At 39.7% G+C, this 70,726-nt stretch overlaps 2 protein-coding genes across 10 annotated transcripts; both read left to right on the forward strand.

The window, feature by feature from the left end:
- The first annotated feature begins 3,499 nt into the window (after positions 1-3,499).
- CD5L (CD5 molecule like) lies at positions 3,500-13,443 on the forward strand. The gene is made up of 6 exons (XM_033197362.1): positions 3,500-3,624; positions 5,870-5,896; positions 8,829-9,149; positions 10,236-10,577; positions 11,476-11,796; positions 13,016-13,443. The coding sequence occupies exons 1-6, from the start codon at positions 3,597-3,599 to the stop codon at positions 13,018-13,020; spliced, it is 1,044 nt and encodes a 347-aa protein (XP_033053253.1). The 5' UTR covers positions 3,500-3,596; the 3' UTR covers positions 13,021-13,443.
- An 11,418-nt stretch (positions 13,444-24,861) lies between these two features.
- On the forward strand, positions 24,862-52,598 carry FCRL1 (Fc receptor like 1). Of its 9 annotated transcripts, XM_033197332.1 has the most exons (12): positions 24,863-25,017; positions 37,919-37,939; positions 40,977-41,243; positions 42,423-42,472; positions 42,575-42,710; positions 42,894-43,172; positions 43,510-43,626; positions 45,306-45,333; positions 46,634-46,716; positions 46,938-47,009; positions 47,750-47,781; positions 48,705-52,598. In XM_033197332.1, the coding sequence occupies exons 1-12, from the start codon at positions 24,987-24,989 to the stop codon at positions 48,774-48,776; spliced, it is 1,188 nt and encodes a 395-aa protein (XP_033053223.1). In that variant the 5' UTR covers positions 24,863-24,986; the 3' UTR covers positions 48,777-52,598. The 9 variants fall into 9 exon arrangements, 7 of the variants coding, with proteins under 7 accessions (XP_033053223.1, XP_033053221.1, XP_033053225.1 ...); XR_004433869.1 differs by lacking the exon at positions 46,938-47,009 and adding an exon at positions 47,057-47,196 and having other exon boundaries at positions 42,423-42,710; positions 47,753-47,781; XM_033197330.1 differs by having other exon boundaries at positions 24,865-25,017; positions 42,423-42,710; positions 47,753-47,781.
- The last annotated feature ends 18,128 nt before the right edge of the window (positions 52,599-70,726 follow it).

The following is a 70,726-nucleotide window of genomic DNA, read 5'->3' on the forward strand; positions in this document are numbered from 1 at the left end:
CAAGTTCAAACCTGTGTCAACTAGTTTCCATAGGTACATGGTGTTTTCTCCTCACAAATCCCGCAGAACAATTTTATTTTAAGTTCCTGAAGACAGTGCTTATGTTCCCTGAACCCCAAGTCCTGGATCTATTTCTCATGTGACATAATGTAGAGCTTCTCCATCTTGGTCACTATTGGGAAGGGAGAAGGGACACAGTGAGAGGGACAGAAGGGAATCAAAGCGATTATTTAGAGGTGTTTTTGCAGGTGTACACAGGAAAGAGCAACCAAACCCATCAGAACTCTGTGTTCTAGATCAATTGCCAATAAAACATTGGCCTGAGAGAGTCTCAGTCATTCTGTAACTGTCTCAGAATGTCAGTCCCAGCCACCAGAAAGCACAATGTGGACAAGGAATAGAGCCAAGAGATGGCATTTCTGGTGAGTCTAAAGGCTTGGTGATGTTCTGTCTCACAATACAATCATTCCTGCATGCATTTGTTGATTCAGCAAACATTTATTGCATGCTAAGCACTTGACATGTAAGGGAGAGCAATTTGGATGGTTTTCTACTCTCATGGAGCCACAATTGACATACTCAACTATTTATCCGAGGGGTTTTACCTTGATACCAAACCTGCAGGACATGAAGCTTGCGTTCCCTGAGAGGGCCCCTCAGAATGTCTTCTAGCTTTTGTTGTGTGTCATGTATTGATGTCCTCCAGACAGGTATCTACTTCCGCATAACTTTGGGCTTCCCTAACCTGTGCCTCCCATTCCACCTCCCTTTTCTTGGCGGTTCTCTTCTTGATAACCACTTCTCAATTCCCTAAACCGCTCAGCTTCTGAAACTTCTTCCTTCACTCTCTTCTCATACCCTGGCTTGTGCCTGGTCATTGCCCAGAACAGCTTCTCTGAAACTTCAAGCACTTCTCTCCAAATCTCTGAACAACTTCCTATACCTTGAACTTTCTAACAGTCTCCTTTTCCCCAGCACTTCCCTCACTTAGGTTCCCTTTCCCAGAACTTATTTCTGTTTTCACTTTTCATCAGCCCATGTCCTGGTCTTCTCTAAGCCTCATACACCAGTTGGGTGGGTCCCTTGAACTCTGGCTTTATGGGCCTCTCACATCAGCCTTCTGACTGCAGCCTGAGAAGATCCCACAACTGGGCATGTGGATGCTGCTTACAAATGCAAGTTTTTCTACCCAGTGCTGAAAACAGATAGTTTAGTTGTCTTTTTTCAGACTTCCTTTCCTTTTAGTGATTATTTCAGACCTTTACCACTTTTTAGAAGCTTCCAGCCAATCCAGCCTCCTTGCTCATGTTAAGTAACTTTTATCCTCCAAATACAGTAGGTTTCAGGTACGTTCTTCTACCTCCTACTGAAGTCCTCCTCTGCTCTCTCTGGTGCAGTGATCTCTTAATGGGTCTTAATGTCCCATTAGTGATCTCCTCCATCCCAAATCCTCCTCAGTGCTGCAACCAAAATACATACCTCAAATGTGTAACACCCTTCGGTGACCTCCTGTGTCCTGTGGGATAATATCCTTCCTGGCTAAAAAGTTTCCTTTTCCTTTCTTCATGTTCTCACGCCTGTTCATAAAATACTATATTGGGGGGAAAAGTTTTATTTTTCTTTTCTCCTCTTCCTTCACTCAATTTTCCACATGGAATGGGGAAAATATATTTCTGAATTATGAAACCTGTGTTTGCTAATAGGTTTGTCTTCCCTCAAGCCACACAAAGTCTTTTCTTTTCCAAGGGTAAACTCAGTTGTGCACATCTGGCTCCTGAAGAATGAAGGTAAATGCATAGAACCTTAGATCCCAGTGGCAGTCTAATGTAGCTTCATCAACAGTAAAGATGATATTTTGAAGCTTTTCTGAATTTTGTCCCTATTGCTGTGTCACTTCAGAATCTAGAGAGGGAAGGATGTGAATAGTTAGCATTTATAAACCCATTCATAATAGACCCTCAATTATCTGGCTCTTGTTGCTACTTGCTTATCATCTAGTGTCTTTACTTTCAACATCAGTAACCCCTGGCCCCTGATCACTAAGCAGGCTATAATCCAGTCATTCCAAACTACCTGTGGTTCCTTAAATAAGTAATGATGTTTCACTTGTCTGCATATGCATGGCAAAATATTTACCTATTCGGATTCTCCACTTAACTCATCCTAAACCCCTGCTCAAGTATCATCATTACTGTGAAGTCTTCTCTGATTAGATCCAAACAGAGTAACCATTTCCTCCAAAGTTTCATTTCATTTCTTTTTTTTTTTTTCAAAGATGGAGTCTCATTCTATCACTCAGGCTGAAGTGCAGTGGCCTGATCATAGCTCACTGCAGCCTCAAACTCCTGGGCTCAAGCAATCCTCCCACTTTGGCCTCCCAAAGTGCTGGGATTACAGATATGAACCACTTTGCCTGGCCTCCAAAATTTCTTATACTTTTCTCTCTTAACAGCAGTTTCCACATGCTATCACAACTACTAGACCATATACTTTTACAGTGCAAAACTATCCCTTGTTCCTTCATGTACTACCTGGCATTCATGAGTGCTAAAAACTTTTCCTTGAATACAATATTAAGTAAGTGAAGAAACGCGGGATTAAAAATGAATGCTACAATGAACCAAGATTTCTGCTGAGTGACCTGAATATTACAAAGAAGCAAAAATGTCTCACTGTAGAGGAACAATTACCCTGCTTGGAATGCAGGATTATGTTAGCATACAAAATTGATTGCTTGATCAATCTAGAGTAGAATAGCTCATGAAGCATAGTTATACTTAATAATATAACAAGACAGAGGGGCTTTAGGGGGTCTTACTGCTTAATCTCTGTCCGTAATGTCTTAGACCTACAGACAACTTGAGTTCAATGATTGTGATGCCCCTCGCCTCAGGGATCTGTTTCCATCCAGCTTCCAAAGATGGGCATACACCAGCAGAAGCACAGAAAAATAACAAACTTGTATATTGGACCCTCTGCTTAGTACTGAGAAAGCTGGTTTGAAGCCAATAAAGTCAGGCCTATATGCGGAGATTGGCACCATGGATCATGCTTTATGGGGTATACCTCCAAGGGCAACTCTGCATTTATCCTGTGGCTTCTGGCTTCCAAATTTTCTAGACACTTCCCTCTTGGGTAAAGGAATAAAAATTGACTTACTTCCCTTGCAAACCATCCTTGGAGACTAAGTACTGCCTTGTCTTCTACTGAGAGATGACCGTATTTTTGGTACCTGCCTTTCCTTGTGGGAGATGTTTCCTCTGTTTACATAACAAAAGGGCTATAGCAGAGATGGATGGAGCTGGACTTACAGCAGAACCAAGTCATGACAGCCTGTTTCTGTTTTGTGTTCAGCAATTTTCTACCAGTTCTGGCCACCTTCCTTCTTCTGGAACATGCTGATTTCAGCAAGCCCAGCTCTGTCAGTTCTGCCTCCCAAGTCTATTGGTTTCTGATTATCTGATAATGCTTTGACCACACTCAGGACCTGTCTTTGTCCCTCCTCTTAACATATTTGGAGCTCAAACTAAATATTGCTGCCTGGGGCCCTCCTTCCAGCCTTAAATTTCAGCTCATCATCTTCAGCTGCCTTGGTCATGGCTCTACTATTCTCCTTGATCCTTGGTGAGTATCTCTGCACCTGCTGGTTTAGGCTTCACAGTTTTCTGGAACTTTGATTAGGAGAACTTTCTCCCTGTGAACCTGGAACAGATTTAGATGTTTTTCAAGGGTGAGCTTCTCCTTCCTTTCTACATTTGGTAACTAGTCTAATCCTTAAAAAGCCACTGAATCCATACACATTTGTAATTCACTTTATCAGATTTTTTTCTATTTTCCTATATTTGTAATGACAGAGTAATGATAGTTTATCCCATTTCTCTTTTTACATAAATGTTTCTAAATGTACTATTAGTAAGAAGACAAATGAATGGGCACCAAGTAGCAGCAAGTAGAGCCAGGAAAGGAAGTAGAACTGCAAGACAATCACCTTTCATTGATCATATTGTCTGGTTTCCTCTGAAAAGTGTTTCATATAATTTTTTTTAAAAATTTTCTTCAGTTTCTCATTGCTTAGAGTAATCTAGAGATTAACGTAGTTAATCTGGTGATTGTGGAGCAAAGGAGACCTGGTTTTCAATCCTGCCTTTTTGATTTCTTAGCTTTATGAATTCGTAGGTTACCATACCTCTCTGAAATCTTGCTCTCTCATCTGTGAAGTGAGGATAAGATTACGTTCCTCAGAGGTTTTTAGCAGTATTTTTTATAAGATAACTAATATAAAGCATCTAGCAAGGCCTGGTAAGTCCCTACACTAATCAATCACATCCACTTTTATGTCTTGATGACCTACTGCATCACCAAAGCCCATGCAAGCCTCTCAACAGGACACTTTTGTGTTCAATGTAAGGGACTGACCACATCTTAAACATCCATACACCCCCCACACCACTCAATGGCTAGTCCTGCCCCTCATGGATATACTACTAGGTCTTCCAGGCTCATGCTTCATGAAGCCTTTCTGGTCCATGCCTTCTGCAGTTACCCACCCTACTGCAGAGCTTCAGAGTCACTTACTGGCCATATCATGTTTGCACCTGCATATCAGGCTTGCCATGCTCACTTTCCTTCACATGTACACATGCTGGGGTGGTGGTTATGCAATTTTTCCCATTATGTATAATATAACCTTGAGTTTTGGACGGTTGCAGAGAAGGCCTCATTGAGTCTGAGAGTGGTCACATTCTAAAGATTAAGGGAATAAGGGTAATGAGAAGTTATTTGGAAACCAAGGAAAGAAAATATTCCAGGGTAAACCACTTGAATCTGCCTGAAAAACTGTAGGCTGGAGGTCCAAAGATATTTGCTCCTTCCGAAAAATCCTGTAAGATGGGGGAGGTGGGTGTTTTGCAGTTGAAAATGCATAGGCCTCAGTGACTTCTGAAGGTTACAGGGTTCAGGACTCTCTACAGCATTAGGAGGGACCTTATGGAGAAAGGAGTCCAAATATGCAGAGATCCTGTAGGAAGAATCTCCCATGTGTTAAAGACAGGCTGCTGCTGGAATCTGGAGGTTTGGAACTACATATAGAGCTACTTTCTGAGCTATTCATCTAAATCAGCTAAAACAGCCTGCAAGCTGATAATGAGGTTTATAATTTTAAATGGTAGGAAAAAACAAAAGAAAAATAATATTTTATGACACATGAAAATGACAAGAAATTTAAATTTCAGTGTCTAATAAATAAAGGTTTAATGTAGCATAGCCATCCTCATTTGCATACATATATGAGACTGTCCTCAGGCTACAATGGCAGAGCTGAGTGGTTGCAACAGACCCTATATGGCCCACAAAACTGAAAATATTACTGTCTGGCCTTTTACAGTAAGAGTTTGCTTACCTGGTCTAAATGCTGTGCCAATGAACACAGGCATATCCTGCCCCTTTGCCCTACTTTCTGCACTGCTCACCGTGGCATCTTTATCTCCCCTGGCCAGTGCATCTTCCCAGTGGCCTCCAGCACTCTTTCTTGTTGTGCCAAGAGGCTGCATCACCACACTTTTACTTCAGGCAGTAATAACCAATCAATCTAATTGACTAGAATAGAAAACCAATCTATCCACCACCGTGTGTGAAGGAAACAGGCTGAACCAGTTAGCTGTGGTAGAATTGGTCTCTGTGATTTCTAGCCAGTGTCCCTGTGTCCTTGGAAGATGGTCATCCCAGAAGAAGGTCCCAACAGGACTGACATTGGAGGTGCTGCATCTACCACTCTTGTCTCACACGGTTCTGCGAAGGCTTTCTAGAGAGTCGTGTTCTTTGAATAAAGTCTTGGAAATTGACTTCACTCATTTCCTTCTTTCTTCACCAGCCATTTGCACCAGACCTGCATTCCTAGGTAAGATTTTTGGGGATTTCTGAGAGGGAGGCCTCAAGCTCAGGAGAGGTGAAATTTTGAAACTTCTTGAGCCACAGAGAAAGACTGTTTCAAAACAGGCCCAGCACATTTCCTTTCTGGCTTCCTACCTCACCCACTCAGTCTTGTGTGGGCAGATTTCCACCTCCAGAATTTAGAAGGGTTTGGGTGGTTTACCCTGGCAGGGCACCTGTCCCTACTTGGTTTCTGTGGCCACTTGGCCAGCATCCAAGTAAGAGCTAGGTTCATTTCAGATCTAGAATGCACTTCACTGCCTTATGGGCATACCTGAAAAATGAACTTCCTTTTGGTTTCTTCCTGTTGGTTTCCAGTATATCCAGGTCCCCCTGCCAGGCTTAATGGTATCTTTGTTTGAATTAGAAATGCACTGTTGCTTGCAGCACATAGCTTGACCAGCAGAGTATAGGCTGGATTTCCTGCTCAGGGAGTCTTTGGGTAATACACAAATTGTAAACCCAAGGAAAAGGTGCAGAGAGAATGAGTTTATAGAAGGGGAGGCTACAGGTTGTGGATTATCAGTTTCTTGCATATTATCCCTCCAGTCTCCCTTTCTGCTTGATCATAGAGACTTTACCAGAGAGGGGCAGCCAGAAACATTGCTATTGGTGTGGAGAATTCTATACCCTGATGGATGCAACCTTCCTGGGTTCTTATCTGGACATTCAGATTATTATTTTCTCAACCCTTCTGTTTTTATCAAGCTGAATTTCTTGTTTTAAAAATGTTTGTTTTTTAAATTTATTTCTTCTTTCCCTGAATTTCTTGTTTACGCATTTTTTGTTTTTTTTTATTTATTTCTTCTTTCCCATGGCTATTTCAGTCTTCTACCCCATAGAAAATGAAAACTGATTAAAAATTGAGAATTTTGTAATCAGCAAGGAAAGAAAATATACTGTTAATCCTGATAGCTAGTATTTCCTGTAGTATGCAATAATGCCAATCCAAACTCTAATCTCAGATACAATGACCCCAAAATTATTTATGGTTCATGCTACTCATGAAGATAAAAAACATTTTTGGGTAACTGCTCTTAAATTATATTTTTATCCAGATCTATGAGCCTTAAACTCAGTTGTGTGAAAATGAAAACTTTTCTTAGTTTTTATGGTTTATATAAAAGCCTTATTTTTTATGGTTAATTTTTAATTGCTATCTATAGCCTCCATTTTTATATATTTTTTCCCAAAAAAATTTAAGGAAGAAAAGGAAAGAAACAAAAAAACAAATGCATGAACTAAACATAAACTTCCCGATGCAGTTTAAAATTAGCCAGGTTAGAGTTTTCTCACTGAACTACTTCTCTTGGATTGATTCTAAACTCTGGGGAGTTTGTGTGCAGTTGAGACAAGGCAGTCTGTGAGAAATCTGGTCCTCAGAAGTCATGTTCCATCCATGCATGCAATCTGGGTCATCCCATGTGAACCAAGTTGGCCCTTATTAAGCTGTTCATCTTCCAATAGGCCATAGACTTCCAGTCCAAACGTGGCCTCTCCTGGTGCACCAGAACTCTCTCAGCTAACTGTCTCTCTCCATGTAAACATGGCAAATTCAGCCTCTGCTATATTGATCTGAGGCTGCAGGAGGCTTGGTGGGATTGCCAAGCTTAATATAAGCTTCCTGAGGGCAGCAATGCTATCTCTCTTGTTCATCGCTGTTCTCTGAGTTCACTAAAAACCAAACAAACAAAATAGAAATATAGTACTCACCTAACAATTGTTTGCTGTCTAATAGGCTCTTCCCTGGTCTCCCTACACAGCCATCTCTACTCTCCTTGCATGTCTTGGTGGAAGGAAGATAATTTCTGTTAGTCTTTTCTTTTTCTCTCTTTTTTCAAGATGGAGTGTCGCTGTTGCCCAGGCTGGAGTGAAGTGACATGGTCTCGGCTCACTACAACCTCCGACTCCTGGGTTCAAGCGATTTCTGGCTAATTTTTGTATTTATTTATTTATTTTTTAGTAGAGACAGGGTTTCACCATGTTGTCCAGGCTGATTTTAAACTCCTGACCTCAAGTGATCCACTTGACTTAGCCTCCCAAAGTGCTGGGATTACAGGCATGAGCCATCGCACCCCACTTCTGTTAGTCTTTTCTACTTCCAGAGTTCTAGACATGAAACTGAACCAAGTCGTAGATTTCTCATAACTTATCTGGAGGTTCCATGGATCCTCTCTTATGCTTCTAGTCTATAGAATTAGATCAAACTCTTGGGGCTCTGAGACTCTGACTCTTCCCTCTCCCAGTGCTCTGTATTTCTTCTGAGGTGGGTACTCGAACAAGGAACAATTTTATAGGAAGCAGCAAGGATGGGCATGGATTGGCCACTGAGAGTGAGAGATAGTTAGGTTGTTCAGCCTGAATTATAGACACTCTGCCTCAATCTGGCTGCCATGGAGAGAGACAGAGTCAAGAAGGAGAAAAACACAACAGATATTCTCTTTACACCTCTGTTCGGGTCCGGGGTTTCCTCTTTTGGACAATGTAGCCATAGGACCACCACTTTCATGAGGATGATTGTCCTCATCTGTAAAATAATGGGGTGGACTTTGTGATCTCTTTAGGTCCTTCTGATTCTGACCTCCAGAGAATCTAAAACTCTGCTGGATCTTCAACCAACCTCTTTTCCTTAATATTCAACCTGATAATGCCAGCAGTCATGTCCAGGTATCTTGAAGTAGAGTTTCTTGGCAGCGTACCATTAAGGCTGTAGCAGAACCAGAACTCAGAGATGGAGTTCTGAAGCTCCTCTTCCTCGCCTTTTCTTCTGATCCCTCATTTCTAGTTCCCCAACACTCTACACCATTTGAATGGTGGAAGAGTCCCAGATTGACTGAGTACATACCTAAGGACCCTCTGAGCTCCTCTCAGGTCTCTAGCTATAACCTGTCTCTTTGCAGCGTCTCCATCTGGAGTGCGGTTGGTGGGGGGCCTCCACCGCTGTGAAGGGCGGGTGGAGGTGAAACAGAATGGCCAGTGGGGCACCGTGTGTGATGATGGCTGGGACATTAAGGATGTGGCTGTAGTGTGCCAGGAGCTGGGCTGTGGAGCTGCCAACGGAACCCCCAGTGGTATTTTATATGAGCCACCAGCAGAAAACGAGCAAAAGGTCTTCATCCAAGAGGTCGGTTGCACAGGAACAGAAGATACACTGGCTCAATGTGAGCAAGAAGAAGCTTACAATTGTTTACATAATGAAGATGCTGGGGCATTGTGTGAGAGTGAGTATGGTAAGGGCCCCAGACCACTTGCCAGCTGCCATACCCCTCGTGGCCACTCTTATTTGTCTTCACTCCCCACCATAGACTTTCATACAATGGCTAATTGGCCCCTCACCCCCCACATTTCACACTTTCCCAATTGTCAGTGCTGGAGATAAACAATATCTTCATCTAGAACTGCTATTTCTACTTGATTGAGCAAATACTTTTATCTTAGTTTCAATCTATACGAGAACTTGTTTCTCTTGTTTACACACATGCCAACATGCACACCACTAAACATTTGTTGAAGAGAGTATCTTGTATCTGGAGCTGGGCATGGAGTTATGGGGGAAGAAATGAGCTCACAAAGTATAATGTATGCTTTTTTAAAAATAGTCTCAGTTTTCCAGGAGTTTATCTTCTAGTCAGGTAGACAGGAGATACTCATAGGAAGCTAACACAATCTAATAGGTGGATAGATGATAGAGAGATACATAGACAAAGAGGTCTGTGTTCCTTTACTTCCCCCCATATACTTGCTTTCTATGTATGAATAGTCTCTTCTCTTTTGTTCATTAGACAGCGATGTGACTGAGGAGCTAGTCCATGACTCCTCTTTCTTTGTCTCCCCACAGAATTTGTTTCTAGAGAAACAGTCACCTTTTGCCTTGACATTGAAGACTCAGTCCTATTTTTTAGAAAGATTGAGGGTTGGGAGCACTAATCTGATATATTTAGTTTGCAGCGCCAACAATGAACCAAAAGGCATTTGGTGTTGGACATATCTTGTATGTTATTGTATTTATTTTTAAAAGTCTATACAAGATCTCTTGTGAGGATCAAATGACAAGTTGAACGTGAAAACAATTTGAAAAACTAAAATGCTACAGAAATGATAATGATTCAACTTGGAATTTGGAAACTACATTTTCTTCATTAATTCCCTCATTCATTCTTTCAGCAGGCATCTATGAGGCAGTGTTAAGCACTTTAGCATGCCTTGTACTGAACACCGAGAACTGAGAGATGGGTCCATTGGGCCCCCTTTACTGAGAAGACCATATTCTGGCAGGGAACAGACACACTCTCTTTCTTTCCCCTCAGACCCAGAGAGCCCTTTCTCCCCAGTCCCAGAGAATGTCAGGCTGGCTGATGGCCCTGGGCATTGCAAGGGACGCGTGGAAGTGAAGCACCAGAACCAGTGGTATAGTGTGTGCCAGACAGGCTGGAGCCTCCGGGCCGCAAAGGTGGTGTGCCGGCAGCTGGGATGTGGGAGGGCTGTACTGACTCAAAAACGCTGCAACAAGCCTGCCCAGGGCCAAAGATCCATGTGGCTGAGCCAGATGTCGTGCTCAGGAAGAGAAGCAACCCTTCAGGATTGCCCTTCTGGGTCTTGGGGGAAGAGCACCTGCATCCATGATGAAGACACGTGGGTCGAATGTGAAGGTAATGCCTGTGCATCCAGAGACTAGGTTTATTTATGAATTTAATTATGTGGAACCTCATTCAAACAGTATTTACAAAGAGCTACTCATGCACCAAAGGACCATTGCAAACTTATTTAACTGGGCAGATAACTAATTCCTTTGTTTTTGAAATGGATATAATAATAATCAATTTTGTATCTGAAAATGCTTTAAATATTAAGCACTATATTAATATGAACTCTTATTATTTTAAATTCTATATTGTAGGAACAAGGTACATCTTTCTATATATCTGTTAAGTTCTTCAATTTTTAAAACTTATTAGAATGTCATTTATAAATATTAGATTTATAAAATAGATGGGGAAGTGAAAAGATCCTTGTGAGGGAAGCCGACCTGGACAACAGGGGTTAGAACCTGATGGAGAGCTAGAGAAGGAGCTCTAATCACAGAAATACAGGTGGAAATTTTCAAATGTGCTTATGGGGGTGGTGAGGATGTAGATGATCTTCTTGGCCAGTTGCAGTGGCTCACGCCTATAATACCAGCACTTTGGGAAGCCAAGGTGGGAGGAGCACTTGAGACCAAGAGTTTGAGACTAGACTGAGCAACATACGTAGAACCCTATCTCCTAAAAAATAAAATAAAAAAAAAGCTGAACTTGGTGGCATGCATCTGTAGCTGGGACTACAGCCTCCCTCGGGAGGCTGAGGTGGGAGGATCACTAGGGCCCTCGAGGTTGAGGCTGCAGGGAGCGGTGATCACACCACTACATTCCAGCCTGGGCAACAGAGTGAGATGATATCTCAAAACAAGCAAACAAAGAATACAAAATGAAAAGATTTTAAAAATAAATGATCTATTTTTCTCCTTTCCCTTCCTGTCTCCAACCTCTGACTTCCTCCCCCATCATGCAGATCCCTTTGACTTGAGACTAGTAGGAGGAGACAAGCTCTGCTCTGGGCGACTGGAGGTGCTGCACAAGGGCGTATGGGGCTCTGTCTGTGATGATAACTGGGGAGAAAAGGAGGATCAGGTGGTATGCAAGCAACTGGGCTGTGGAAAGTCCCTCTCTCCGTCCTTCAAAGACCAGAAAAGCTATGGCCCTGGGGTTGGCCGCATCTGGCTGGATGATGTTCATTGCTCGGGAGAGGAGCAGTCCCTGGAGCAGTGCCAGCACAGATTTTGGGGATATCACGACTGCACCCACCAGGAAGATGTGGCTGTCATCTGCTCAGGTAAGTCCTACAGATGGAGAGTTCATAAGGGCTGGCAAGGAGGATGATAAAGGAAGAGGAAATGATGGGGGTGTACTCTGGGGAAAAGGGTATCTCCACAAGCGCCATGAAGCTACTCATAGTCATCACCTGCTCTATAAGTACTTCCAGGGATATGGCTGGAAGTCCAGGTCCTGTGGTGGGTTGCATTCCTGGGGCTGGTGTGTAGAGGTAGGGCTGACACTATACAGGTATTGATTGTGAGAACATACAGGTATTGAATGTAAAAAACAAGAGGTGTTCTGAAAATTATTTGATCAACATCTTTATATTAAACATAAAGTGAAAGTTGGAGAAACTAAGCAACTCTTCAAAATCATTAAAACTGCTTTCACATCATATAGTAGAACCATAATAAACAGTCTTTACTCTCAACCCAAGGTTATTCTCTTAGATGACCCTAGCCTTGAAACTCTAAGTTAAACTATGAAAGATGGTTCTACCTCGTTCTATTTGTCATCACTCCTAGATTTTAAATTAGTCTGTGAGAGTGGAACTATGGTAGAGGGCTTTTTGAGAATGCCCATGAGTCTTATCAGAGAGACCACAATACCAGCCCTGAACTACAGACCTCTTCAGGAGATTGAAGGAAGAAGCCCTGTCCCAATTTGGTTAAAAAATGCAAGTGCAGCCCCTGGGTGGCTGACTTAAAAAAGCCTCAGGTCTGAAGCCCCATTATGTAATCCATGTGGGGCCACTTGGTTAAACCACTGACTCTGGAACTAGATAAGAACTGATAGTTGATCAAGGAATATGGGAAGCAGTTAGTGCCCAGAGAAGAATAAATTTAACTGCAGGAGGCTAGGGTTTGACCCTGCTGCTGCTACTTTGAAGCTGTGTAATGTTAATCACTTAACTCCTCTGAACCTAAGTGTTTTCATGGGTAAAATAGAAAGACGCTTGTCTAGTTTACCTCAAAGACTTTGTGATTATGTGAGGATAAGATATGTTAATAGATATCAGTACTATTTGTGACTCACATGGAGCTAGCTGAGTAAGTCCCTGGGATACTGCACCAGGTTCTGGCCTGGCTCACATCAGTGTGGGATCTGTACATAGCTTAGCTCTTTTTCCTGTGTTGAGCCCCAGACTTCTTCCTTAGCTAATGTGAGTTTCAAGTGAATAATTCCTTCCTGGCCTTTATACCCATCCTTACTGCATTTTCCTCTTCTCTTTACAGGATAGTATCCTGGTGTTCTTGATGCTTGACCTGGCGCCACTAGCCCTGCCTGCCCTCTGCTTGTTCTCCTGAGCCCTGATTATCCTTGTACTCATTCTGGGGCTCAGGCTTGAGCCACTACTCCCTCATCCCCTCAGGAGTCTGAATACTGGGCTTATGCCTTGCTCTCAGGGACAAGCAGCTCCCATTGCTGCCTGTAGATGTGAGCTGTTGAGTTCCCTCTTGCTGGGGAAGATGAGCTTCCACGTGTCCTGCGCTCACCTCTGACCCCTTGACATTGATTCTGGCCTTTCATGCCTCTTGCCAAGCTTCCTGGAATCATCAGACCTGTCACTTTGACCGAATGTGCAGACCATTACTAAGGCAAGATCTATGTCTGCAAACAACATTAAAGGAATGAAACAATGAAAGGAACATTTGAAGGAAAATGTGGGTAGACATTTTCTTGAAACTTGGGGAAAAGCTTAGAATTCTTGTGATTGAACTACTTTTTTTTCTCCTCAAGCTTCAGGTGATCATAATAGTAACACCCTACTATTCTGTTATTTCTTAGTGTAAGTAGACAATTCTTTCAGGAGCAGAGCAGTGTCCTATAATCCTAGACCTTTTCATGACACTTAAAAAACGATGTTTCTGGATTAAGAAAAGGTGGCACATATACACCATGGAATACTATGCAGCCATCAAAAAGGATGAGTTTGCATCCTTTGTGGGGACATGGATGCAGCTGGAAACCATCATTCTTAGCAAACTATCACAAGAAGAGAAAACCAAACACCGCATGTTCTCACTCATAGGTGGGAACTGAACAATGAGATCACTTGGACTCGGGAAGGGGAACATCACACACTGGGGCCTATCATGGGGAGGGGGGAGGAGGGAGGGATTGCATTGGGGAGTTATACATGATATAAACGTTATGCACATGTACCCTAGAACTTAAAGTATAATAAAAAAGAAAAAAAGAAAAAAAAAAAAAAAAAAAAAAAAAAAAATTTAAAAAAAAAAAAAAAAAAAAAAAAAAAAAAAAAAACGATGTTTCATCCTCTGATTTCCCCAGTAAAAATCTTTGTTGTCCATCCTGTACAACCTGCCAACATGGTTGACGTTTAACAAGAGGGATGTCAAAGATACATTTTACTTTATTCAAAGAAAAATAATTGGTTACTGGTAAAAGGTCAAGAAAGAGGCAGAAAGAGGTCAGGGAGGGATAAAGTTGTGTCTTATGCCAAGCGAAAGTGAATTAACTGAGTCTTTGGGGCCTGTAAGCTTGAGGCAAGACAGAAATAAGAGAATCAAGACTTGATTGTAAAAATTGACAACTTTAGATTCTGAGGCTAGACTGAGTACTTATTATATGGCTACATTTACACATTTACACTTATATAATAAATCAGATTTCACAGTCTCAACAGTTGCTTCTCTGTGTGATGTGCTCTTTCTGCACATGGAGAAGCAGCTGTGTCAGATTCTCCATGGCAGTCTCCCATACAGGGTTAAGTAGAAGAGAACTTTCCAGCAAATACAACCATATGTGCAAAAAGCTGTCCTCTGGGTGTGGAACTGTCTCCCGGTCTATTTCTGCTCCAGCCTGTGTTCCCAAAGTCAATTCTGCTGCTCCTGCACTTCAGGCTAACACATGTCTGATAAGCCAACTCTAATGCCGTGCCTGTATCTGACATTTTTTTGCTTTTTCTTCTAACCAGTGCATTTATGTTTCTAACCCAGAATCACACTGGTCTCTGGCTCCTTACTCAATTAATTCTGTCAAAACAGCTCAACAGTCAAGGAAAGACAGAGAGTGGGAGGAGGGGTGCAGTGGGACGGGAGGCGAATGGGAGGGAGAGAGGCCAACACTTGGCTGGGAGTCTGGAGGCAAAACTGTGATTCTCTAAGTCACTACCTGTCCTAGAGGATTCATTCTTAAGGCACTAGATTTTAACGAAGGATGAAAAACACTGAAGAGAGAATGAATCTCTGACACTGTGAAGCTGAAATGGTGGAATAACTGGGTCCTCTGAAAAAAGAGTCCCTAAGGAAATGCATGGAACTGATACTATTTGCTGACAGACTTGTCCATTCATTAGGTTCAGGGCATGCTTGTCATGTTTACCCTCATTATGCAGATATGAAATGTGAGACAGATTGCCTACAGAAAGAGCTAGACTCTTGAATACTGGCTATGGGATCCCATGACTGCTAATGACACTGGAGTGTGTTTCTGCATCCTAACCCGCGGTTCCATTGTAGTTCAATTTGTTTAATAAATATTTAAAAACTAGCAGAGAAAAATAGGTAGAGAAACCTAGCTTCAGAGAAGGGAAGAAAATGCTTTACCACATGGATCAGAGAATCAGAGGAAGCCCTTCCACAGAGATACATGAGTAAGAATGAAACAGATGCTCAGAGGGGAACATAGATGAAACACACAGAAAACCCAGAAAGTATTTTTGGTTTCTCATTCTTGTCTCTTCCTGGGGTCAAATGGCATTCCTGGCCTTGAGTTCTGTGACAAACTTCTGTATTGTACATAATAATTTTTTTTGAAGTTTTTGATTGACTTATGTTGGTTTTTGTACTTCCAACCAAAAGAACCCCAGATAATATATTTATTTTAAATTCATAAAATGATAATTCATTAATTTTTTGTAAGGGTGAGTAGCTAAACCCAGTTATTACTAATGAATAGACTCTCATTGCATTTGTAAAATCATGTTTATGGATCTGAAAAGATAAGGACCAGGGGCTATAAACACAGGCCTATTTCTATTTCTATTACTCCAAGATATTACTTTTGTGTGGACCTGGTTGTATAAATGCCCAATAATTCTTTTACAAAGGTGACATTTAAAGCTCATGGCCTCCACATTAAAACACAGATCAATTAAACGTCTAGTGAAGGTGGTTTATAGAAGATAGGCAAATCAGAACTGACAGCGATTCATGCTTCCTGTTTCCTCTGTTGGAAAAGCCCTCTTCAACTTTGTTACCTGATGAACTTTCAATTATTCTCAATGTCTCATTTCTCTGTTAAAATGTAATTTAAATCAGGTTATAACCCTGCTAAAGGGCCTTTGAGAGCTTCTCATTGCACATGAGTTAAATGTAAACTTCTTACTTTGACTTAAATGCCTGTGCATGATCTGGTCCCTGCCTACTCCTTCAACCTCATCTCATGTTACTGTTGTCCTCTAACAACACATTCCCTCCACATGGGCTTTCTCTCCTTTCCTCTAACACATCAGATTTACTAAATTGTGGTAAGTCTTCCAGAGGAGCAGATTTTTTGGAGAGGAGCTATCAGAAGCTCTGTTTAGACATGTTAAGTCTAATACCTATTAGATCTCCATGTGGAGATAAAAGTTTAGATGAGTGGTCTGGGCTTGGATACATAACCTGGGAAACCATTGCACATGCATAGTATTCAAAGCCATTAGACTAAAGGATTTCAGTCCCAAGAAAATGAGTGAGACAGAAAAAGAGAGGAGATCCAAGAACAGAGCCTCAGAGAACCAACATTTAATCCAACTTTGGCTTGGATTCCCTTGAAACAAGGATTTAGGTGCAGATTTTTTATTAGGTCATAATTTCAGGAAACACTTATGAGAGACTGAGGAAGGTTAGTAGGAAAGAAATAAAATTCAATAAAGCGAGCATTACTAAGTTGGTTACTGCTAGAGGCAACCGAGTCTCCATCTCACTGGGGGTCTTCTGAGGCACTGTGTAAAAATTATTTCAAAATATTCTCATCAAGGAATGAGTAAGCTGAAGTATTTATCTACCAAATCTCATATCCCATTGATTGAGAGTTGCTCCTGTTGGTGTTAAACCTTGTGTATGGGCTGAGTGAACTCCTGAGTAACAGTGAAAATTACAGGTAGAAAAGCTAAGACACATGGACACTTGAGTGGGGAAGCTGTCAGCATGCATAAGACCTGTCCATCACAGGTGTAGAAGACAGTGAAGTAGGAGTAAGCATGAGACTGGTATATTTAAACCAAATGAAGAAAGTGTTTCAAGAAGGAGATATGTATTGACTGCGTTGTTGGACCAAGTAAGATGAATTGACTATTAGGTTTTACACCATGGAGTCTACATTTTCTAGATGCACCCTAGAGGTACTCCCCTCTGAGGTCCCACTGACTTCCTAGGGCATTGCAAGGAAATGAGACTTAAGTTGTTGCTCCACATAGAAGCCAGAACCACTCAATCACTCCTCCTCCACTTAGTCTTCATTTCTTCCCTTCCTCCATCAAAGGTTAATTTGAGTTATACTGGGAAATGGTTGAAGCAGAAGCCAAATATAAACCTTCTTCTGGGTTCTAGAAAAAAATGGAACATGAGGAAGAGCTAATAAAGTTGCAATGATAAGAAACTAGAAGGGATAATGGCACTTTTAACTACTCTACCATGGGAATTTGCAACTAAGTTATGATTGCCTCTGGACCCCACCTTGTGCTGCCTATCCAGACACCTCTGGTTGGGCCCTGTCTTGGTTATTTTTCTCCTCCTTAACACTTTCCCTGAAACTACCTGTGATGAATACTTTCCCTGAAACTACCGGTATGTTCATTTCACGGAGTCATGGGGTGTCCATATATTTGGTTAAACATTATTTTTAGGTGTGTCTGTGAAGATGTTTCCAGATGAGTTAGCATTTGTATCAGTAGACTGAATAAAGCATCTTGCATTTCCCAGTGTAGGTCAGCATCATTTAATCTGTTGAGTGCCTGAATAGAAGAAAAACACAGAAGAAGGGAGCATTTACTGTCTACATGACTGCATGAGATGAACATTGATCTTCTTCTGCCCTTGGACTGGGACTTATACTTGGTGCCCCTGATTCTCAGGCCTTCACAGTTGGATCAGAACTTATAACATCAGGTCTAGTTCTCAGGCCGTCAGACGTAGTCTGGAACTACACCACCACCTTTCTTGTGTCTCCACATTGCACACAGCAGATTCCCAGCCTCCATAATTGTGTGTACCAATGTTAAATAAATTGTAACACACACACACACACACACCATTTGTTCTGTTTCTGTGAAGAACTCTGACAAAATACAGATTTTGGTACTGAAAGAGATTCTAGAGGAACGGAATTTTAAGGATAAATTTTCTGAATTGGTTATGGGGTTTCTAAAATTGGCTCTATGATCTGATTAGATATAAAAATCCTGGTAACTTTATTTACAATAATAAAGATAGCACTGTTTGTTCATGGCTTGAGTTGGTAATAAAGGTACAAAAATATACACATTAGATATTCCTAATCAACCACTCATAAGAAGCAAGAAGCTGAGTGACTATGTTTATGATATTTTCAAACATTTTTGGAAAACTAGCAAATGCAATGAGGTTAGCTGGTTACTCTTAATACTACTGGACAAAGTGGTGAAAGAAAAAGAGGAACTCGGGGATTTGAATTCACAGCTCAATTACCACATTAGTCACCTGAAAACTTTTATATGTGCTCTGAAGGGAGACCCTTATCTCCTGTAGCTACAGAGTTGAGATTACTGAAAATCAAATGCTGGATTTTAATTGTGCAACTGGCTAAACTACAAAGCAACTTAACCCCCGGAACTTCAGCATATCTACCATTAAAGTGCAGGCACTGATTGGGAAATAATGAGATCCTGTAAGTTAGGATGGGGATGTGTGAGAAAACTCTAAGGAAGCCTAACCACATCTGGCAGAGTGGCATCCACACCCAAGAGGTACTGACCTCTCTATTCCATCTGAGGGACTAAACTTGCATTGCCTGAGGAAACTGTATGGCCTCCCCAGAGTCATAAAAGACAATGTTGATTCTCCTCAGGACCCACTCCTACCCTCCTACCACTTTTCTTTGATTCTAGATCTATAACTATACTCACATTGCAACAGGCCTCTAAAGGTGAATATAAAGAACTGCTTGAGTTTTTCTAATTCAAACAGACAGAAATCTAGGGAACACGTGGGAATGAATACTAAAGGTATAAGATAATGATGAAAGGAACCTAAGTTTGATTAGGCATAATTTATTGATATGGGCTTACAAAGTATATATTCCTTCTTTTATCTTGCAGCTCAGGAAGGTGAAAAGGGCTCTCCCAGTTTGTTTGGTTAGTAGGACAAAACATGGAACAAAAGGTGGCCCACAAAGAGTGAGGCAGCACACACTGCCTTGGTTTAATGTAGAAGAAGGATTCAATGACTTAGGGAAAGTGGACTGTTAAAGAGGTTTTATCATTTAAGACCTACTTACACATACTAGAATGGTTCGGAAGACATACATTTTATCATTAGCTGTGAGAAATAAATTTCTGAGGGGAGCCGTGGCATCTGAAAAACGGTCATCACTCTTCTCTGTAGGTTGGCCTTGCAGTGGAAATTGCAGTCACTGAATTGGGAAATCAAAATGCAATAGGAGTAATTGGATCCCAGGATGGCAGGGGCCAAGTGATAGCATTCAACTGCCAAAGGCTATGTAGGTGTGGTTACCAAAGTGGACAACAAAGTCAAAGCAACCATCAGAATTATCTGACTCACAGAGACCTATGACACTGACTAGATCATCATGTGTTTCTGGAATTGAAATAGACAGGAAGCCTACTAATTTCTTACTTGATCTATATAAACAGAAACATTTTAGGTCAAGGAAACAACAGCCTAACCTAAATCATAGAAACAGAGAGTCACAGTCCTCAATCAATTTCTAGAGTCGAGCCAACTTACAAAGCTAGAACCTCCTGAATGAAGGAAAGGGCAGGTCCCTTTGAGGAAGAACACCAGTACAATACCAAAAATTTGTTAGTAATCTTTCTCTAAAGCCTCTCCAAAGGGACCTATAGCCTTTTTCCAGGATAATTGTGCACTGGGGAAAAGAAAATAATCAGACTTCTTGGGGACTATTGGATTCTGGCCCTAATTCATTCTGAATAAAGAAGACCCAAAACATCATTGTACTCCAGAAGTCAGAGCAGGAGCTTATGAAGTTCAGGTGATCAATGGAATTTTAGCTGAGGTCTGCCTCACATTGGGTCCAATGGGTCCCTGAACCCATCCTGTGGTTATAACCCCAGTTCCGGAATACATAATTGGAATAGATATACTCAGCAGCTGACAAAGATCCTACATAGTTTCTCTGACCTGTGGAATGAGGCTACTGTGATGGTAAAGTCCAAGTAGAATCCAATAGTACTGCCTCCACCTAGAAAAATAGTAAGCTAAAAACAAGACTGCATTCTTGGAAGAATTGCAGAGATTAGGGACACCATTAAGGATGCAGGGGTAGTGATTCCTACAACAATTCTGTTTAACTCACCTATTTGGCCAGTGCAGAAGACAGATGGGTCCTAGAGAATGCCAGTGGATTATCATAAGCTTAACCATGAGGTGACATGAATTGCAGCTGCTGTACCAGATATGATTTCGTTGCTTAAGCAAATTAACACATTCCCTCATACCTGGCATATAGCTACTAATCTGGAAAATGCCCCTTTCTCCATCTCTGTCAATAGGGCTCACCAGAAGCATTTTGCTTTCAGCTGGCAAGGCTAGCACTACACTTTCACTGTCCTACCTCAGGAGCATTTCAATTTTCCAGCCCTATATCATGACATACTTCACAGAGATTTTGAGTGTCTGCCTCTTCCACAAGATATAACACTGGTCCATTACATTGATGACATTATGCTGATTGAATCTAGTGTGTGAGAAGTAGCAGCTGCTCTAGACTTATTGGTAAGACATTTTTGTTTCAGAGGGTGGGAAATAAATCTGAAAGTAATTTAGGGGCCTTGTACCTCAGTGATATTACATGAAGAAGTGGTTATAATATCCACAATCTCCACTCCTGCTACACTGCCTTCTCTCTCCCAGCCTGTACCTCTGGCTTCATGGGGAGTTCCCTCCAATCAGTTGACAGAGGAAGAGAAGACTCTCTGGCCTGATTTATAGATGGTTCTACATAATATGCAGTCACCACGTGAAAGTGGACAGCTGCAGCACATTCCTGAGACATTCCTAAAAGACAGTGGTGAAAAAAAAATCTTCAGTCAGCAAAACTTAAAGCAGTGCACCTGGTTGTGCACTTTACTTGGAAGGAGAGATGACCTGAAGTGCAACGCTACAGAAATTCATGGGCTGTGGGCAATAGTTTGGCTGGATGGTCAGAGACTTGAAAGAAAGATGACTGGAAATTTGGTGAATAAGGAAATTTGGGGATGGGATATGTAGATAGACTTCTTTGAATTAGCGAAATAAATGTGAAGATATTTGGGTTCCACGTAAATGCTCACCAACGGGTGACCTCAGCAGAGGAGGACTTTAATCATCAAGTGGATAAAATGACGCATTCTGTGGAAGTGGGTCAGCCCCCTTCCCCAGCCAACCCTGTTGTGGCCCAATGGGCTCATGAACAAAGTGTCCATGGTGGAAAGATGGAGTTAATGCAGGGGCTCAGCATCATGAGCTTGCACTCTCCAAGGGCCACCTGGCTACAGCCACCTTGGAGTGCTTAATATGCCAGCCGTGGAGACCACACTGAGTCCCTAATATGGCACTACTTCCCGGAGTAATCAGCCAGTTACCTGGTGGCAGGTTGACTACATGGGACCACTTCCATCATGGAAGGGGTAGTGTTCTGTCCTTACTGGAATAGACACTTACTCTGGATATAGATTTGTCTTTACTACACACATTGTTGTCTCTATTAAAGATAATAATTAAAAAGTTAGTTGGGTATGATAGTGCGCTCCTGTAGTCCAAGCTACTCAGAAGGCTAAGGCAGGAGGATCGCTTGGGCCTGGCAGGTTGAGGCTGTAGTGAGACATGATCATACCACTGCACTCCAGCCTGGGTCACAAAGTGAGACCCTGTCTCAAGAAAAAAAAAAAAAAAAAAAAGCATTAGCCATACAAGAGAAAAAGATGAATTGGGCTTTACCAAAATTAGATAATTCTGATCTCTTTTTTCTGTTTTTGTTTTTTGACAAAAATTGGACAAGCAGCCTATGAAATAAATAGGAGAATAATATGAAGAGACATTTCAAGGAAGAAAATATACAAAGGGCTAATAAACATACGAGAAATGTTTAGCTTTATTGGCCGCCAAAAGATGCAATTTAAACTCATAAGATATCTCTATACATGCATTGAATTGGCTTAAAAAAAAAGAAGTTGGAGAGGATATGGAGAAACTGGAATTCAGACTGCTGGTGGGAATGCAAAATAGCAAAAATCACATAGGGAAGTAATTTAAGTTTATTGAAAAGATAAGCATATTCTCACTCAATAATTCCACCCTGGAATATTTACCCAAAATTTTGTACATGAGTGTTTATAGTAGCTTTATTCATACTACATGGATGAATCTCAAAAATATTATGCCAAAGGAAAGAACTTAGAAACAAAAGAGTAAATATTATATGTTTCAATTTATAGGAAATTCTAGAAAAGGCAAATCAAATCTATAGAAAGCAGATGGAGAGTTACCTAGTTCTGGGAGGTTTGGGGTGACTGGGAAGGCACACAAGGAAACCTGTTGAGATGATGGTAATGTTCTAGATCATGACAGTGATTGCATTTACATCAGTGTGTATGTTTGTCAAAAATCATTGAATTATATAATTATGATGGGTTCATTTCAATGTGTATTAAGTATAACTCAATAAGCTGATTTTTAAGAAAGAGAACTGTAAACAAAATATTGAGAGTGGTAGTTACTTCTGGAGAGTACACAAGGAGTGGGTTAGAAAAGGCACACTCAAGTAGATGCAATACTATCATATTAGTTATGTTCAGGTTCTTAAACAGTGTGGGGATAGGCTCATGGTTTTTCATTTCATCATAGTATTTCACAATTTATATTCATGTTACTTTTTTGTGTGCATGCATGAACTATCACATTATAAAAAGAGAAGTGTGAGAGAGCTTAACAAATAATGTTACAGCCTTTATATCTGTGGAGGAGGAAACACATTTTAATCTGAACAGCTTGTGAAGGCACTGGAGCAGGACACACAGGAAGAGATGTGATGTGAATCAACCTAAGGCCCCAACAACAGATGAATCCATGAAGAAAATGTGGTGTGTGTATATGCAACGGAATACCATTCAGCCATACAAAATGAAATCCTGTCATTTGTGACAACATGAATGAACCTGGAGGACATCATATTAAGTGAACTAAGCCAGACACAGAAAGACAAATACCACATGACCTTACTTATATGTGGAATCTGAAAAAATAAGAAGTTGATATTATGGAAGTATAGCATAGAATAACATTTATCAGACACTGAGGAAGGGATGGGGAGGGAAGAGAGAGAAAGATTGGTCAACGGGTACAAGGTGACAATTCAATAGGAGGAATCAGGTTTGGTGTTTTATTGCACAGCAGGGTGACTATGGTTAATAGTAAGATATTATATATTGCAAAATAGCTGGGAAAGAGGCTTTGAATGTTCTCACCACACAGAAATGAAAACTGCACACAGAAATGAAAACTGCACAAGACAATGGATATGCCAACCACCCTGATTTGATTATCACTGTGCAACATATATATGTATTATATTGCAGCGTCAAATTGTGCCCCATAAATATGTACAATTATAATGTGTCAATTAAAACATTAAAAAACCCAACAGATTAAAAGAAAAAGAGAGAGATGAAACAGCACGGTGTATGCAAAAACAACTTTACACCCTGGATTTAGAGGGCTCTACGTTCTCTTTCAGGAGAATTTTTTGCATTGGTCCTGGAACTTTACACTAAGCAAGCGTATCCCCACACAGGCTATCCCAAGCCAATAAATAAATCTGTGGGATACCTATTTGTTTTTAGCACTTTCACTGTTAGCCTGGTTACCATCATTGTTCCCTTTTCCCTCTAGTTTTGTGTATCACTGACTAGCTTCTTTTCTCAGTCATACTCATTGAACTGGATACTTGGACTTAGACATCATTGCCTGATAGCATCTTTCCCCTAATAGGTTACTTTCCACGTATCCTAGTTATTCTTAATCCTAGACACTCACGGATTTAAGAAATGTTGAAAATTAAGATAGTTTATTCTCCTCCAATCCCTAATCTAGGCTTCACTTGCCTAGAACTGGTAATCCTAATGTGCTAAAGGTAGCAATGGGAGAGATTATAGGTAGTACCCTGATTTTGAGGGAAAAGAGGGGCAATTTTACAAATGCCAGAGTTAGTACTAACGGTGAACCCTTCTCAAGTGCCCTGAAGCTAATTTGCATATGTTTATTTTCTGTATTTCATTTTCAAACATCCCCCAGATTGTAATTTGCCATGATTTTATTTTTCAGTGATTTCATGCTCATTTACTGGTACACTGAAAGTTTAAATATCAAAGCATATATCTGTATGAATAGGTTGACCCTGCACACAAGTCATCATATGCAGCAAGGGTCAGACACTACACACAGCCTGGGTGACAGCCCCATCAGTCCCTGGCTTAATGACATGTTTGCATAATATGACTATACTAGAGAAAGTTGGCATAGTGGGACCATATTGCTGAACAAGAAGAATGTGCTGATTAGAAACAATCCAGGAGACATCCCTATCAAAGGTGAAAAGTGTTGTAGATGTATCAAAGATGAAATTCAGCAGGACCGTAACCTGATGAGACTCATCAAAGTAGGAACCTGCCTTTAGAAAACTTCCTTTGAAATACCCGAATTCTTGAAAAAGTCCCTCAAATATTGATGTGTACTATTATCTGCAACTTGTGGAATTGAATCAAACTGTATTTAAAAAGGAGTATCTTTAATTTTCTCAGCCTTCATAGAAGAGGAAATGGAGACTAGTCATTGGAGGGCTCTTCTTCCTTCTACTTCTGCTGAAGGGTAACTTCTGATCTCAACTTCCTCAAACCTCTGATGAGCTGCTGCTGCTCGACTCTAAGGTGCATTGTTTTTTTGATGAGAGGTGTCTCTAGGTACCATCCCTGACCTGGTCCTCATGCTGCCGAAGCTGTTGCTGTTGATCTGTGGTGAGTTGGACGACTCAGAGCAGGGTATGGGACGCAATCATGCTTGGGCTCTGCTTCCTGAAGGGCTGTAAGGATTTCTTAGGATTAAGATTCTGTCAGGTAATGCTCAGGGATGCTCAGATCTCCACTTCCATTGAGGGCTCAGAGTCAGGCAAAAAGTTGTAGATACTTCAAAAAGCCAGAATTTTCAAGAAAAATTGTAGATACTTCAAAAAGCCAGAATTTTCAAGAAAACTATCATTTCAATTTTTATGTCATAGTAAGTGTTCCCTGTCTGTCTTCCTGTCCATCAATAATTGTCTTTGTTCTTAGTGTTTTCAACAGCTGCCAAAAAAAAAAAAAATCTATATAATAAACTGACCTCTGAATTCCTTGCCCTTCTTACTACCAATATTATTTCCTTTTATCCCTCTCTGACTCCCCATTCCCACAGTCAAACCTTAGAACTTATCATCCTATGATCCTTTGTTTTCAGTATACATCCCCCGCCGCCCCCACTGAGTTGTGTTTCCAGCTCACTTTCTCCCGCACTCTATTTCCAACATGTCTTCAATTACCCCAGGACTACTTTTCCATTATCAGTGACTACACTTCGTGTGCTCACTTCTCATGGTACTCAGCTCAGATTCTGCAGCTCACCACTACAACACTCCCTCGAGTACATCTTCATCTCTTTTCCCCCATAGCACTTTCAGGTTTACACGCCTTTATGCGTGTTTCACTCCTAGGCATAAACAGTTGAATGGGATTTTCTTTTTAAACGCACAACCCTGATGACTTACCCCTTTTAAGTGTAGGACCCCTGAATCTCAGGTAGCCAGCAGCAATGCCAGGCAATTATCCTACATGTTGTTCCATGATCACTATTGCATACCTTATCTTGTCACCTCAAACTTCTCTGCTCACTCTTATTGTATAATCTTGCTTCATATTTCATTGAGAAAATAAAAGCAGTCAGAGGAAAATTCTCTCGTATTTCTGTTGCTGTCGACCTACTCACCTCTGCATTCACATACACTGCCTTCTCTTCCCCTACCACGAATATACTGCCCCTCATCCTGTTGATGACAAGACTCTCCACTTGTGCACTGGGCCCAAGACCCTCTTACTTTCTCAAAAACTTTGCTCCATCATCAATATGTTTCTTCAATCTAAATTATTCCCATAAGTATACAAACGTGCTACAGTACCTTTTATTAAAAACAGCTTTATTGAAATATTATTCACATATAATACAATTCACCATTTAAGCTATACAATCCAGTGGTTTTTAATTACAATCACCGAGTGGTGCAACTATTACCACAATCATTTTCGGAAAGTTTTCATCACCAAGAAATAACTCCATACCCACTGGTAGGCATCCGCAATTTTTTTTCCAACCCCTCACCTATACTCACTGCTCTATCCAGTGGCCACATGCAATCATTATCTACTTTCTGTCTCTCTATATTTGTCTATTCCGGACACCACACCCCCATATCTAACTGTAATTATATAATCATTGAGCAACATTTTCCTCATTCCTCCTTGCCCACTATTACCCAAGCTTCTTGTAACCACCATTCTGCCCTGTCTTTCTATGATATCAACGTTTTTATATTCCACATGAGTGAGATAGTGCAGTACTTGCCTTCCTGTGCCTACCTCATTTCATTTAACATAATATCCTTCAGGCTAACCGATGTTGTTGTAAATGATAGGATTTCATTATTTTTATGACTGAATAGTATTCCATCATGTATATATACTGCATTGTGTTTATCCATTAATTTTTTGATGAACATCTACATTGATGCTGTCTTGGCTATTGTGAATAGTGCTGCAATAAATGTGGGACTGCAGATGTCTCTTTAACATGCTGCCTTAATTTCCTCTGGATACATGTCCAGTAGTGGGATGGCTGAACCATATGGTGGTTCCATTTTTTATATTTTAAGAGCATCCATACTGTTTTCCATAATAGCTGTTCTAATTTACAGTCCCATCAACAGCACATGAAGATTCTCTTTTCTATACATCTTTGACAATACTAGTTATCTTTGGTCTTTTTGATTATAGTCATTCTCACAGGTATGAGGTAATATTTCATTGTGGTTTTGATTTGCATTTTTCTGATGATTAGTGATGTTGGACATTTTTTAATATACTTGTTGGCCACTTGCATGTCTTCTTTTGAGAATTAGACCATTGTTAATAGGGTTGTTTTCTTAGTATTGAGTTGTTTGGGTTTCTTATGTATTTTGGATATTAATTTTTCTCAGATTTATTGACTGCAAGTACTTTTTCCTATTTTGTAGGTTGTCTCTTCACTCTGTTGATTATTTCTTTTAGTATGCTGAAGCCTTTTGGTTGTGTGCAATCCCATTTGTCTATTTTTGCTTTTATTGCTTTTGCTTTTGAGGTCCTAGCCAAAAAATCACTGCCAAAATCAGTGACATAGAGCTTTCCTCCATGTTTTCTCCTAGTAGTTTCAGTTCAGGGTCATACATTTAAGTCTTTCATCCATTTGGAATTGATTTTTGACTATGGTGAGAAATAAGAATCTAATTTCATTCTTCTGTAAGTGGATATCCGGTTTTCTTAACACTATTTAGTGAAGACACTGTCCTTTCCACATTGTGTATTCTTAACACCTTTGTTGAAAATCAGTGGGCTATAAATGTGTGGACTTATTTCTGGACTTTCTATTCTGTTCCATTGGTCTGTGTGTCTGTTTTTATGCCTATACCATGCTGTTTTGACTATTATAGGTTTGTAGATTATTAGAGTTTTGAAGTCAGGTAGTGTAATATCTCCAGCTTTTCTTTTCTTCAAGGTCGTTTGGGCTATTCAGGGTTTTTTATTTGCTTGTTTGTTAGTTAATTCCATACAAATTTTAGGATTGCTTTTTCTATTTCTGAAAACAATGTCATTGGTATTTTGATAGCGATTGCGTTGAATATGTAAATGATTCTGGGTAGTATTGACATTTTACCAATATTTATTCCTCCAATCCGTGAACATGTTATATCTTTCAATTTATTTGCATCTTCTTTAATTTCTTCATTAATGTTTTATAGTTTTTGCTATAGAGATATTTCATCTCCTTGGTTAAATTTATTCCTAAGTATTTTATTATTTTATAACTACTGTGAATGGGATCGTTTTCTTGATTTCTTTTGCAGGTAGTTCACTATTAGTATATAGAAACACTACTGATTTATATGTTTTGTCTGTCTATCTGTCTATCTATCTATCTATCTATCTATCTATCTATTATCCAGCAACTTCATCGGTGAAGTTGATGCCCAAATCAGTGACATAGAGTTTTATCATTTATTAGATGAAATTTTGTTGGTGGAGTCTTTAGGGTTTTCTACATATAAGATTATGTCATCTGCCAACAGGGACAATTTAACTTCTTCCTTCTCAATTTGGATGTCCTTTCTTTCTTTCTCTTGCCTAATACTTTGGGTAGGAGTTCCATTATTATGTTAAATAGAAGTGGCCAAAGTGGACATCTTTGTCTTTTCTAGATTTTAGAGAAATGCTTTCAACTTTTCCCCATTCAGAATGATATTAGCTATAGACTTGTCATATATGACCTTTATTATGTCGAGGTACGTACGTCTCTTCTACACCTAATTTTCTGAGAGTTTTTAGCATAAATAGATGTTGAATTTTGTAAAATGCTTTTTGTGCATGTGTTGAGCAGGTGATTTTTATTCTTGATTTTGTTAATGTGATGTATCATGTTTATTGATTTGCATGTTGAACCATTCTTTCATCCCTGAAATGAATCCCATTGATCATGGTAAATGAATTTTTTAAATGTTCTGTTGAATTTGGTTTGCTAGTATTTTTTTGAGAATTTGCACATCTATGTCCATCAGAAATATCAGCCTGTTCTTTTTGTTGTGTTTTTGTCTGGTTTTGGCATCAAAGTAATATTGGCCTCTTAGAATGAGTATGGAAGTGTTTTCTTCTTTTAATTTCTTTGAAATCGTTTGAGAGTAATTGGTATTAGTTCTTCAAATGTTTGGTAGAATTCAGCAATAAGCCATCAGGTCCTAGGTTCCTTTTTGATGGAAAACTTTTTATTACTGATTGAATTCCCTTAGTTGTTATTGGTCTGTTCAGATTTTTTATTTCTTCGTAATTCAATCTTGAAGTTATATGTGTGCGGGAATTTATCTATTTCTTCTAAGGTACCAATTTATTTGCATATAGTTGTTCACAGTAGTCTCTTATAATCCTTTATCCTTTATAATCTGTGATGTCAGTTGTGATGTCCCCTTTTTGTCTCTGATTTTATTATTTGAATTTTCTCTCCTTTTTCTTATTTAGTCTGGCTAGTTTGTCGATTTTGTTTATCTTTTTTAAAAAACTGACTCATTTCATTGATCTTTTGTATTGTTTTTCTAGTCTCTATTTCATTTATTTCTGCCATAGTCTTTATTATTTCCTTCCTTCTACTAATTTTGGGCTGAATTTGTTCTTGTTTTTCTAGTTCCTTGAGGTGAAACGTTAGGTTACCTATTTTAGATCTTTCTTCTATTTTTGATGTAGGCATTCATGCTATAAACTTCCCTTTCAGAATTGTTTTTGCTATATTTCATAGATTTTTGTATGTTGTGGTTCCATTTTTATTTGCCTCAAGAAATTTTAAAATTTCTTTTTTAATTATTTTTCTTTGACTCATTGGTTCTTTGGGAGCATGATATTCAATTTTCATTTATTTGTGAAGTTTCTGAAGTACCTTGTGTTATTGATTTCAAGTTTTATACCATTGTGGTCAGAAGATACTTCATATAATTTCAATCTTTTTAAATTTGTTAAGACATTTTGTTTCCTAAAATACAATCTATCCTTGAGACTGTTCCATGTGCAGATGAGAAAAATGTGAATTCTGCAGCTATTGGGTGAAATGTTCTATAAATGTCCATTAGATCTATTTTGTCTATAGTGTAGTTTAGATTTGATATTTATGTGTTGATTTTCTGTCTGGATGATTTTCCATTGCTGAAAGTGGAGTGTTAAAGTCCCCTACTATTATTATATTGCAGTCTATATCTCCTTTTAGATCTAATAATAATTACTTTGTATATTTGGGTGCTCTAGTGTTGGATGTATATATGTTTAAAATCATTTATATCTTGTTGATGAATTCACCCCTTTGTCATTATACAATGGCCTTCTTTGTGTCTTTTTATAGTTTTTGACTTAAATTATATTACATAAGATATAAGCATAGCTATTCCTGTTCTCCTTTTTCATGGTATTTCTTTTTCATCCTTTTACTCTCTGTCTATGTATGTCCTTACAGGTAGAGTTTCTTGTAGGCAGAATATAGTTGGGTTTTGTTTTTTAAAATCCATTCAGCCACTCTATATTTTTTAATTGAATAATTTAATCTATTTACATTCAAGGTTACTATGGATATGTACGGACTTACTCCTGCCATTTTGTTGAGTATTTTCTAATTGTTTTGTAGATCTTTCATTCCTTTGTTTCTCTCCTGTTATTTATCTTTGTGTTTTGGTGGATTTTTTGAAGCACTAGGCTTTGATTCTTTTCTCTCTCCCATTTATGTGTCTGCTGTCAATTTTTTCTTTGTGGTTACCATGAGGCTTATATAAAAAATCTTATAGTTATAGTAGACTACTTTAAGCTGATAATAACTTAATTTTGGTCTAGACATTTACCATTGCCCCCATAATTTATATTTTTCTTGCCTTATGTTACATATTTTATATTGTATATTTCTTAACAACTTATCACAGCTATAGTTATTATTGACCATTTTGACTTTTAACCATCATACTAGAGATATGAAGGATTTACAAATCACCATCACAGTAATGAGATTTTCTGAATTTAATGATCAATTTACCTCTATCAGTTAATTGTATACCTTCACATGTTTTCATGGAGTAGTATTGTCCTTTCATTTCTGGTTGTAATTTTGCAGTTACTTTAAGGCTTGTCTAGTGGTCTTGAATTCCATTAGCTTTTGCTTGTGTGGGTGAGACTTTATTTCTCCTTCATTTCTGAAAGACAGCTTTTCTGGGTATAGTATTCTTGCTGAAAGTTTTCTTCTTTCAGCACTTTGAATATATAATCTTATTCTTTCCTGGCCTGCATGATTTCTGGTGATAGATCTGATGATACTCTTATAGAAATTCTCTTATGTGTGACTTGATGTTTCTTCTATGTTTAGAATTCTCTTTGTATCTGATCTTTAACAATTTGTCTATAATGTACCTGGAGAGGACCTCTTTGGGTTAAATCTATTTGGGGATTTTTGAGCTTCATGGATCTAGTTGTTCATATCCATCCCAAGACTTGAGTAGTTTTCAACTACTAGTTTATCAAATATGCTTTCCATCACTTCCTCTGTATCTTTTTCTTCTACTACTCTAATAATACAAATATTTTCTCACCTAATGGTGTCCCAAAAGTCCTGTAGCTTTTTTCATTTTAAAAAAATTTTCCTCAGCTATCTGGGGTATTTCAAAAGATCTGTGTTCAAGTTTAGAAATTCTTCTTCTTTATCTGGTTTACTGTTGAAACTCTCAATTGTAATTTTTATTTCATGCATTTAATTTTTTAGCTCTATGATTTCTGTTTGGATTATTTTCATATCTATCTATTTTCAAATTTCCTCTTTAGGTCATAAATTGTTTTCCAGATTTTATTGAACTTTTCATGTCTATTCTCTTATAAGTCAGTGAGTTCCCTTAAGATTATAACTTTGAATTTTTTAGGCAATTAATAAATCTCCAGTTAGTTATTGGAAAATTATTTTGTTCTTTTAGTGGTGTCATGTTTCCTCACTTTTTCATGTTTGTTGTGTTCCTGCTTTAACATCTGTGCATCCGGTGGAAGAGTCTCCTCTTTCCATTTTAGAGTAGCTTTTGTAAGAAAAGACTTTCACCTGCAGATTGATCCTAGGGCACCGATGGATCCTTAGTTGAGGAAGGTGCATTGGTTTGGTTCCAGATGAGCATAGTAGTGTGGTCTCTGTATAATTTCTTCAGCAGTGATCAATGTCAGCAATGCTTGTGTGTCCCTCAGTGTCCTAGACTGTAGGAGTTTCTGGGGGTGGTAGTGGCAGGATAGATTGTTACAGTTCTCAGTGGCAAGAGCTTTAGGGATCTTCCTGTTCTTTTCCTCATAGACCCTCATACCTGAGAGGGTCTCTTTTGGTGTTCGTTCCCAGCATGGGTCACAGGCAAGCACGGTAGTACTGTGTTCCAGGGCACAGATGCTTGAGGTGGTTTTGGTCGTGCACTCATTGTCCTGTACACACTGCCACTATTGTGGCATCTGTGCCTGGATGCAGGTTCATTGTCTTAGGCATAGATGGACACAGCTCTTCCACCAAGGCAAAGAATGTGACTCCGAAGCACTCTCCAGTATCTCAGGCCCAGTGGAGAAGTCAAGGGGCAAGGTTGTAGCTGTGACTTTGATCCTGGGGGGTCAAGATACAGCACTGTTATGGCTCTAAGGATAAAGGGCTTTCCAAAGGCTCAGACACTGGGAAGCAGATCACAAGTACAAATCAAATCCCAGAGTCAATGGACACAGTGGCAACTTAGGCACCAGGAGAGAGTGTATTACACAGTGGTGACTCTGGGCCCTGGAGTGGTGGGACACAGTAGTGGCCCTGGCTCTGTGATGCCAGGTGTAGTGACAGCAAAAATCCTGGAATGGTGATAGGATGCAGTTGTGGCTTCAGCTCTGGAGAGCAGGGAACAGGACAATATTGGGTTCACTCCCCCATAACACACCATCACACCAAGGAAATGCTGTGCCTCAGCAGCTCAGGCTTCCGAGGGCTAGTCCAGATCCAGGCAGGACGCTTAGGTTGTTTGACCGAGAAGGGCAGAGTAATACAGATTGCCAGGTGCTGTGTTTCCCCAGGGGTGAGGTGCCAGGCTGGTTTTCACACCAAGGGGGCATGCAGTTGGTCTGCTGGCTCAGCTGTGGCTTCCCTAGGGGCAGGATGCCCGACTGGGTCATATACCAAGGAGGCAGGCACATGGCTGGTTTACTGGATAAGGCTTGACTTCCCCACTGGGCAAAATAGCCTGTTCCTTGGCAGGGCAGAGTGTCATGTGGACTCAAGTGACAGGATCACAGCTGTCTCCCTGAGCCTAGGTTTTGAGTCCCTGGGGTTGGGGCACTGAAGCCACTAGGATGGAGAAAATGGAGTGTTTCCTAGACGTCTTGTTCCCATGGGTTAAGAAGCAGGGCAGCTTGGCTAGCAGATGGTGTACTACTGTGTGTGAGCATGATGCAATGATGGTGAAGCCTCAAGGATGAATAGATGCAGTGACTACTGTCCCCAAGAACAGAACACACTCTAGTAGTTGCTCTAGTTTCAAGATGGTGGTGTGCAGTAGTAGCTTGGGTCATGGGATGGGAGGAGCCACAATATGGGCTCTTACTCTAGAATAATGCAGCCATATGAACTCCAGGTAGATTCCAAAACTGGACTTAGGGCCTGTGAGAACTGCAGGATTCTCCAGCAGCAAAGACTGCCAGTGTCCACAGATATAATAGGGACTTCTTTACCTTTTGTTTTCAGGGAAAAGCCCCTCCTAGGCCTGAATCCCAGCCTGCATTCCAAGCTGATCCTGACTGAGTAGACAGGGTTGCAGAGGCAGGGTGTTCCATTCCCTTCTTTATGTAGCCATCCTGAGTTTCTGTGCTCCGCAAGGTTTCTGCCACTCCCCTGCTGTACTTCAGTGCTCTTCTTTAGACACTCCAGTCAAAATGTAGTTGTTTCCTTATTGTTTCAGTGTGTTTTAGGAGGAAAGGGGATGAGTAATAGACACCTCTAGTCAGTCATCTTGCCGACATCACCGACAATGTCTTTTCCCTTAAAATAATAGAAATATGGCTTCCATTTACTACACCATTTTTCTGTCTCCCTTTAAGTTTTCAGTGCACCAGGTGTGGTGGCTCATGCCTGTAATCCCAGCACTTTGGGAGGCTGAGGCGGGAGGATCGCTTGACACCAGGTGTTTGAGACCAGCCTGGACAACATAGTAAGATCTTGTTTCTACAAAAGATAAAGAATAAAAATAAAAAATAAACAGTGTGGCATGGTGGTACATGCCTGTAGTCCCAGCTACTTGGGAGGCTGAGGTAAGAGGATCACTTGAGCCCAGGAGGTTAAGGCTGCAGTGATCTGACCTCCAGCCTGGGTAACAGAGCAAGATCCTGTCTCAAAAGAATAAAATAAAGCAAAACATAAAGTTTTCAGTGAGTTACTGTCTTTGCTTCACTTCCTTTCATTCTTTATTTAATATTTATTTTTAATTTACATTATGTTAAGATTTACTTTTTTGAAACACTGTCTATAATTTTTGACAAAGATTTAGAGCAATATAACCACCAGCAGAATCAAAATACAGGACATTTTTATCCCTTCAAAAATTTCCTGGCTGGATGCAATGGCTCACGCCTGTAATCCCAGCACTTGGGGAGGCCTAGGCGGGTGGATCACCTGAGGTCAGGAGTTCGAGACCAGCGTGGTCAACATGGTGAAATCCCATCTCTACTAAAAATACAAAAATTAGCCAGGTGTGGTGGTCCATGCCTGTAGTCCTAGCTACTCGGGAGGCTGAGGCAGGAGAATTACATGAACCTGTGAGGTAGAGGTTACAATGAGCTGAGATCATGCCACTGCATTCCAGCCTGGGTGACAGAGTGAGACTCTGTCTCTAAATAAATAAATAAATAAATAAATAAATAAAAGAAAAAAATTTTCTTATGCCCTCAATCCCTTTTATAGTCAAATCTTCCCCCATTCCTAACCCCTGGTAAACTCATCTAAGTCCTTGTAGTTCTTCCTCACTCTTCCTTGAACCCACTTAAATCAGTCTTTCACTCTTACCATTCCATTGAATTGTTCTTGCACATAGCATCAACCGTCTTTATGTTGCTGCATCCAGGGGTCGATTTTAATTTTTTATTTTACTCAATTTCTCAGGGGCGTTTGATCACTCTTTTTTTGGAAATACTTTTCACTTGGCTTCTGGAATATCATATTCTGCTGGTTTTCTTTCTAATTCAGTATCTGCTGCTTTTCAGGTTCTTTGCTAAATTATTTAATTGTTTTAGAGTTAGGGTCTGACTCTGTTGCCCCAACTGAAGTGCAGTGGTATGGTCATGGCTCATTGCAGCCTTGAATTCCTGGTCTCAGGTGATGCACCTGCCTCAGCTCCCTGAGTAGCTGGAACCAGAGACACATGCAACCACACTTAGCTAATTAAAACAATTTTTTGACCGGGTGTGATGGCTCACGTCTGTAATCCCAGCACTTTGGGAGGCCAAGGCGGGTGGATCACCTGAGGTCAGCAGTCCAGACCAAGTTGACCAACATGATGAAACCCAGTCTCTACTAAAACAAAACAAAACAAAACAAAACAAAAACCACACGCAAAATTAGCTGGTTGTGGTGGGACATGCCTGTAATCCCAGCTACTTAGGAGGCTGAGGCAGAAGAATCCCTTCAACCCGAGAGGTGGAGGATGCAGTGAGCCGAGATTGTGCCATTGCACTCTAGCTTGGGCAAGAAGAGTGAAACTCCATCCCCCTCAACAAACTTGTTTTTTTTTTTATTAATTAATTTATTTTTTGCCCCCCAGGCTGGTCTCAAACTTCTGGCCTCAATCAATCCTCTCACTTCAGCCTTCCAAAGTGTTGGGATTACAGTCATAAGCCACGGCGTCTGGCTTGGATCCTTTGCTGACCTCAAAATGTTGGACATCCTCAAAGTTGATACCTAGACTTCATCCATACTCACTTCCCCAAATTATATAATTATTTCACCTCATGTGCCACTTTAAGCTTAAATGCAAGCTTATTTCTCCAGCTTTGACCTCTCTTTTAAATACCTCTTACGTACTTAACTGCATTCTGGTATCTAATAGACATCTTAATAAACATCTTAAACTTAACATAAGGTGTTTAACAGGCATCTTAAACTCAAACAGATCTCTTGATCTTCCACCTGTACTACCACCACCACAAAACTTAACCTATTTTCCCCCACAATTTCTCTAATTCAGGAAATGTCACAACCATTCTTCCAGTTGCTGTGGCCAAAAATCTAAGAGTCATACTTAATTCCCCTCTCTCTCCTTTTGCACTTTGTATTTAATCTATAAGCAATTCCTATTAATTCTACTTTCAGAATTTATACTAAAGTCTGACCACTTCATATCACCAGCACTGTCTAATCTGAACCACTATCTTTACTCTTCTACACTAAATTCCCACTAGTGTTCTCCTTGCTTTTCTTGCACTTCTATACTGTTTTCCTCACAGTGTCAGAGTGATATTGTAAATTAAGTAAGAACTGTCCATAGCTCCCCATCACACCTAGAATGAAATCCAAAACTATTGCCAAGTCCATAAAGTGCCCATGACTGGATCCTTCCTATTTCTCAGACACCAATAACGAACTCCTGCCCCCTTACTTGGTCAGCTCCAGGCACCCTTGCCTTCTCATTCCTCCTTGTACAAGCGTATTTCGTCCTCAGGATACTTGCATTTGATGTTTTCTCTGCCAAGGATGCTCTTTCCCAAATATTCAGAAGACTTGTTTCCTGATTTCATTTAGGTTTTTACTGAATCTATGTAAATCTATGTAAACAGTTAAGACCATCTTAAGATGCTCTGTATCTTATTTCTCTGCTTTATTTTTCTTAGAGCACCAATCAGTCTCTGAAAGAATATTATATACTTATTTTTAAATTAGCTCTCTCCCACTATAATACAAATTTATTGACATCAAAGATTATCATTCATGTTCACTCCCATCACTCCAAGGCCATGCACAATGTCTGGCATACAGTGAGCACTTCAAATTATTTGTTGAATGGATAAATGTATAAAATATGATTTTATACTATCTCCTATTGATACTTTTCTTCTACCTAAGGAACTAATTATTCAAGTAAACATTTAACCTAAGAAAAAGTAAGTGTCTCAAACCAAGCTTGGCTAAAATAGATAATAGTAATGACACAATATTTACTGAATAAGTAAATTCCAGGCACTAGTCTAAGCTCCTTAAGAATATCAGTTTGTTTAATCTTCACAAAAACTCTGTGAGGTAGGTGCTATTATTATCTACACTTTATAGACAAGGAAACTAAAGCACAGAGAAGTGAAACATTTCTCCCACAGTTACACAGCTTGTAAGAGGAAGAGCCAGTACTCAAATCTGTGTCATCCAGCTACAAAGCCTGCATTTTCCCCAGAATTATTTTTTCTTCATCATTGAGCCATAATATTATGGTCAAATCCTTTGGATAGAAGAGAATTTTTGGAGAAATTTGAATTCGTTTTCTGTATCTAAGCCTCCTCTGATCTGAAATTGGTAAACAAAGGGTCTCTATGCATTGAGTATGAGGCTTTGCACTCTCCTTGCTTGACTCTGTTGTTCCCGTGAAACAGTCAATACAAAGCTGGACCCTCAAGACTTTTGAGAGGAGGAGGTGGGAGTGGGAATAAGGAACTTGAAGAGGGAGCTGCTAAGTAATTAGCAAAGATGCCACCTCCTAATCACAGACAACACAAGTCATTGGCAATTACTTTATGATCATAAAAAAGAGCCATGTGTTGTTCTGTGGGTAGGTGCTCTGTGGGTGATGCAGAATGCGGGGAAAGGAGCAGAGAGAAAGAAGAAAAGAAGTGGGGGTAAGGTAAGGAGGGAGGAAGAGAAGATGAAAGAAGGAAGGGGAGAAGAGAGAAAGAGGGAAGGAGGGAGGAAGAGAGAGATGCAGGGAGGGTACAAGGGATGGAGGGTGTGGTGCTGGGGAAGCTCTCGGAGGATTTAAACTTTGGAGATGTGTGAGATTTGCTGCTCTGTACTGATCTCTGCTGAATTCTCTCCCAGCTCCACTCTGTGAACCCGCCGGTGAGTTGCACTTCCTTTTCTTCTTCAAGGTCTATGGGTTACTTAGGTCAGCACAGGAGGCCTGCAGATTGCTGTCTTAGCAGCCCCTTCCTGCCCAAAACATATCAGGGTGACAACTACTGAGGTGTACAAACATCAGCGACTCCCTTGGGCCTGGGCTGCTCTGTCTTCACATCAGTCTCTGCACCTGACACATGTCTGCTCAGTGGGGTGAATAGGTCTTGCTCTGACCTTCTCAAGAACACAGTCTTATTTCTGGGAAGTCCCAGCACAGGGAGGGAGACACTGTTTGCACAAGGAAGGCAAAGGGTGCTGAAGACTCATGCTAGAAGCATCTCTGTCCTCCCAGCCTCAGGAGCTCCAATTCCCAGTTGTGCTCCTCAGCTGGGTGTATCACCATGGGTGATGAAGGAAATGCCAAAATCACGCATCCACGGAGAACATTAGAGTGAATCCTCCAGCCATGTGTGGAGTGAAGTAGTACTGCTGTCTCCTTCCTATTTTTAGCTCTTCTCTGCAGCCACACCTGTTACCCCAACTCATTTTCTCTTTCGGACTCTGGTTTACCCAAACTTACTTCATTGCTCTGATCCTGACTCAAAGTCTTACTTTTACCAGAGGAGGAGAGTAGGGACTTCCTTTCCCCTCCAAGGACTCTTCATTAGATTATGCTCAATGTTAAAAATGTAAAAATTGCTATCTTGTGCAGAAAATACTAGTCACAGAGTTAAAAGAGATTGTCCTGCTACCTCAAGAACATCGGCTGCAAGTGCAACTAGGGAACACAGGTTCTCAAGTACCTTAGCAATTCCTGTGACCAGAAAGATTCAGAGAGATTCAGAGTCAGTCTAGCCTTCTAGGTTCCTTATCTAATGTTTGTCCAAGTCTAACTCATGACTTGTGTTAATACCATGCATGCCTTTTGTCTGGTCTCATCTTTACCCCTAAGCCCAAGTGTCCAATCCCAGCCTAAGCAGAAATCCAAAGCCATATCAAAGATGAGGAAACCAAGTTTCTGTCACCAGGTATTTTCCAGATAGTCTCTGCTATCTAAGAATTATCTGAAACAAGCTCTGAGCTGTAAGACTGAGTTCCAGACCCTTGCAATCCAACCTGTCCAGTTTCCCACTTCATCATCACTCTAGTCTCATTGGGAATAGTGGGTTACAGATGCCCAAATACTAAATGCCCCCCGGCTTTTTTTTTTTCTGAGTCAGAGTCTCACTCTATTGCCCAGGCTGAAGTGCAGTGGTGTGATCTCAGCTCACTGCTACCTCTGTCTCCTGGGTTCAAGTGATTCTCCTGTCTCAGCCTTGGGAGTAGCTGGAACTACAAATGCATGCCACCATGCCTGGCTAATTTTTGTATTTTTAGTAGAGACAAGGTTTTGCCGTGTTGGCCAGGCTGGTTTTGAACTCCTGACCTCAGGTGATCCACCAGCCTCAGCCTCCCAAAGTAGTGGGATCACAGCCGTGAGCAACCACGCCTGGCCTAAATACTTTTTTATTTATTGCCCTGCCTAGCTCCAAGAGCTGCACTACTGGTCAGTCTTCTGGGGACCACAGTTTTCCAAGGAAAGACAGTGACTCTAAGATATTCCATGCCTCAGGACAAAGTGAATATTCTGGTACTATGGATGGAACTGATGTTTAAAAGTTTCAAAAAAAAAATTTTTCAGCAGAAAAAACTTAGAGATTACAGATATTGAACTAGGAATCACCCCTTAGTAATCCAAAGCACTTGTCATTTTCATCTGGTGAGGAAAGAAAGAAGTTTTGTCTTAGGGAAAGTATAATATTTTTCAAGAGGCAGAGACTCTGAGGGTTGGATAAACAAATGTCCACACAGCCCATATCTATTAGGTGTTGTGACATTTCTATGGGCTGCTGCAAACAGGGGAGATGAGGAGAGAGCAGAGCACAACTTTATTATCTTATCACCAAAAAGAGTCCCAGGCCAGGAGCGGTGGCTCACCCCTGTACTTAGTACTTTGGGAGGCCAAGGTGGTAGGATCACTTCAGCCCAGGAGTTTGAGACTAGCCTGAGCAACATAATAAGACCTTGTCTCTGAAAATAAATAAATAAAATTAGCTGGGCTTGGTGGCATGTGTCTCTAGTCCCAGCTACTTGAGAGGCTAAGATGAGATAACTGCTTGAGCCCAGGAAGTTGAGGTTGCAGTGAGCTGAGATAGCATCACTGAACTCTAGCCTGAGAGTCAGAACATGATCCTGTATCAAAAAAAAAAAAAAACAACAGAACAAAAAAAAAAAACAAAACAAAAAAACAAACAAACAAACAAAAAAAAAACAAAGAAAGAAAAAAAAAAAAAAGAAGAAGAAAAGAGCCCCCAACACCCCAAAGGATTAAATTAGCTCTTTAGATCATGGTTTCTACAGAAGTTTGTAGAGAAGCTGTGTGGATGATGGGTACTGGGCATTTCCAAGCAAATACACCCCATTGCTTCTAACGGAAACAGCAATAATAGGGGCAGGACAGAGTCAGCGATGAGGGGATTGGATTCTTCTATGTCTTTCCTGGACAGATCAACCCTGCAGGTCTCATATTCTGTTTTTGAAAAAGATAGTGTGGTTCTGAGATGCCAGGGGAAAGGGAACAGAAGAAAATAATGAATATGGCTTACAAGGATAAAAGAAGCATATTCACTTTGAATAAAACTTCAAGCTTCGCCATCTCCAATGCCAACTCCAGTGACAGTCTTCAATATTATTGTACTGGCTTCAAGAAAGGTACTTTTGGTTTATGGATAGGAACTTCAAAAAATAATAAGATCCAAGTCAAAGGTAAGGGTTGCCTTCTGAAAGATAACACTGCTCAGGGGGAGGATGTACCAGGGGTGAGCAGGGTGAGTTCATGGAAGGCCCATGGGCCAGTGCGGGGTGGTGGAGGCATGTGGAGTGGCCTGTGTGTCCAACTGGCTGTTTCTTTGAGTCTTGTTGGCAAATGCTGTGACACAAAGTGCCTCTTACCAGAAACTCTGAACTCCATTAATCATTTGTGCTTAATTCCTCTCTCTAGTGCTGTTGTTGATAGTCAGCCCCTCCCATCCCACAGAGGGGAGCCCAGTGACCCTGACCTGTGAGATGCCCTCTCTACAGAGTTCAGATGCCCAGTTCCAGTTCTGCTTCTTTAGAGATGCCCAGGCCTTGGGCCCGGGCTGGAGCAGCTCCCCCAAGCTCCAGATCGCCAACATGTGGAAAGAAGACTCAGGGTCCTACTGGTGCGAGGCGCAGACAATGGCATCCAAAGTCTTGAGGAGCCGGAGATCCCAGATAAATGTGCACAGTGAGTGTCAGTGGGGTCAGTCTGCCAGGATAGGCTGAGAAGGGCAGTGTCAAGAGGCTAATCCTCACTGTTATGGGTTATATCTCTGCAAGAGTAGGAGCTGTTTGAAAGATATTCCTGAGTTTCTCTCATTATTAGGATCCTTAAGGGATCTTCCCTTATTCAGTCTGTTTCCATTCAGGCAAACAGAGAGTATTTAGGAAACCCTTACTGTGTGTCTTCACTGTGCTGGAGAATGTGGGGGGAAGAGCTGCATAATGTTTGGTCCCTGACTACATGAAGTTGATGCTCAGCCAGCACTCTGAATGACTAGGGTTAAATATGTGATGCTGCATTGTGTAGGACTGGCTGTTGACTACAGAGAAGGGGGATAAAGGACTGAGGTACTCAGAGAAGGCTTTGCCAAAGGAATGTGTAGAATAGGTTACTGGAGCAGGGCTTATGGAAGGGCAGTTGGAGCTTGATTTCCAAAAAATAGAAAGAAAAGAGTGCTTTGTAATTCATCTTGTTATTCCACATTAGCGTTGACACTTCCAACATCCTCTGCCATTCTATCGTGCCATGAAGCAAATGTCTAAAACTTTCAAAAGGCTGTGCTCTCCCACACTTGCTAAAAACTCTATGCTGGTGAAACTGGACCACCACCAACACAATAATCATTGAGCAGTTTATACATGGCAGTCCCTATCCTAATGCTTAACAGATATTGCGTAATTGTGAGCCCTCCAACTACAGGAGATAACTGTCATTACCAGCAATCTTTTACATATGGGAAATTGTATCTCAGAGAAGTTGAGTAATTTGACCAAGCACACACAGCAAGTAAAAGAGTTGGAACCACTCTTCAAACAAGGCAGTTCGATTTACAATTTGGACTTATAATCACTTTACTATACTATTGTGCCTTGAAAAAATGAAAGTTTGAGAGATTAGGGTAGTGGAAGTCGCACTGTTCTAAGGAGAGAGCTGATGCTACACCTTCTATAGTAATACTATGGTGTCTTTCTTATCCTATCACCATCACCCAACCAATCAGCAGACCCCTCCCCCTCACCAAATTAAGCTATATACGTCATTGACTTCACTCATGCTCTTTGCTTTCAGGACTGTCACATCTACTTACTGTCTTTGAAACTCCCACTACTCAGGGTCTTCCTATGTTATCTTGTGTTCACACAGGGGTCCCTGTTGCTGATGTGAGCTTGGAGACTCAGCCCCCAGGAGGACAGGTGATGGAGGGAGACAGGCTGGTCCTCATCTGCTCAGTTGCTATGGGGACAGGAGACATCACCTTCCTTTGGTACAAAGGAACTATAGGTTTAAACCTTCAGACAAAGACCCAGCGTTCACTGGCAGCAGAGTATGAGATTCCTACAGCGAGGGAGAGTGATGCTGAGCAATATTACTGTGTAGCTGAAAATGGCTATGGTCCCAGACCCAGTGGGCTGGTGAGCATCACTGTCAGAAGTAAGTTCCACTACCCTCCATTCAACCAGCCAGTCACAAACTGGGCTCCACGTTTCCCTGGGGCACACAAAGTTTCCCTGGGGCATGCTGAGGAAGTTCAATGGGGCTGAGCATCCGTGGGCAGGGATTATGGGTTTGCTGCATTGTCAGAGACTGTCTCTTACAGTCTACTATCTCCCTCAGTCCCAGTGTCTCGTCCTATCCTCATGCTCAGGGCTCCCAGGGCCCAGGCTATGGTGGGGGATGTGCTGAAGCTTCACTGTGAGGCCCTGAGAGGCTCTCATCCGATCCTGTACTGGTTTTATCACGAGGATGTCATCTTGGGGAGCAGCTCAGCCCCCTCTGGAGGAGGAGCCTCCTTCAACCTTTCCCTGACTGCAGAACATTCTGGAAACTACTCCTGTGAGGCCAACAATGGCCTGGGGGCCCAGCGCAGTGAGGAGGTGACACTCAACTTCACAGGTATAGCTCAGGCTATGGAACTGTGTTGGTCAATGTCTCCTTCCCAGCGTCCTGGGAGAGTTTTGCTGGTTCCACTATGCTTCCGGAGGTGTGCTACCAATGGTGGGGCATCTGTGTGAGGTGCTGTCATGAGTGATGTATCGGAGGGGCATGGAGAACTCAAGGTTGGGTGCCTCTCTTCTCTTTTCATAAATGTGATAAGCCACAAGTCCCCAGACAAATAAATAAATCCCCACTTGGAAGAGCAGACCTTGGGTACAACCCACACCCAAGATGTCTGCTCTCTAAGCCCCAAGCCCTTCCTCTGAGCAGATCATGCACAGGTCTCTCCCTCTAGTGCCTCCTGGGGCCAGAAGCAACCATCTTACCTCAAGAGTCATTGAAGGGCTCCTCGGCACCCTTGGTCCTGCCACTGTGGCCTTATTATTTTGCTACAGCCTCAAAAGAAAAATAGGTTAGTATTTAAAAGAGAATGGCATTTTGTTACTGTGATCTCTGTTTTCACTGAAATTGTGACATGTATACCGCAAAAGATGTATATGCTGTTAACCACCTTGCCTGTGAATCTGCCAAAAACCCCAGCAGGTAGGAACAGTGCCTATTAACATAGTGTAACATTTTTGGTAAAGTTCTCCACCCCTCATGTGCTATCAATTGAGGTTCGAGTGATATTTTGTGCTTCTGTGATTTAACTTTTTTTTTTTTTTTCTTTGGGACGGAGTCTGGCTCTGTCGCCCAGGCTGGAGTGCAGTGGCCGGATCTCCGCTCACTGCAAGCTCCGCCTCCTGGGTTCACGCCATTCTCCTGCCTCAGCCTCCGGAGTCTGGGACTACAGGCGCCGCCACCTCGCCCGGCTAGTTTTTTGTATGTTTTTTTAGTAGAGACGGGGTTTCACGGTGTTAGCCAGGATGGTCTCGATCTCCTGACCTCGTGATCCGCCCATCTCGGCCTCCCAAAGTGCTGGGATTACAGGCTTGAGCCACCGCGCCCGGCCTGATTTAACTTTTATACAAAAATGTAATGATTTGGCCGGGGCGGTGGCTCACGCCTGTAATCCCAACACTTTGGGAGGCTGAGGTGGGCAGATCACGAGGTCAGGAGATGGAGACCATCCTGGCCAATATGGGGAAACCCTGTCTTTACTAAAAATACAAAAATTAGCTGGGTGTGGTGGTGCATGCCTGTAATCCCAGCTACTTGGGAGACTGAAGCAGAAGAATCACTTGAACCAGGCAGTTGGAGGTTGCAGTGAGCCGAGATCGCATACTGCACTCCAGCCTGGTGAAAGAGCAAGACTCTCGTTCAAACAAACAAACAAACAAACAAACAAACAAATGTAACTATTTCAAATAATTTGCCACAGAAGAGAAATATGGTTAGCAGTTCCAGCTATCCTGACTATGTCCCAGTACTAAAGTCAGTGCATCAATTCTTAGTCACTTTCAAGTATTGTCACATGCTTTTTCTTCTCTCTGAAATGCACGTTCACACGTCCACATGTTCTACTTATTGCTGGAATTTTCTCAACTTTCCTCTGAAATGTCTTTTTTTCCAAGAGGCTTCCCCTGGCCTGCACAGCCTGCAATTGTCCTCTCCTGTTATGAGTTCCAAGTTATTTAGATTCACATGTTATCGCAATTGGTAATTACATATTTATTTATATATTTAACCTTGGTCTCCTCTTCACTGAGGAAGTTGGAGACAAGGCAAGAGAGGACATTACGAGATTCTCATTTAAATTCCAAGCTTTTCTGACATCTTTGGGTACCTTACACCATCTATAGCATGGTTGTGGCAGCACCTACCTCCAAGGACTTTTGTCACAGTAAGATTGGGTGGTGTGGTTGTAAAACAAAACCAAAACATGCAATAAATGTAAAAGTTTAGAGACTTGGGTCCCAGGTCCTAGATCTGGTACTAACTGGCTTTGGGAATCTCACTTAATTATTCAGGACTCGAGTTTCCGTTTGTGAAATGAAGGCTCTGGAAATGATTGCCAGGATGTCTGCTGGGCACACAGTGGCACCCGCAATGGGCATCTAAGCATGAGGCATATCCCTGTGCAGGGTGTATAAGAGCACTGACAGTGAGGGTTCTTCCATTTATGTGTATGCTCATTTGTTCGTTTTGCAGGAAGACGTTCAACCAGGGATCCACTCAGGTGAGGCCTGTCTTCACTATATGTGCCAATAATGCAGAAAAAATCTATTTTGAAAACAGATTTAGATTTGTTCTCTCCTGAACTTTTTTTTCTGTTTTATTATACCCAGAACTCACTCCTGAGTTCTCCTACTGGCAGCTTTGAACAATTCATCGTCACTTCCCTTCTTTTAGATTTCATAAATTAACGATTTTAAATCTTTTTGTTATTTTTCCTATTTATCCCTTTTAATACCACTGCAGAATATTAAAATCACATTGCAGCTGGGCACGGTGGCTCGCACCTGTAATCCCAGTACTTTGGGAGGCTGAGGTGGGTGGATCACCTGAGCTCGGGACTCCAGACCACCTTGGGCAACATGGTGGAACCCCATCTGTACCAAAATACAAAAAATTAGCTGGGCGTGGTGGTGCATGCCTGTAGTCTTAGCTACTCAGGAAGCTGAGGCAAGAGAATCCCTTGAGTTTGAGAGGTGGAGGCTGCAGTGAGCCAAGATGGCACCATTGCACTTTAGCCTGGGTGACAGAGTGAGACTCTGTCTCATAAATAAGTAAATAAAAATAAAACCACATAGCTTTCACCAGGATCATGCATTCATTCAATCAGTCAACCAATATTTGAGGATCTATAAGCCATTCTGTTGAGTGCTGAGAGGTGTGAAAATATAAAAAGCTCTTGAAAGTTTTAAAGTATTTTAGGGTAGGTAAGATACATGTACATTTCTGGAATGTAAGACAGACAGGAATAAACATACTGAACAGTTATTGGTGAAATTCTTTAGATGTTTAGAGGAGGAAAATATTTTTTAAAATACTCCCATCTAGAGATACCAATGTTTAGTTGTCTTTTTAATATAATGTATTATCATTTATGCCAACAATAAACAGATTTTTTTTTTTTTCAAGTAAGAGTAGCACTCTTTCACTGGTAACCGCACAAGAAGGAGCATTTTCTTTTGCCCCTTCCTCAAGTTGCTTGTTCTGCCAAGCAAAGTGTTTTCGATCTGGAGTGAGTCAATATTTATTCATTTAATATTTAGGGAGCACTCATGATGCGAATGACACTATTCTGGGAATGGGCAATACCACGCCTTACGCTCATGTGCTTGGTCTGCAGTGCCCCACAGCCTGTGCACAAGGCCATGGCTCGTGCCACACTGCGGTGCCTTCTAGCTGCTCATTTCCCCATAACTTAGTATTCTGCTCAGGACCATTTGTCATAGGCTTCTCTCCTTCAGTGTGATATCTGCATTATCTGGGATATAATTTCAGATAAGTAACATGTGTCTCTGTGTTTGCAGGAGCCTTCCCTGCCCTGTACCCCAAGAGTTCCCCTACCTCAACTCACCTACCCCAGGACAGCTACAGCCTATATATGAAAATGGTGAGCCTTTCCAAATGACCCAGGCCAAAGTTGGTACAGCAAGCTTGGGAAGGGACAATGGGATAACATCTGCTAGCCAGACCTGACTTTGCTGTGCCCCAGCCTCTACTGCAAACAAATGACTCATCTGTCTTCATGGCTGTGACAGGTGGAAGGTATGGAGTAATTTTAAAGACAGGAATCAGGGGCTGTGTCATGAAGTCTCCTTCCTTCTCTTGCAGTGAATGTTGTAAGTGGGCATGAGGTTTATTCGTTGGTGTACTATAACCAGCCGGAGCAGGAATCAGCAGCAGGTGAGAAACGGGGGAGTAAATTTGTCTCTGACTTTTGTCTTTCCTAGAACCAAGAGAACAATCAGTGGCTATGCATGGCAGACAACAGCATTCTTCAGAGCAGAAGGCTGTGAGCATCACTGTGTATACTTAATGGCTGTCCCTGGGTCTGGAGCTACCTTGAGTAGAGCCCAGAGCTAATGCTAAGGTTCTTTCTTTCCTCTGGGGCTGGGCTCTCAAATTTCTTAAATTATAGTCACTTAGAAAGAGCAAAAATCCCATTATAGCCTACCTCTTCCCAACCTCCCAACACAATGGAGGTAAAAACATGTAGTTAACAATAAGGTGTCATTGTAAGGCCTACATTTTATGCCTCACTCCCCAGTCATGTGGCAGCATCAGAGGTGATGGCTTCTGCCTGCCCTCTTTGAGTAGCCTGACACACTCCTCATAACCCCAGCACAGCTGCCTACCTGGTGCTCTTGTCCCATTCTACACATGGTTGGCCCAGAATAGCTGAGACGTATAAAGGCCATTCCTGGCATAGGGGCTCTACTTACCTTCCCACCCCCAGGGTGCCAATTTTCCTCTGGCTACTAAGGGAATCATACTTGTGATAAACAGGAAAGCAAGACAGAAAATATTAATGGAAATCAATTAATGGGAAATAGATGGGAGAGGAAGAAGCTTTTCTTAACACAAGTTTAATGAAGGACTTTAAATATACGTGGAATATCATAGCACTTGCCTTTTCTCCGCAGCAGAAACCCTGGGGACACATATGGAGGACCAGGTAAGAGTCTCTATTGTTCTCTTCTCCATGTTCTTTCTTTCTTCTGGGGACTGCTTCTCAAACTTCTTAAATTATAGCCACTTAGAGCAAAAATCCCATGGTCTACCTCTTCTCTATCTCCCAACGAAATTGAGGTAAAAACATGTAGTTACAACAATAAGGGGTCATTGTACAAGGAAATTTTGGAGGCTTACAAATTCACTTACTTTAGCAATGCACAAATGAATGATTCTTAGTTAAACTAGGGTGCATACCTAGTCTCAAAATTCTATTTATTGGAAAATCTTTATCCTAAAGTATTATTGAGCCATACATCCATCACTTTGTATTATAAGGTTAACCAAACAATCTACAGCAACTAAATTAATATTGAACAAATCTAAGTTAATAGTAATTTGTGTCACTAAAAATTAGCATTTGGTAAACTTTGAATAATTCAAGATATTGCGGATACAAAAATACTTTCTTAAAACTGCAGAAATTCCAACTCTGTGCATGTGTGCAAAAACAGTAGGTGCTTTGTAGTTTTGTCTAGTGTAGTATGGCAGCCAAATATCTCAGGACAAAATTCAAATCCTTGGTAAACTCCAGTGACATGCTAAATTTAATTTATGAACATAAAATTCTGACAAACTTTTAAAAGATGACAGCCCATGGGGCTGCCTAACAGTGGCCCATAAGAATGAGGAAAGGCATTGTATGTTTGCCTCAGTTTGCAGCTTATCAGGATCATCTCTGTAGTCCACCAGTGGGATACAGGCACTCTGAAAATGCTGGCCTTGGACCACAGTTTTTCAAGAGGCCCTGATTTTTGCATTATGTGATGAGCCATGATAAGATGCATCCAAGCTGACTAGGGAAGAGGACCAGTGGAGGCATATTCTGCTTGTCTTCCCTGTTCTAGTCCTAACCTTTGCTTCCAGGTTTCCTTAGACATCTATTCCAGGCTGAGGAAAGCAAACATTACGGATGTGGACTATGAAGACGCTATGTAAGGTTATGGAGGATTCTGCCCTTTGAAAACCATCCGTGACCCCAAGCCTCAGACCTGATATGTTCTTCAGAGATCCTGGGGCATTAGCTTTCCAGTATACCTCTTCTGGATGCTATTCTCCGTGGCACTATTCCTTCATCTACTGATCTACTGTGAAGTGAAGTTGGCGCAGCCCTGAGGAAACTACCTAGGAGAACCAATAGACACAGGAGTGGCAGGAACTTTGTTATCAGAACCAGATTCCTGCTGGCTCCTTTGAGAAAGGTCAACTTGTGCTCTTCTATTTACAAGAGAAAACAGGATGGAATAAAATAAATTAGGATCTTGGGATGGAGAACAGTGAAGCTTAGAGCACATGAACTCAAGGTTAGTGATTCTGCAGGACTTCACAGAGAAAACTGTGACCATCATCATTCAGTCCAAGTGCTTTCTCTGCCCAGACAGCACAGAACTCCAGCCCTGCCACTTATATGGGTCATCGAGTTTCCACCTAAAATATGATTCTATTTATTTTGAGTCACTGTTACCAAATTAGAATTAAAACAAAGTTACATAAAAAGTTATTGTGATTACACTTAATTTTAGTCACATATTCTGTATATATAGGCCAACCCATACCACATCCAAAATTATGTATCTACTACAGCCCCTAGAAGCTTTATGAATACAGTGTGTCTTCTTTTATTCACAAAATTTTTGAAATCGTGGTAATATGGTTTGAAGTCTGTATCTTATTTTTTCTTTTTTAAATTTGAGACAGGATCTCACTCTGTCACCCAATTTGGAATGCAGCGGCACAATCTCGCCTCACTGCAACCTCTGCCTCTCAGGCTCAAGCAAACCTCTCACCTCAGCCTCCTAAGTAGCTGGGACTACAGGCACATGCCACCAAACCTGGCTGATTTTCGTCTTATGTACAGACCAGATTTCACCATTTTGCCCAGACTGGTCTCAAACTCCTGGGCTCAAGCAATGTATTTTAATTTTAAAAAAACAGACACTCATTCTTATGAATGAATAAACATTTGGAGGTATATAAAGTAAAAAGTTAAAGTCTTTCCTGTAAGTTAACACAAATGTTTACTATTGCTAAAAACTTTACATGTAGCTCTCTAGATAGTTTTCTATTTTTGTGTACATACTTATACATACATGTAAGTATATAAACATTTAGAAGTATACCTATCTAACAAACCATCATGAAATATTTTCAAATAGATCTATTATACTATTTTAAAAGTCTCTATAGTAGTGTGTTATATAGAAAAATCATAACTTTTTTCTTTTTTTATTGTAGTAAAGATACATAACATAAAATTGATCATTTTAACCATGTTTAGCTGTACAGTTCAGTGGCATTAAGTACTATCATAATATATTTTAATCCTTCTCACCACTGGTGGACATTAAGGAGGTTCCAAAAAAATTCATATTATAAAAACAAAGTTCAAACAAATGTCTTTGTACAAGCATATTATGCACTCCTGGTGGACTATCTGGAGGATAAATTTGTAAATCTAGTATTGCTAGATTATGCATATTAAATATTCTTGTTAAATAGTCTTCAATGTCTCTAAGGTAAGGCTGTATCAATTTATATCTCCACCCATAACATCTGGGAAATCAGTTTGTGGGGTGTGTTCGTTAGTTCTCACATTGCTAACAAAGACATACCCAAGACTGGGCAATTTATAAAGGAAAGAGGTTTAATTGACACACAGTTCCAAATGGCTAGAGAGGCCTCCGGACACTTACAATCATGGCAGAAGAGGAAGCAAACATGTCCTTCTTCACATGGCAGCAGGAGAGAGAAAGAGTCCTGTGTTCAGCCTTTGCCCATTTTCTATGTCATTTGTGTTTTTCTTACAGTTTTTATAGGAACTATTTATTAAGGCATAACAGTGAAATACACAGATTTTATGTGCATAGTTCCATCAATTTGACAAATGCATGCATTCAAGTAATCCAAACCCTTATCATGATTTAAAGTATTTTCATCACTCTAGAAAGTTCCCTCATACTCATGTCCAGTCTATTTATGCCACTCTGAAAACAACTACTGAACATTATGCTTTTGACCATTTCTCCATTGTATGTGATGCCAATGTTTTTGTGCAATCTTTCACTTCACTTTTTGTTTACAGTGAATTTTAAAATATGGAAGGTTAGTTTTTGCACAGCTAAACTCAATTTTTTAGAATCTTGGCTTCTAAGTTTTCTATATTTCTGTCATCTTCTATCAGACCATGTTGCCATGTTATAAAACATTCTAATATTTTCTTATAATGCCTCCATAGTTTTATTATATATTCACTCAATACATTATGTGTATATGTGGTATGAGGTAAGAATCTAACTTTTACTGTTTTTATCTTTATGTATTTTTTTAATTTAAAATGAGGGGTAGGGATTTAACTTTTTTTCAAACACATAAATTGTTCACTACTGTTTATTTAAATAGTCTGTTCTTTTCCCTTTTATTATTATTCTATCTTATCTCACTTAAATTCAACCTAAGCCTGTTTTGGACTCCAACTAATACTATAGATCTTCCTACCACTCTTCCCCTTGCATAATTCACTTCAAGCACATTAGCCTCAGGTTTCCTCAAGCACATCAAATTTAGTCCCAGCTCAGAACTCTGTACTTTCTATTTCCGTGCTTTCATGTTCTTTCTCTTGATATCCTTGCTTTCTTATTTTCTTCATTTACATTTTCTGTTTTGATTTTCTGTTTCTGGTCCATGGATATTTTCATTTTCTTTTTATAAAACTAACACAGCTTTTTTACATTTTATATTTTGCCTGCCAGTGCCATGTGCCTGGAGCTCATGGAGGGCCTCAAAGGATGAAATTGGAGTATCATGTGATCAGGAGTTTGAACTTGTTTGTATTGTATGATCATCCCTTCTTTACCTTAATACTCACATTAAACATTATCTATGGCTTCTTACATTCCACTTCTTCTTAATCAATTTCTTTCTTTAAGAACTTAAACTTTCCCATCATTTCTGATAGGGTCTGTGAGTTTATTTGTCCAAAAAGTCCAAAAGCAGAATTTAAGATTAATAGCATAGCTTTGTGCACAACAGTTGTAATATTTTATTCTATGGTCTTCTAGCTTCTACTGCTTTCTTTGAGAAATCTATTTAATAGTTGTTTCTTTATAATTAATCTATCTTTTCTCTCCAGTTGCCTTTAAGACTTTATTTGATATTATACAATTCCACTATGATTTATCTAAATGTGGATTTATTTTGCTAGAGATTAATAACTCAAGTTGAAGGTATCATGCCTTTTTTCAAGTTTAGAAAATATTTGGTTATTATCTCTTTATTATTATGCTGCTGCTGCATTATTTGAATTCTTTCCCTCAGAAATTTATGTTAGAAGTTTCCTAGACTTCATTCTATTCTCATGACTCTTAATTAGTCTTGCCAAATTTTCATTTCATTATCCCTCATTGCATTTTAGGTAATTTCTTAATCTCTATCTTCCAGTTTGCTAGTTCTTTCTTCAACTGTTTATCTATATTATTGTTTAACCTATTTCTTTTCTATTTCAATGATTACATTTTTTGAGATTTTATTAGCAAAATGGTTAAAAGCATGGTTTCAGAAGATTGTCTGAATTTACATTTTGCCTCCATTATTTACTAGCTCTCCAGTTTTGGTTAAATTAATTAACCTTTTGTGCTTCTTGATGTGCAAAATTGAAATAACAATTGTATAAAAATAAATACAGTGTTGTTTTGGTAATTCAGTAAAATTATTTGTGTAAAATGCTTAAGACAGTGCCCGAAATGACATTGAGTCCTCAAAAAATAAATTATTATCATTATTATTCCTTCACAGAGTTTTTTTGTTATTTGTTGTGTTTTACTATTATTGGCTTAACACTTGATTTTATGATTTTTAACAAGCTTCAAGTTTAAATACACTGTAATTCTCAGATAAATCTACTACTTGAAGTTTTAGACATTTAATCCTGAGTTTATCACATATTTTGTTTAATTCATATTTATTTATTTAATATATTTATATTTATTATAATATTTTTAGAGACAGAATCTCACTCTATCACCCAGGCTGTAGCGCAGTGGCATGATCATAGTTTGCTGCAACCTCAAACTCCTGGACTCAAGCAATCCTCCCACCTCAACCCCCCAAGTAACTGGAGCTAGTGATGCACCACCATGCCCAGCTAAGTTTCAATTTTCTTTTTCTAGACATGGGGTCTCACTATGTTGCCCAGACTGGTCTTGAACTCTAGCCTCTACCAATCTTTCTTCCTCTCACATATTTTAAACCTTGTTTATGGTGGTTGGGTAGATTTTGTGATTTTACATTGAGAAGTGTCCTGTACAATGTGGGGATTCCATGTGGCCTGGGTTCTTTTTTTTTTTTTTTTGCATGTGTGTGAAGGCTGTTATGGTATTATTGGCAAATAAACATTGTATATATTTATGGTACACAATGTGATGTTTTGATATATGTATACATTGTGAAATGATTAGATTTGGCTAATTAACATATACATCACCTTGCATACTTACCATTTTTTATAGTGAGAACATTTACAAGGTAATCTTTTAGCAGTCTTCAAATATAGAATACATGACTATTAACTATAACACCATGCTGTATAATAGATCTCCAAAACTTTCTAACTGAAATGTTACATCCTTTGTCCAATAACTCCCTATTGCCCCTCAATCCCTGGCAACCACCATTGTACTCTTTGCTTCTATGAATTGGAGTTATTTAGATACCACAGGTAAGTGAGATCATGTGGTATTTGTCTTTCCATGCCTGACTTACTTCACTCAACATAGTGGTCTTCAGATTCATCTACATTGTCATAAATGATATAAGTTCTTTCTTTTTAAAGGCTGAATAGTATTACATTGTGTATATATATCACATTTTAAAAATCCATTCTTTCGTTGATGGACAGGGAAGTTGATTCCATATCTTGGTTATTGTAATGCTGCAGTGAACATGGGAGTGCAGATATCTTTTTGACATACTGATTTCATTTCCTTTGGATATAAATCCAGTGGTGAGATTGCTGGGTCATATGGTAACTCTATTATTATACTGTTTTCTATAATGAATGTTTTAATTTACATTCCCACAGACAATTCCCTTTTCTCTACAACGTTGGCAACACTTGTAATCTTTTGTCTATTTGATAGTAGACATTCTAACAGGTATGAGGTACTATTCCACTGTGTTTTTAATTTGCATTTCTCTGATATTAGTAATGTTTAACATATACCTGTTTTATATACCTGCTGGCCATTTGTGTGTCTTCTTTTGAGTAATATCTATTCAGGTTCTTTGCTGATTTTTTAACTGAATTATTTGTTTCCTTGTTTACATGAGGTTCTTATATATTTGGCATACTAACTCTTGTCAGGTATATGGTTCGCAGATACTGTCTTTGGATTTTTTGTTTTTTGTTTTTTGGTTTTGCCCAAAATTTTGGGATCAGATCCAAAAATATCTTTGTCAAGATTGAAGTCAAGAAGTTTTTCCTTATGTTTCCTCCAGTATTTTACAGTTTCAAGTTTTAACATTTAAGTCTTTAAGTTGATTTTTGTGTATAGTGTAGGATAAGCATCCAATTTTATTATTCAGCATGTAGATATCCAGTTTTCCCAACACCATTTATTGAAAACACTGTCCTTTCCCCATTGTGTGTTCTTGTTCCTGTTCTTGTGTGTACTTTGCCAAAGATCAATTGAGCATAAATTTGTGAAATTATTTATGGGCTTTCTACTCTGTTCTATTGGTCTATATTTCTGTGTTTATGCTCTTGCCATGCTTGTTTGATTACTAAGCTTTGAGTACATTTTGAAATCAGGTAATGCAATACCTCTAGCTTTGTTCTTTCTGCTCAAGAACAAATTTCACCACGTCAAATTAAATGGCATTAAATTTTAGCAGAATTGGTTTGCTAAATTGCTTTTTGTGTTGGGGCCTTTTGTGGTTCCATGCAAATTTTAGGATTTTTTTCTATGTTTGTTAAAAATATTATTCAAAATTTAATAGGGATTACATTAAATCTGTGATCTCTTTGGGTAGTATGGACATTTTAACAATACTAATTCTTTCAATCCATTTATTTGTATCGTCTTCAATGTCTTTCACCAACATTTTTTTTTTTCTTTTTTTGAGGCGGAGTCTTGCTCTGCAGCCCAGGCTGGAGTGCAGTGGCCGGATCTCAGCTCATTGCAAGCTCCGCCTCCCGGGTTCACGCCATTCTCCTGCCTCAGCCTCCCAAGTAGCTGGGACTACAGGCGCCCGCCACGTCACCCGGCTAGTTTTGTGTATTTTTAGTAGAGATGGGGTTTCACCGTGTTAGCCAGGATGGTCTCGATCTCCTGACCTCGTGATCCGCCCGTCTCGGCCTCCCAAAGTGCTGGGATTACAAGCTTGAGCCACCGCGCCCGGCCTTCACCAACATTTTATAGTTTTTTGGTATAGAGACCTTTCATTTACCTCGTTAAATTTATTCCTAAGTATTTTATTCCATTTCATATGGGATTGTCTTCTTGATTTCTTTTTTCAGATAGTTTGTTGTTAGTGTATAGAAATGCTATTGATTTTGTATGTTAAAGTTATATCTTGTATACTACTGTATAACAGTTTTTTGGTGGAGTCTTTACGGTTCCCTGTGTAAGACCACGTCATCTTCAAGCAGAGACAACTGTACTTCTTCCTTTTCCATTTTGATGCCTTTGGGATTTTTTTCTTGCTTACTTGCTCTGGTTTGAACTTCCAGTACTATGCTGAAAAGAAGTGGTGATAGTGAACATCCTTGCCTTGTTCCTGAGCTTAGAAAAAGAGCTTTAAGTTTTCACCATTGAGTATGATGTTAGCTGTGGGCTGTGATATATGGCCTATATCATGTTGAGGTACATTCCTTCTATCCTAATGTGTTGAGAGTTTTTATTATAAAAGGATGCTAAATGTTTTACAATGCTTTTTTCGCATTTATTTGCATTTGCATTTATTGAGATGATTATATAGTTTTTGTACTTCATTTTTTTAATGTGATGTATCAATTTATCGATTTGCTTATGTTGAATCATCCTTGCATGCCAGGGATAAATTCCACTTGATATTATGGTGAATGATTCTTTGAATGTGCAGTTGAATTTGGTTTGCTAGAATTTTATTGAGGATTTCTGCATCTATGTTCATCAGGGATTTTGGCCTGTAGTTCCTTTTCTTGTAGTGTCCTTGTCTTGTTTGGGTATTAGAGTAATGCTCACCTTGTAAAATGAGTTTGGAAGTATTCTGTCTTCAAATGTTTTGCAATAGCTTGAGAAGGATTGGTGTTAGTTCTTTTTTAAAATTGTTGGTAGAATTCAGCCCTGAAGGTAACAGGTCCTGCACTTTTCTTTGATGGGAGATTCTTTAAATTGCTGATTCAATTTTCTTACTCATTTTTGGCCCATTCAGGTTTTCTATTATTTTATGTTCAATCTCAGTAGATTGTATGTTCCTAAAAATTAATCTGTTTCTTTAAGGTTATCCAATTTGTTGGAATATAATTGTTTATAGTAGTCTCTTATAATCTTTTTTATTTCTGTGGTATCAGTTATGTCTTCTCTTTCATTTGTAATTTTTGTTTATTTCAGTTTTGTCTATTTTTATAAGTTTGTCTAGTTAAAACTTTGTCAGTTTTGTTTCTTTTCAAAAAGCAACCATTAGTTTCATTGATCTTTTCAATGACTTTTTTCTAGTATCTATTTTATTTATTTTTACTCTAATCTTTGTTATTTTCCTCCTTCTACTGATTTTCAGGCTTAATTGGTTCTTATTTGTCAAGTTTCTTGAGGTATCATGTTAGGTTGTTTATTTGAGATATTTCTTATATTTTTTAATGTAGGCATTTATTGCTACAAATTTTCCTTTTAAAATTGCTTTTGTGGCATATCATAAGTTTTAGAACGTATCTTCATTTTTGTTTGTCTTGAGATTTTGTTAATTTTCTATTTGATTTATTCTTCAAACCATTGATTTTTCATGTGTTGTTTAATTTTCATATATTTGTAAATTTTCCAACATTCCTCCTGTTTTTGATTTTTAGTTTCATAATGTTGTGGTTGGAACATTGTGGTTGAAATCACCAATATGATTTCAATCTTCTTAAATTTATTATTAATTGTTTTGTGTCCTAACATGTGATCTATCTTGAAGAATGTTTCATGTGTACTTGAGAAGAATACCTATTCTACTGTTCACTGGAATGTTCTGTAGATGTTAGTTAGGTCAATTTGCTCTAAAGTGTAGGTCAAGTGTGAAATTTCTTTGCTGATTTTGTGTGTGAAGCATATAGAGGTGTCAACAGCAGAATTGAGAATCTGAAGAAAGAATGTGTGAATTCAAATACAGGTTATTTGAAATATCCAATCAGAGGAGAAAAAATAATGGAAAGGAATAAAGAAAGCCTATGGGATTTATTGATTTTGACAATCTGTTCATTGTCAAAAGTGGAACATTCAATAATTTTACTATTATTATATTGCAGTTGATCTCTGCCTTAATATCAATTCAATTTGCTTTATATATTTAGGTGCTCTGATATTGAGTGGTTATAAATTTATAATTGCTATATTCTCTTGAGGAATTGACCCATTTTTATTATTAATAATCTTCTTCATCTGTTTTTATTGTTTTTGAATGAAAGTCTATTTTGTGTGACATAAGTATAGCTACTCTTCCTCTCTTTTGGTTTCTATTTGCATGGGCTACCTTTCTCCATCTTTTGACTTTCTGTCTGTGTGTTCCCTTAAAGGTGAAGTGAGTCTCTTGTAGGCAGCATATAGCTTGGTCTTTTAAAAAAATCTATTCAGCCATTTTATATCTTTTGATTGGAGAATTTAACACATTCACATTCAAGGTTATTGATAGGTAAAAATTTACTACTGTCTTTTGTTAAATTATTTTCTGCTTGTTTTATAGATCCTTTGTTCATTTCTTCCTCTCCTGCTGTCTTTCCTTGTGATTAGATGATTTTCTGTAGTGGTATGCTTTAATTTCTCTCTTTATCTTTCATATACCTATTATAGGCTTTTATTTTTATTTTGTGGTTACCATTATGCTTATGTAAAACATCTTGTAGTTATATCAATGAAAGTTGATAACAACTTTATTTGGATTGCATACAAAAACTTTATACTTTTTACTTCCCCACACATTTTATATTTTTGATGTCATAATTTACATCCTTTTATATTGTGAATCTATTAACAAATTATTGTAACTATAATTATTTTTAATACTTCTGCATTTCAACCTTTACACTAGAGATATAAATGACATCCATATCACAATTACAGTAATAGAATATTCTGAAATTGACTATGTGTTAATATTTACCAGTGAGTTTTCTACTTTACATGTTTTCATGTTATCAGTTAGTGTCCCTTCTTTCAGGTTGAAGAACTCCACTGAGCATTCTTATAAAGTAGATGTAGTGATGATAAACTCTCTCAGCTTTTGCACATCTAGGAAAGTATTTCTTTCATTTCTGATGCACAGCTTTGCTGTATAAAGTATTTTTTGTTGAATATCTTTTCTTTATTCTTTTTTTTTTTTTTTTGAGATGGAGTTTTGTTCTTGTTGGCCAGGCTAAAGTACAGTGGTACAATCTCACCTCACTGCAACCTCCACCTCCTGGGTTTATGTGATTCTCCTGCCTTAGCCTCCTGAGTATCTGGGATTACAGACACCCGCAACCACACTTGACTAATTTTTGTGTTTTTAGTAGAGATGAGGTTTCACCATTTTGGCCAGGCTGGTCTTGAACTCTGGACCTCAGACAATCCTCCAGCCTCAGCATCCAAAAGTGCTAGGATTGCAGTCATGAGCCACTGCGCCTAGCCAGTTGGACATTTTTTTTTTCTTTCAGCACTTTGAATATATCATCCCACTCTTTCCTGGCCTGCAGAATTACTGCTGAGAAATCCCCTGATAGCCTTTTAGGGATCCCCTTATAATAGGATCTTCTTTTCTCCTGTTGCTTTCAAGATTCTTTTTGTTTTTGACTATTAACAGTTTGATTATAAAATGTCTTGGTGTAGCCTTCTTTGGATTGAATATGATTGGAGATATTTGAGCTTTCTGTACCTGTATGTCTATATCTTTTCCTAGATTTGGAAAGTTTCCAGACATCATTTCATCAAATAAACTTTTGGTCCTTTTCTTGATCTCTTCTCTTTATTAAATTCCTACAATGCAAATGTTAGCTGCCTTGATGCTGTTCCATAAATTCCATAGGAATTCTTTCTCATTTTCTTTCATCCTTCCTTATCCACTGACTGGATATTTTTTAAATAATGTCTTCAAATTCACAAATTCTTCTGCTTCTCAATTCTGCTACTGATGTTTCTATTGCCTTTTTTTCATTTCATTCATCATATTCTTCAGCTTTAGGATTTATCTTTTTAAAACATGATTTAATCCCTCTGCTAAATTTTCCATTTTATTCATATCTTATTTCTCTAATTTTGTTAAGTTGTTTGGGTGTTCTCTTGTAGTTTACAGAGCTTCCTCCAAACAATTATTTTGACTTATTTGTCAGGCAAATTTGGAATTCAGTTTCTTTGGTGTCAGTTACTGGAAGATCATTGGGGTTTTTTTTTGTTTGCTGTTTTTGTTTTGTTTTGTTTTGTTTTGTTTGAGACAGAGTCTCACTAAATTGCCCAGACTGGAGTGCAGTGGTGGTATCTCAGCTCACTCCAACCTCCGCCTCCTGGCTTCAAGTGATTCTCCAGCCTCAGCCTCCCGAGTAACTGGGATTACAGGCATGCAATTTTTGGTGGTATTTTGTTTTCTTGTTTTTTTCTTGTTGCCTTTCTTTGATGTCTGCAATTGATGGAGCAGTCATCTCTTCTAGACTTTATATACTGACTTTAGCAGAGAAAAATCTTCCCCTTGAGATGGGACAAAAGGTACCAGCTGGGGGTGAAGGAGTGCAGCAGTTCTAGCTCCACTGAAGGTGCAGAAGTTTAGTCTCCATGCAGCTCTGTCAGCTGAGATTGGTGTTGACAAAGATTGCAAGTATTCTCAGTGGCCAACGCTGTGGATGTCCTCAGCAATAGTGAGAGCTGTTAGGGTCTTCAGTGGTGAAGGCTATTGTGGTCCTTCCAATCTCTTTTTGTTCCACTGGGGAAGTCATGGCTAAGAGGCTCTCTTTTTTGCCAGGTTCATCTTGAGGGCCTGCTTGCAGTGGTAGTGGCACCAGTGTCTGATGTATAGTGTCCATGGAAAAAAGACACAGATTTGGGATCTGAAGCATGGTCACATGTGGAGGAACCATGGCTTGAGTCTGGCGTAGTGTGCTTAGGGCACAGGCATCCTCATTGCTGCACTGATAATGGTGTGCAAGGTGGGATGCAGCAGCATCTTCTCCTTGGGAGTCTGCAGCAGGGATGGCTGTTGGTTGCCTTAGTGGTGAAAGATGCCCATGTTTTCTGCAGAGCCGGCCACCTACTGCCTGGCTGATCTGAATAGCTCCCACCCGTCTTTGTTTCTAGCCATCTCCAGATGTCTCAGGTACACCATTCTCCGCAGAAATTATTTCTGTGTAATCATTCTTCTTTTTTTCTTTTTAAATCTAATGTGTTGCTGTAAATTCTTAAATGGACCCTAGAGCCCTCTTAAGGCTATTATCTTTCATAGATAACTATCTTTTTTTGTGTGAGAGGGAGGATGAAGCCTAATATCTTCTAGTTTGCCGTCTTGCTGGTATCACTGTGGCCTGTGCTTCTGCTGTGTCCTTCAAAATCCATTTTGCATTTGTTTTGCTAAGCCCTGGAAATTTCATTGGCCTAGGAACAATTTTTATGGTAACTCCTTCTTTGGACTTTCCCAGAACACACGCATTAATGTGGCATGGTCCTGGGCTTTAGTTATTTCAGGGGAAATTTTATGTTTTTCTCAGAACTCATACAAAGACAAACTTGCTTATCATCTCTCTGTGCTGATGGGTGGATTTTTTTCCCCCCTGACCCACCATTCATTTATTAAAAGGTGGCCTTTTGAGGGTCTACACTTTATGCAGGTGTTTTAGTTTCAAGTTTCTTCCTCTTGAGGCCTTAAGGTTTTGTTTCCTAGTTGCACACGGACTTTAAACACTAAGCCCATAAAAAGTATCTAGTGTTGGCTGGGCATGGTGGCTCACACCTGTAATCCCACACTTTGGGAGGCCGAGGCTGGTGGATCACTTGAGATCAGGGGTTCTAGACAAGCCTGGCCAACATGATGCAACCCCATCTGTACTAAAACACAAAAATTAGCCAGATGTAGTGGCGGGTGCCTGTAATCTCAGCTACGTGGGAGACTGAGGCAGGAGAATCGCTTGAACCTGGGAGGCAGAGATTGCAGTGGGCTGAGATTGCCCCACTGCACTCCAGCCTGGGTGACAGAGCAAGAGTCCATCAAAAAGAAAAAATTAAAAAAGTAGCTACTGTTTAATTTCCTCCCTTACTCCTCCCAGGGGAACAGTAATGCCAATTTACATGTTTAACACTCTGCTTTCACTTCCTCATTTATCTACAACGGGGGAATTTCTCTTCTTTCTTACATATATAGTTATGTATTTAGATAATGTGTAATATTTATTCATCACTTACAAGCATTTAAGTGGGAGAATTCAAAGTGGGAGAATTTTCAGTTGTTTTAGTCTACCCAAACCTGCCAGAACTAGTATTCCCCACTTCTTGTTTTCCCAGTGGTGGTGAATTTTATTTTGATTTTTAAATTTTTTCATCATCTAAGGGGATTTTGAAAGTAAGAAAATTTAAATACCAGTGCTTAGTTTGCCATCTTGGATCATATCTTCCATTATAAGTAACTGATGATCCAATTGGCTGGAGTCAGAGACTTTCTGAAAATATTGATGACCCTTAATTTTCTCTGTATTTGTGGAGAGCTATTATTCTATAATCATCTTTCCCTTGCAACCAAAACCTTTTTCTTTCTCCCAGTACTGTATCCACCAATACCACAATTATATCTTTAAACTATTTCTCTTTATAGTTTCCTATGTATCTGATGCCAGATAAAAGTGAAAAATTTAATTAATTGAGAAGCACTGGAAGAAAATCCTATTTTTAGTTATGCACAGACACTGAAATTGTTAGAAGTTAGCTCTAGAACTGATCCCACCCTTTGCCTTATCCTTGTCTCAGTTCTGGGTTCCTTCATCAGTGGGCCATTTATAGGTTTGCCGTATACCTTCTTATGACTAGTTTTCCTGGACAGATCAATAATGGTGGTTTCTTGCCACAAGGTGTGTAAGTTTCCTGTAAGACACAGACAAATCTGCCGCTATGGCATTGAGGAAATGACAGTGCTAAATTTGGGTGAGATGGTTAAAGAGAGAAGAAAGAAGAAAGGAGACTAAAGCTGAGACAAAATATGAGGAAGCAGCTCATCTGGAAGATCCCTGCAAAATTTATATAATGAGATTGCAATGAGCTTGGTCACAGGAAGTGTGGGATAGCTTCTAAGAGGAATCTTGGGGATAAAGGATTATGAGGGAAAAAAATAAGACTTCAATCCAGAGAAGCAGAGCAGGCTGCCGTAAATAAAATTGAAGCAGATTTATAATTCAGTAAAAACAAAGTCCAGGAACCTAGATATCTTTCTGGATTCTGGTTCCTCTCTTACACCCCACACCTAATCAGTCACGAAGCTCTGCAGAGTTTGACTCTGGCAAAATTTATCTCCTCCTCGTCAGAACCACCTTAGTTCAAACCTTCATCTTTTCTATCCTGGACGGTATCAGTGGCCATACATCTCTTCTATTGATCTCTATCTTTATTCCCTCTAGTCCACATACACCCTGCTGTCCCAATTCAAAATGATAATGTTCTGATCATGGTTGAAATGCCACCATTAGTCGTGAAATATTTAGGAGTTTATGGGTGCTACTCACCTTATGTCTCTTCTCCAGGTTTGGAACTAAGTTGACAAATAAAGTCAGATTGGAGACAAAATATCAGCTTTAATAATGACCATACTAGACTAGATCATGTGACTTCTATTTGAGCCAAATGGAGATTTTCTCTACTTTTCTTTTTTTTTTTTTTTTTTTTTAGGTTATTGACTTCAGATCTTCTTTTTTTTTTCCTTTTTATTTATTTATTTTTTATTTTTTTTTTATTATACTTTAAGTTCTAGGGTACATGTGCATGACGTTTATATCATGTATAACTCCCCAATGCAATCCCTCCCTCCTCCCCCCTCCCCATGATAGGCCCCAGTGTGTGATGTTCCCCTTCCCGAGTCCAAGTGATCTCATTGTTCAGTTCCCACCTATGAGTGAGAACATGCGGTGTTTGGTTTTCTCTTCTTGTGATAGTTTGCTAAGAATGATGGTTTCCAGCTGCATCCATGTCCCTACAAAGGACGCAAACTCATCCTTTTTGATGGCTGCATAGTATTCCATGGTGTATATGTGCCACATTTTCTTAATCCAGTCTGTCACAGATGGACATTTGGGTTGATTCCAAGTCTTTGCTATTGTGAATAGTGCCGCAATAAACATACGTGTGCATGTGTCTTTGTAGTAGAGTAATTTATAATCCTTTGGGTATATACCCAGTAGTGGGATGGCTGGGTCATATGGTACATCTAGTTCTAGATCCTTGAGGAATCGCCATACTGTTTTCCATAATGGTTGAACTAGTTTACAATCCCACCAACAGTGTAAAAGTGTTCCTATTTCTCCACATCCTCTCCAACACCTGTTGTTTCCTGACTTCTTAATGATTGCCATTCTAACTGGTGTGAGATGGTATCTCATTGTGGTTTTGATTTGCATTTCTCTGATGGCGAGTGATGATGAGCATTTTTTCATGTGTCTGTTGGCTGTATGGATGTCTTCTTTTGAGAAATGTCTGTTCATATCCTTTCCCCACTTTTTGATAGGGTTGTTTGTTTTTTTCTTGTATATTTTTTGAGTTCTTTGTAGATTCTGGATATTAGCCCTTTGTCAGATGAGTAGGTTGCAAAAATTTTTTCCCATTCTGTAGGTTGCCTGTTCACGCTGATGGTAGTTTCTTTAGCTGTGCAAAAGCTCTTAGTTTAATTAGATCCCATGTGTCAATTTTTGCTTTTGCTGCCGTTGCTTTTGGTGTTTTAGACATGAAGTCCTTGCCCATGCCTATGTCCTGAATGGTACTACCTAGATTTTCTTCTAGGGTTTTTATGGTATTAGGTCTAACATTTAAGTCTCTAATCCATCTTGAATTAATTTTCGTATAAGGGGTAAGGAAAGGATCCAGTTTCAGCTTTCTACTTATGGCTAGCCAATTTTCCCAGCACCATTTATTAAATAGGGAATCCTTTCCCCATTTCTTGTTTCTCTCGGGTTTGTCAAAGATCAGATGGCTGTAGATGTGTGGTATTATTTCTGAGGACTCTGTTCTGTTCCATTGGTCTATATCTCTGTTGTGGTACCAGTACCATGCTGTTTTGGTTACTGTAGCCTTGTAGTATAGTTTGAAGTCAGGTAGCGTGACGCCTCCAGCTTTGTCCTTTTGACTTAGGATTGTCTTGGCAATGCGGGCTTTTTTGGTTCCATATGAACTTTAAAGCCGTTTTTTCCAATTCTGTGAAGAAAGTCATTGGTAGCTTGATGGGGATGGCATTGAATCTATAAATCACCTTGGGCAGTATGGCCATTTTCACGATATTGATTCTTCCTATCCATGAGCATGGTATGTTCTTCCATTTGTTTGTGTCCTCTTTGATTTCACTGAGCAGTGGTTTGTAGTTCTCCTTGAAGAGGTCCTTTACATCCCTTGTAAGCTGGATTCCTAGGTATTTTATTCTCTTTGAAGCTATTGTGAATGGAAGTTCATTCCTGATTTGGCTCTCTGCTTGTCTGTTACTGGTGTATAAGAATGCTTGTGATTTTTGCACATTAATTTTGTATCCTGAGACTTTGCTGAAGTTGCTTATCAGCTTAAGGAGATTTTGGGCTGAGACAATGGGGTTTTCTAAATATACAATCATGTCATCTGCAAACAGGGACAATTTGACTTCTTCTTTTCCTAACTGGATACCCTTGATTTCTTTCTCTTGCCTGATTGCCCTAGCCAGAACTTCCAACACTATGTTGAATAGGAGTGGTGAGAGAGGGCATCCCTGTCTTGTGCCAGTTTTCAAAGGGAATTTTTCCAGTTTTTGCCCATTCAGTATGATATTAGCTGTGGGTTTGTCATAAATAGCTCTTATTATTTTGAGGTACGTTCCATCAATACCAAATTGATTGAGCGTTTTTAGCATAAAGGGCTGTTGAATTTTGTCAAAAGCCTTTTCTGCATCTATTGAGATAATTATGTGGTTCTTGTCTTTGGTTCTGTTTATATGCTGGATTATGTTTATTGATTTGCGAATGTTGAACCAGCCTTGCATCCCAGGGATGAAGCCCACTTGATCATGGTGGATAAGCTTTTTGATGTGCTGCTGAATCCGGTTTGCCAGTATTTTATTGAGGATTTTTGCATCGATGTTCATCAGGGATATTGGTCTAAAATTCTCTTTTTTTGTTGTGTCTCTGCCAGGCTTTGGTATCAGGATGATGTTGGCCTCATAAAAAGAGTTAGGGAGGATTCCCTCTTTTTCTATTGATTGAAATAGTTTCAGAAGGAATGGTACCAGCTCCTCCTTGTACCTCTGGTAGAATTCAGCTGTGAATCCATCTGGTCCTGGACTTTTTTTGGTGGGTAGGCTATTATTGTTGCCTCAATTTCAGAGCCTGCTATTGGTCTATTCAGGGATTCAACTTCTTCCTGGTTTAGTCTTGGGAGAGTGTAAGTGTCCAGGAAATTATCCATTTCTTCTAGATTTTCTAGTTGATTTGCGTAGAGGCATTTATAGTATTCTCTGATGGTTGTTTGTATTTCTGTGGGGTCGGTGGTGATATCCCCTTTATCATTTTTTATTGCGTCTATTTGATTCCTCTCTCTTTTCTTCTTTATTAGTCTAGCTAGCGGTCTGTCAATTTTGTTTATCTTTTCAAAAAACCAACTCCTGGATTCATTGATTTTTTGGAGGGTTTTTTGTGTCTCTATCTCCTTCAGTTCTGCTCTGATCTTAGTTATTTCTTTCCTTCTGCTAGCTTTTGAATGTGTTTGCTCTTGCCTCTCTAGTTCTTTTAATTGTGATGTTAGAGTGTCAATTTTAGATCTCTCCTGCTTTCTCTTGTGGGCATTTAGTGCTATAAATTTCCCTCTACACACTGCTTTAATGTGTCCCAGAGATTCTGGTATGTTGTATCTTTGTTCTCATTGGTTTCAAAGAACATCTTTATTTCTGCTTTCATTTCGTTATGTACCCAGTAGTCATTCAGGAGCAGGTTGTTTAGTTTCCATGTAGTTGAGCGGTTTTGATTGAGTTTCTTAGTCCTGAGTTCTAGTTTGATTGCACTGTGGTCTGAGAGACAGTTTGTTATAATTTCTGTTCTTGTACATTTGCTGAGGAGTGCTTTACTTCCAATTATGTGGTCAATTTTGGAATAAGTGCGATGTGGTGCTGAGAAGAATGTATATTCTGTTGATTTGGGGTGGAGAGTTCTATAGATGTCTATTAGGTCCGCTTGGTGCAGAGATGAGTTCAATTCCTGGATATCCTTGTTAACTTTCTGTCTCGTTGATCTGTCTAATGTTGACAGTGGAGTGTTGAAGTCTCCCATTATTATTGTATGGAAGTCTAAGTCTCTTTGTAGGTCTCTAAGGACTTGCTTTATGAATCTGGGTGCTCCTGTATTGGGTGCATAGATATTTAGGAGAGTTAGCTCTTCCTGTTGAATTGATCCCTTTACCATTATGTAATGGCCTTCTTTGTCTCTTTTGATCTTTGATGGTTTAAAGTCTGTTTTATCAGAGACTAGGATTGCAACCCCTGCTTTTTTTTGTTCTCCATTTGCTTGGTAGATCTTCCTCCATCCCTTTATTTTGAGCCTATGTATGTCTCTGCATGTGAGATGGGTCTCCTGAATACAGCAGACTGATGGGTCTTGACTCTTTATCCAGTTTGCCAGTCTGTGTCTTTTAATTGGAGCATTTAGTCCATTGACATTTAAGGTTAATATTGTTATGTGTGAACTTGATCCTGTCATTATGATATTAACTGGTTATTTTGCTCGTTAGTTGATGCAGTTTCTTCCTAGCCTCGATGGTCTTTACATTTTGGCATGTTTTTGCAATGGCTGGTACCGGTTGTTCCTTTCCATGTTTACGGCTTCCTTCAGGGTCTCTTGTAAGGCAGGCCTGGTGGTGACAAAATCTCTAAGCATTTGCTTATCTGTAAAGGATTTTATTTCTCCTTCACTGATGAAGCTTAGTTTGGCTGGATATGAAATTCTGGGTTGAAAATTCTTTTCTTTAAGAACGTTGAATATTGGCCCCCACTCTCTTCTGGCTTGTAGAGTTTCTGCCGAGAGGTCTGCTGTTATTCTGATGGGCTTCCCTTTGTGGGTAACCCGACCTTTCTCTCTGGCTGCCCTTAAGATTTTTTCCTTCATTTCAACTTTGGTGAATCTGGCAATTATGTGATTTTCTCTACTTTTCTATCAATAGGCTTTGGGACTTACTGTTAGGAGAGTTGTGTTCAGACAGCAGAGGACCCTGGCTTCTGTGACAACTCATTGAGATAATTACACATAAGGAAATGAGCAGGAAGAGATTATTTTCTGTTTGAGAACAAGTGAAGAGAGAGAACAAGGTCATGAGCTGACATCTTCAACCCAACTCACCAATCAGATGAGCCTCTCCTCCCATGCAGAGGAACAAATAGTAGGAATAAAGGGACAATGGTAAAAGGACCAAAAGAGTTTTATCTAATGGTGTTCTTTCCTGGGAATGGAGTTGGGTGTCTCCTCCACCCTATGAAAATATAAAGATTTTCCCACCTTCCCACCTTTGAGCCTTACCTCTTGTGATACTCCTCCTTGTACCTTTGGATCTGCCATTCTAAAGTGCCTGTGGATATCTGAGCAGCCTGAATGGGTCCCTGACCTCTTACAGTGCTCCTGATGCTTTCTAGGCCTGGAACTTCTACATCTTCCTAAGTCTTATTTGCTTAATTAAAATCTGCCTATCTCTCAATATTCATTTCTTCTGGAAGCCTTTACTCCTTAATCTCCACTGTGTCCATTCACATACTGTACAGAGCTCCACCACAGCAGTGGGACACAAGTATGTTTACTCTTTTCTGTTAGTCTTCTGATGCTAGAATGCAATTTCCATAAGGGTAGGGACCATATCTTTTTATCTGGGTATGTCTAGTGCCAAGTATATTGCCCATCAAGTAGAGGACGTTGAATAAAACTCAACTGAGTAACTGAATGCATGGCTTCATGCATGCATGAATGAATGACCGAATGAATAATGATTCTGCTTGGGAATCATATCTTTACGAACTGTGAAAAAGTTATTAGTAGAGTCTGTTAGAAGAGTGAGCAAAAAACAAAAAACAAAAAACATGGTAAAACAAGACAGAAAGCAATCAGTGTAATCTGGATCTTGGTTCTTGCTTTCTTCTTCTACTACAACATAACTGATCCTCACCAGTCTGCCAGAAAGACACCCACAGGAAGCTGCTGTGGGTGATTCTACTAAGCGTTGGTGTAGTTGACGATCCACGGTTCACAGCTCCCCTTGGTCATTGGCCTTCTTGTCTAAAAAGTCATAACCCATCCACCTTCTGGAAAACCCACATATTTACAATTAAAACAGAAAGTAGAAAGCTGCGAACTGAATTTCACCTCTAGGCATCCTTCCCCACCTGCTGTTCTCAGAGAGCCCAGGCCACTTGCTAGGAGGTATTTTCACACATGGAGAGAACGCTGCTCCCCACCACAGATATTGCTCTGATGTCTTCTATGAGCCTCCCTAAGTCTTCCTGCATCTCTGCCTCTCTTCAGACACCAAGGCTGGGTTCCCCTCCACTTCCACCATAGGAATAGTAATACCTTCTTTAGTAAGGATTTACCATAGCTTCTATTGCTACTAAAGGAGCTGATAATCTTCATGAAGGAGGAAAAAATCGAACTTTGTTAAACTCCAGTTCCCTAGAGATACACTATCTAAAACTTCAACTTATTCTTGTCTTCTCTGATTCTCTGGGGTATCATTATCTTCATATCTTCCATGAAGGTAATGACTACTAGCTTCCAAGCATTTAAACAGTCTGAATTCTCTTTCATGCTATTTGCTCCATGCAGAGCCCTAGTGGACTTCTAGAAATAATAAATTTCATTGTAAAAAATCTTCTGGGCAGAAGGGCCTGGCTCTGTCTAAATTACATTGGAGAGTGTCTGCGTGGACAATATTTGGTCTAGCCAGTTCCGTCGCACAAGTTCTTCAACAATCAATATCACCTCCATAGAACTCAGAAAGTATATAGTTACTATGTTGGACAGGAAGTTATTAGGGAAAGCCCCACTCAGCAAAGATACATCATGCTGCTCAAGGTAATTATAGTAATTATTAAAACTGCTACTACCACTGCTGCCATAACACTGATGATGACCATGACTATGACTACTTCTACTGCCATTTATGGAGCAATTACTATGATAAGTAATTCACATATATTATGATATTTAATTCTCTCATAGTGATCTGGGAACCCCAAGCTCAAAAGATGTTATCTAGAGATCTTGGAAGTTAACCTGTTTCATTTTTTATTTTCCCACTCTAACTGTCCTAGTAATCAAATTCATCAAGTAAGAGGTGTGACTTGTTTTATTCTGACATATTTTTTGAAGGCTCCGTTTGTCTCTGTCTCAGTTCTGGCATGCCCCAACTAGGCACTGTACTTTGTATTCCATTCAGGACATTGAACATGGTTCACAGAGATCACTGTTGCTCTGCGTCTGGCAGAATAGGCTTCAATATGTTACCACCTGTGGAATCTCCATGTTAAGGGTTTACCTGGTTGATCAAGAGGCATTTATATGTATGTCTAATGCTGCTTCTTTCTGATACCTGTGACTCCCTCCTGTTGGTGGCAAAATATCCTTGCACAAAAAGTATTGTTATCTCTCACTTTGATCAAACCTCCAAACACATAATTTTATTTCTGCCACTATTGTCTTAATTTTTAAGTTACTTTCCCCTGCCCCCGCCTCCCCCGCCACCCAAGTGTCTATTAAGCCTCTTAATCTCTGGTCACAGTGCCAACTGTGCATTCAAGTTTAACTGTGCTTCCAGGATATGCCTATTCACATATAAATTACTGCGATCTGTCAAATACAGAGTAGCACCCACATGAAACATGTTAACCATCTTAGAGGATATATTGCCACCTCTGTGGCCCACCCACCTCATTACTGCTGCTTTCCACCTGCAACTTTTATACCAACTGTGAATTTTACCTCATACCATTTGGTAATACCTTAAGAAATATTGATTCTTAACTGAAGAGGCCACATTTCCATAGAGGTATATAGAAATCAGTGAAGGGATACGGATATTTTGAAAAATCTCCTTGATGTCTATGAAAAACTTGTACCTACCACCAATCCACCACCATCCTTTTCATGATCCTCTCTGTACTCCTTTCCTTAATTCCCTCCCAACCACAAAATTTCTATAGCTTCCAGATTGGTCAGAATGGGAAGGAATTATAGGCCACCTAGAAACCCATTCAGTAAGCAAGACCTGATGATAAGATCAGCGACTAGCTTTGGTCCTGGGAAAGAGCAACTTGCACTTTCAAACACATGCAAACCATTTGCCTATGCAGAAAGTTAAAGTAGTATTGTTTTCAACACTTTAAGATGAGAGAGGCCATAAAACCTTTAAAAAGTACATAAATAGCATATGTTTATTGTAAGAATACTAGAACACACAGATAAGCAAAATGAGGAAAGTAAAAATCAGCTTTAATTAGATTTTTTAAATTTAATTACAGTA

The sequence above is a fragment of the Trachypithecus francoisi genome, unplaced genomic scaffold (genome assembly GCF_009764315.1).
Source record: "Trachypithecus francoisi isolate TF-2019V2 unplaced genomic scaffold, Tfra_2.0 Lachesis_group5, whole genome shotgun sequence".
NCBI classification, from domain to species: domain Eukaryota; kingdom Metazoa; phylum Chordata; class Mammalia; order Primates; family Cercopithecidae; genus Trachypithecus; species Trachypithecus francoisi.

What these genes read in the sequence shown, in the direction of transcription:
- CD5L (XM_033197362.1), top strand. Translation starts at nt 3,597, where the DNA reads ATGGCTCTACTATTCTCCTTGATCCTTG. An exon ending in TGCTGGGGCATTGTGTGAGA is followed by an intron (nt 9,150 to 10,235) that starts GTGAGTATGGTA and finishes CTTTCCCCTCAG; the next exon opens with ACCCAGAGAGCCCTTTCTCC. An exon ending in CACGTGGGTCGAATGTGAAG is followed by an intron (nt 10,578 to 11,475) that starts GTAATGCCTGTG and finishes CCCATCATGCAG; the next exon opens with ATCCCTTTGACTTGAGACTA.
- FCRL1 (XM_033197329.1), top strand. Translation starts at nt 24,987, where the DNA reads ATGCTGCCGAAGCTGTTGCTGTTGATCTGTG. An exon ending in ATCCCAGATAAATGTGCACA is followed by an intron (nt 41,244 to 42,422) that starts GTGAGTGTCAGT and finishes GTGTTCACACAG; the next exon opens with GGGTCCCTGTTGCTGATGTG. An exon ending in GGTGACACTCAACTTCACAG is followed by an intron (nt 43,173 to 43,509) that starts GTATAGCTCAGG and finishes CTCTCCCTCTAG; the next exon opens with TGCCTCCTGGGGCCAGAAGC.